Source organism: Mustela lutreola, chromosome 2, assembly GCF_030435805.1.
Source record: "Mustela lutreola isolate mMusLut2 chromosome 2, mMusLut2.pri, whole genome shotgun sequence".
Taxonomy (NCBI): domain Eukaryota; kingdom Metazoa; phylum Chordata; class Mammalia; order Carnivora; family Mustelidae; genus Mustela; species Mustela lutreola.
Genome location: NC_081291.1, coordinates 200,283,808 through 200,355,896, shown reverse-complemented (window position 1 = coordinate 200,355,896; position 72,089 = coordinate 200,283,808). Strand labels below are relative to the sequence as shown.

General features: G+C 34.6%; 1 long non-coding RNA gene across 1 annotated transcript; it reads left to right on the top strand.

The window, feature by feature from the left end:
* The first annotated feature begins 43,532 nt into the window (after positions 1 to 43,532).
* LOC131825964 (uncharacterized) lies at positions 43,533 to 58,397 on the top strand. The gene is made up of 3 exons (XR_009351382.1): positions 43,533 to 43,622; positions 55,440 to 55,526; positions 57,881 to 58,397. It is a non-coding gene; the product is annotated as an uncharacterized LOC131825964 (long non-coding RNA).
* Positions 58,398 to 72,089: the final 13,692 nt, after the last annotated feature.

The following is a 72,089-nucleotide window of genomic DNA, read 5'->3' as shown; positions in this document are numbered from 1 at the left end:
AAACTTTAACAATTTATTTTCTCTTCCAGATACCACCTAATACCCTATATCAAAAATGCTCAACTATCATTATTAAATTTGTTCTATTTTTTCTTTGCTCAGTTGCTTATATATTTAATATTAAGCACTTGAAATTGGATAAAATAAACTTACCCAAGTTGTGCTGTGACCATAGAGACATTGAAATAGGTCTAATATGTAGTTTCAAAGTTAAAACTCTTGATGTATTGACAAGTAAAACAGGATGATTGAGTTTGGAGGATTTAAGAGGACATTTGGTCTGTTTTACCTATTTATCTGATTTTTAAATGCTTATATTATGTCTTTCCTGCAAAGCTAACTTTTAGGATTCTCCCTAGATGCTTCTTAAATTCTTCAATGACAGTCATATAATCTCAAAATTTATTCCTGACCCTGTCATTCTAGAAAAGTGCTTCCTCCTTCATGGCCCTAAAATGTTATATCTTGGTCCTATAATATTATATCTCCTATTCATTTATCCTGTTTATACCACCAGCTACATCACTGAAAATTATGCTTAACTATCTAACACATCTGTTTTTAGATTATATATTTATCTATTACAAGTCATACCTACAGAGCAGGTATTTCTTTTTAGCTGCCCAAGGGGCCTCACCAAAAATATTGCTCCCATCAAATCAACCACAGAATGAGACCAATTTGTCTAGTAATCTATTATCACCAAATAAAGGATCACAAATTTTAAGGTCTCATCACAGAACATGCTGTTAAAAATTTAAAAAAAAATAAATACAAAAGAAAAAATATATATATACAATTTCAACATTTTCATTTTATTTGGCAATACATAAATCCTCTTGTGATCTGGCTTCCACTACCTTTTATTCTCTTCTGTAGATTTCATTTCAATTGCACTTCAAACCAATTTCACTTGACTTCAGTTTTCTGTGCCTATCACTTATTCTATTTCCTGTCCATGCACACATCATTTAGTTTTCTGTTCAAACACTTTATTCTGAGGGGCAACTTTACTGATATCAAGTCTATAACTGGTTTTCCTGTTTTATTTTTCCATTGCTTCTTATAAGTTCATTTTTCAAAATGACTTCTTGCATGTACTTGCTCATGCCCTTGTGGTTTTTACATTGCATATTAAACAATCTGGACACTAGAAAAATTGAACCTCAAATTTTCTCTCAAACCCTGAAACATTGCATTTTGGGGGACCCAAATAATTAAGATAAATTGAGTGTATCTACTATTCTTGACATTTAAAATTTTTTAACTTGTCTATGATTTTCATTTTACTTTTTTTTGTAATTTGGAAATTTAGTGCGTAATAGAGATTGTAAAAATATTACCTAATAAGTAATATTTATTAGCATATAGTGAAATCTAAATAAAATAGAAATGTTTAATTTATAATGAATTATATCATTATTCTTTTTAAATCACCACCTTCAAATTAAGTCTAATTGTCATTATTATTGTCATTAAATACCACCTGATATGGAGAAGAAACATTTTTTTGTTTGTACTCAGCCACTTCTCTGTCAAATTCAAAGCTTAAAGAAACATTTTTTTTTTAATTTTCATATCTAAGATTCTGCAATATAAGATTCTGTTCCTTTTAAAATTATTAACCCTTAGGGTGCCTGTGTGGCTCAGTAAATTAAGCATCAGACTCCTGGTTTCAGCTTAGGTCATGATCTCATGGGTCATGGGATGGAACCTGGGATTGAGCTCATTGGACTATGTGCTCAGTGCAGAGTCTGCTTGAAGAGTCTCTCTTTCTGCCCCTCCCATCCCCTCTTCTATCTCTCTCTCTCAAACAAATAAATAAATCTTTAAAAAATAAAATTACAAACTATTAGCATCTATTTAGTGCTACATACTATGTTAAACATACAGATGAAAAAGTAAAGCCATTTATTTGGAGTCATAATTTGGCTAGAGAAAAAGATGGTTGTGTCAGCTCATCAAAATCAGATAACAAGCATGATAGCAATTCAGGGAAAGAGAATGTCTTTGCAGGCTTGGTTTGTCAAAGAGTTCTGTTCTATTTTATCATTTTCCATCTCTTTCTGTTCAATTTATTTTAGTTTACAATCATTTATTCAATGTTATCCTCTGCTTTTTATGCCATGTAGGGGAAATCATGAGAAATATCAAATGAATAAAATGTAAATCATTTCCTCATGAATCTAGCTAGGTTTCCATTTTTAACTGGAATATAAGGAAGATACTATATACACAACATAGTAAACATAGAAGCAAAGTGTAGTAGCAATGCTAGAGAATATAACTCAATTATGATTAGGGAACAAAGAAATCTCATGTAAGAAATAACACTTGAATAGCACTTAGTAATGTGTAAGAATTCAACGACCATAATTTAAGAGACAATTGTTGTAAACAGGAGAAATAATAAGCAAAAATGTGAAGAATGCTAGGTATTGAGTTGCTAAAATTTCTATTTTGGTGTCATATTGTAAGATGCACTTGAAAGGATTGGCTGGTAACAGGTGATTAAAAAAATACCATTCTGACTGTCAACTTTTGGAAATAAATAATGGTCAAATGTTCTTAAGCAGCAAAGTTATCTGTCCTCACTGTCTTGAGATTGTTTTAAGAGGGTTCAGAAGAGTTTAGGGAAGTATATGTATTTTTTCAATTATTTATTCAACATTTTTCATATAAAATCCAAACAATAGTGCAAATTCCTGACAACTTGGAAATTATATTTCAGTGGAAAGTATAAAACAAATTATATAAATTGCATAATATAATACATTATAATTTTGAAAGATAACATAGTATTTGATATTAGAAAATAGAGTAACAGGTATATAAGTTCTATGAAGAAAAACAAGTGAAAGTAGGTTGAAAGAGCAGGGAGTCTTGCATGGGGATTCGTGATAGTTACATTCAATAGAGAAGTGTTCTCTGAAGAAAAGACATTTGAGCAGATGCATAAATGAAATATGGGACTGGTCATGACTCTGGAATGAGATTCTTTTTGGCACTGGCACAGCAGAACCATTACTCTGAGAACAGAGTGGGATTGTGAGTGTCAAGAAGACCAATGAGCTCAGAGTGGGCACAGAAATCTACCTTCAGAGATGTGCAGAAGGCAATGAGGTTGGTGAGGGAGCCAGAGGTCACATAGGACCTTGTAGCTATGAAAGAACAATTGGGTTCATTCTGTCTGGGATAGGAAGACTTTGAGAGTTGTAAGCAAGGAACTAGCATGATTTTATTTATTTTCAAAATATTGCTTTATTTTTTATGTGGCTAATTTACTCTAGAGGGACAAGAGGGGGCAGTAGACTGGAAATAGAAATAACTGGTGGTATATTAAAGTAAATCAAGAAAGATAAAAAGTATTTAGTTTAAGGTGGTAATAATAGAAACTGGTTGCATTTGGGATTCTTAAGTTTGTTAAAAATTGAATGGGAATAAAATAATAATATGTTACTTGACAAAAATGTAACATAAACAAAGGTAGTGGAAGGAAGTGAAAATAAGTGGTCAGTTATGAAAGTCTCTTTCAACATAAAATAAAAAGAGTTTGGCGTTAGATTTCTGAGTTGTATCAGAAAAGGGTTCACAATTTCTCTAAGATTTTAAGACCAGATGACTAAAAAAATGACAGAGATATTAGCCAACAGAATGAATTGTATTAAACAACAACAACAAGTTTTGTAGGAAAACAGCTGGGCACAGCTGAGGATGTGTAGAGGGAAGGTTGTGAAGATGATTAACACATAATTATAAATTTGGGTCTGAGGATCAGGGTGTAGCAGATTATGACCTGTACTTCAGTAACTTATAAATATTGATAAAAATCCAATTCAACAAGTTGGAAAAGAAAAAGAACCAAACATGCATTTAAAAATATCAAGAAGAGGTGCCTCATTATCACAGTAGGTAGCGCTTCAGTCTCATAAAAATATCAAGAGGAAGGATACTTCTGTGGCTCAGTCTATTAAGCTTCTGCCTTTGGCTCAGGTCATGATCCCGGGTCCTGGAATCAAGTCCCACATTTGACTTCTTGCTCAGCAGGGAACCTGTTTATCCCTCTGCCTGCCACTCCCCCTGCTTGTGTGCTCTCTCTCTCTCTCTGATAAATAAATAATAAAATCTTCAAAAAAATAAAATAAAAAAAGAAGTCAAGAGGAGACAGTTACATCAGAATATGACAGAATAATATGTCCCTATATTCTTCCCCCAAGAGAAACACTGACTTCATTTTAATAAAGAATGCCTTTATGTCCATTCTAAATTCAGGAGAGAGATTGCAATAACCTAGTGAATACAGAAACAAGAAAAAAATGCATTACAAAAAGTGGAAATATAAGTCCACTTTACCTGCATCATTCATCTTCCAACCAGCCACAGCAAGGCTGAAAGAGATTCCCATGTACCATGAATTTTCCTCTGAAGAAAGGAAAGACAAGGCCCACCTATTGATCAAGTCACCAGGCTTGCTATCCTGGGAACCACTGCATCAGATTCATCTGTGGCACCCAGCCTAAAGTAAAAAGTTTCCATGCAAATGGTAACCAAGAGAGAACAGAGTATTTATATTTATATCTGACAAAATACATGTTAAGTCAAAAACAGTCACAACAGACAAATAAAATCTTTACAAATAATAAAATAGTTGAATCAGCAGAAAAATATAACAATTATGAATGTATATGTTCTCAACACCAAAGAATCTAAATATATAAAGCAAACATTGACAAATCTGAAAAGAGAAAAACAATACAATAATAGATTTCAATACCAAAATTTCAAAAATATATGGATAATCCAGATAGAAAATCAATAAAGAAAAAGCAAACTTGAGTGATGTGATGGACCAAAAGGACCTAACAGACATACAAAACATTCTACCTAATAGCAGCAGAATACACATTCTCAAGTACACACAGAACAGTCTACACATTCTAGGTCACAAAATAATACATAATAAGTTTAGGAAGACTAAAATCATCCCAAGTATCTTTTTCAAACAAAATGGAATAAAACTAAAAATCAATAACAAAAGTAAAACAGGAGACCTCACAAATATATGGAACTCAAATAACACACTCATGAACAACATTGGGCCAAAGAAGAAATCAAAGGAGAAATTAGAAAATATTATAAGACAAACAAAAACAATATACAACATATACCAAAACTAGTAGTATACAGCAAAATCATGACTAAGGTTTATAGCAATAAACACCTATGTTAAAAAAAAAAAAGGAAAAAAGATCTCAAATAACCTCACTTTATAACTCAAAGAATTATTTTAGAAAAAGCTTAACCCAAAGTTAACAGAAGGAAGAAACTACTAAAGATCAGAGCAGAAACAAATGAAATAGAGAATAGAAAAACAGAAAAAAAAAATCAATGGAGTATTATGCCTCCATCAGAAGAGATGAATACCCAACTTTTATATCAACATGGACGGGACTGGAAGAGATTATGCTGAGTGAAATAAGTCAAGCAGAGAGAGTCAGTTATCATATGGTTTCACTTAGTTGTGGAGCATGAGGAATAACACAGAAGACATTGGGGGGTGAAGAGGAGAAGTGAGCTGAGGGAAATTGGAGGAGGAGACAAACCATGAGAGACTGTGGATGGTGAGAAACAAACTGAGGGTTTTGGAGGGGAGTGGATGGGGGTTGGGTGAGCCTGGTGGTGGTTATTACGGAGGGAATGTATTGCATGGAGCACTGGGTGTGGTGCATAAACAATGAATTCTGGAACACTGAAAAGAAATAAAATAAAATGAAAAAAAAAAGATTAAAGAGTCATAAGACAACTTTAAAAAAAATCAACGCACTAAGAATTGGTTTCCTGAAAAGATAAACAAAATTCAAAAATTTTAACTAGACTACCCAAAAAACCAGAGCAAAAAATCAGTTAAGTGAAATCAGAAATGAAAGAGGAGGGCACCTGGCTTGCTCAGTCAGTTAAGCACCTGCCTTCAGCTCAGGTCATGATCCTAGAGTCCTGGGATTAAGCCTCACATCCAGCTCCCTGCTCAGCAGAGAGCCTGCTTCTTCCTCTCCCTCTGCCTGCCACTCCACCCACTTGTACTCTCTATCTCTCTGCCAAATAAATAAAATCTTTTTAAAAAAATGAAATGAGGCCCTGGGTGGCTCAGTGGGTTAAGCCGCTGCCTTCTGCTCAGGTCATGATCTCAGGGTCATGGGATTGAGTCCCGCATTGGGCTCTCTGCTCAGCAAGGAGCCTGCTTCCCTTTCTCTCTCTCTGCCTGCCTCTCTGCCTACTTGTGATCTCTCTCTGTCAAATGAATAAGTAAAATCTTTTAAAAAAAATGAAATGAAAGAGGGGACATTACAACTGATGGAAGAGAAATAAAAAGCACATAAGAGACTAATATGAAAAATTATATGCCAACAAGTTGGACAACCTAAAAGAAATGAATAAATTACTAAGAACATACAAATTACCAAGACTAAGAAGAAATAGAAAACCTGACAGAAAAATAACGGATAGTGTGATTAAATATATAATCTAAAACCACCTAACAAAGTTCAGGACCATGATGATTTCATTGATGAATTTTATCAAACATTGAAAGAAGAATTAATATAAATCCTCATTAAACTATTCCTAAAGACAGATGAGGAGGGAACATTTCCACATTCATGAAGCCAGTATCACCCTGATACCAACAACATACAATAATGTCATAACAAAAGAAAACTATAGGTCAATATCCACATGAACATGGGTGTAGTAATCTTCAAAAAAATATTAACAAACTAAATTGCACAGCATATTAAAAAGATCATACACCATAATAAACTGGGATAATTCAATATCTGTAAAGCGATTAAGGTGATACATCACATTAGCAAAATAAAGGGTAAAATCATATGATTATCTTAATAGATATCCCCCCCAAAATCACAAAATTTAGCACTCATTCACCATGAAAATTGTCAACAAATTAGGTGTAAAGGAACTTATCTCAACATAATAAAGGCTGTATATGACAAGCCCACAGTTAAGATCACACTCAATAATGAAAAATTGAAAGCTTTTCCTTTAATATCTGGAATAAGGCAAAGATACCAACATTCCGCCTTTTTATTAAATAATGCTGGGTATCTTATCCAAAGCAACTAGGCAAGAAAAAGAAATAAAAGAGATCCATATTGGAAAGGAAGTAGAACTATCTTGGTGGATGATGTGAGAATATATGTAGAAAACCATAAAGACTTCCCAAAAAACTGTTATGATTAATATATTCAGTTAAAGTTGAAGGATACAAATCAATATACAAAAATCAGTTGAGTTTCTACGTGCAAAGAACAATTAAATTAAGAAAATAATCACATTCACCATAACATCCAAACAAATAAACTATTTAGGAATAAACTTAGCCAGGGAGGTAAAAATTTGTACACTAAAAACTATAAAACACAGTTAAAAGTAATTGGCAAACACAAATAAATAGAAAGAAATCCCTTAAGCCCATTAGGATAGCTTTTTTTTTCTTTTAAAGGTTTTATTTATTTATTAGACACAGAGAGAGGGATCACAAGTAGACAGAGAGGGGGAAGCAGGCCCCCTGCTGAGCAGAGAGCCTGATGCAGGACTCGATCCCAGGATCCTGAGATCATGACCTGAATGGAAGGCAGAGGCTCAACCCACTGAGTCGCTTAGGAGCCCCTAGGATAGCTTTTAATAAGTAAATGAATGAGTGAATGAATAATTTAAGATGATAATTAATCAATCAATAATTTAGAAAAGAGAAGATCTTCAAACTGTTTTTCACAGTAATTGCACCAATTTACAATCCTACCAAGAGTACAGTGTTCCCTTTTCTCCACATTCATTCCAACACTTTATTTCTTGTCTTTTTGACACTAGTCTTTCTGATTGGTGTGAGGTCATATATCATTTTGGTTTTGATTTGCATTTCCTTGATGATTAGTGATGTTAAGTATCTTCTCATGTGTCATGGGTCTACTGGCCATTTGTATTTCTTTGGAAAATTGTCTATTTAGGTCCTCTATCCATTTTTAATAAGATTATTTTTGTTCTTGAGTCATATAAAGTTCTTTACATATTTTCGATCCAGTAGTCCCACTACTGGATATTTACCTTAAAAGAAAGAAAACTCTAATTTAAAAAAATATATGAACTCCTATGTTCACTGCAGCATCATTTACAATATCCAAGATATGGAAGCAAGCTATGTGTCTGATAAATGATTGGATAAAGAAGAATGGGTAAAAGAAGACTCTGTGTGTGTGTGTGTGTGTGTGTGTAATATTAGTCAGCATAAAAAAGAATGAGATCTTGGGACGCCTGGGTGGCTCAGTTGGTTGGGCAGCTGCCTTTGGCTCAGGTCATGATCCCAGCGTCCTGGCATCGAGTCCCACATCGGGCTCCTTGCTCAGCAGAGAGCCTGCTTCTCCCTCTGCTTCTGCCTGCCATTCCATCTGTCTGCCTGTGCTCGCTCTCTCCCCCTCTCTCTCTCTGATAAATAAATAAAATCTTTAAAAAAAAAAAAAGAAAAAAAAAAGAAAAAATGAGATCTTGCCACTTGCAGCAACATGGATGGACCTAGAGGATAGCATGTTAAGTGAAAGAAGTCAGGCAGAGCAAGACAGTTACTACATGATTTCACTTACATGTGAAATCTAAAGACAAAACAAGTGAACAAACAGAGACAGACTCAAATAAACAGAGAGAAAACTGGTAGTAGTTGCCAAAAGGGAGAGGATGGGCAAAATAGATTAAGGTGATGAAGAGGTACAAACTTCCACTTATAAAATAAATAAGTCATGGGATTCCTGGGTGGCTCAGTGGGTTAAGCCTCTGCCGTCAGTCTAGGTCATGATCTCAGGACCTTGATGTGGATCAAGCCCCACATCAGGCTTTCTGCTCAGCAGGGAGCCTGCTTCCACCCCCTCTCTTTCTCTCTCTGCCTGCCTCTCTGCCTACTTGTGAGCTCTCTGTCAAATAAATAAATAAAATCCTTTTTAAAAAAATTAATAAATAAGTCAAGAAGATGAAAAGTACAGCATAGGGAATATAGTCAATAATATCATAATAACCTGGTACAGTGACAGATGGTAACTACACTATCATGATGAGCATTGCATAATGTCAAATCACTATGTTGTGCACCTGAAGCTAATATAACATTGTATGCCAACTAAACATCAGTGATAAAACAATTTTAAAAGATAACAAGTACTGTTGAAGTGTAGAGAAAAGGGAATCCTGGGTACTCTTGTTGGGAATATAAGCTGATACATTCACTATGGAAAACAGTATAAAGTCTTCCCCATTTTTTTTTAATGACTGCCATATCATCCAGGAAACCCATTTCTTGTTATATATGCAAAATAACTGAAATCAGGATCTTGAAGAGCTAGCCACATTCCCTTGTTCTTTCTATATATTACACACACACACACACACACACATATAATATATAATTCTATAATAGTAACACTATTCACAATAGTCAAGACATGGAAGCAATAATAATAATAATAATTGTGCATCAATGAATGAATGGATAAGGAAAATGTGATTATATACACACACGCACACACACACACACATATATATATATATATATGCCAAATAAAATATATTATTCAGTCAAAAAAAAAAAAAAAGAAATCCTACCATTTGTGACAACATGGGTGAACCTGGAGACCACTGGGCTTATAAAATAAGCCAGATACAGAAGGACAAGTATTACATGAATCCACTATATATGGAACTTAAACTAGTTGAACTCATAGGACCAGAAATTAGAGAGATGTTGCCAGGAGCTATAAGGCTATGGGGAGATGGAAATGCGGAGGTATCAGTCAAAGAGTAAAAAGTTTCTGTTGTGCAAGATGAATGAGTCCTAGAGACCTAATATTAAACATAATGACTATAATTAATAAACCTTATTATTATTTTTAAAAATTTGCTCTGAGGGTAGATCTTAGAATAATAACAATAGTAATAATTAAAGAGGACAGGAGGAAACTTTTGTAGGTGATGGATATGTTATGCATAGATTGTGTGGATGGTCTCATGGATGTGCAGTTGACCATTGATCAATGCTAGGGTTCAGGTGCCAACCACTCCCATAGTCAAAAATCTACGCGTAACTTTTGACTCCCCATAACCTTAGTACTAATAGCCGACTGTTGATAGGAAGGAAGCCTTACTGATAACATAAATAGTTGATTAACACATATTTTATATGCTACCTGTATTCTCATAATAAAGCAACCTAGAGGATAAAAAATTAAGAAAATTATTAGGAAGAAAAAGTATACTTACATTACAATATTACATTTTAAAAATCCACTTATAAGTGTGCCTGCATAGTCCAAACCCATGTTCAAGTATCAGCGGTATACTTATTTCCAAAATCATCAGATTGTATGCCATAAATATATACATCTTTTTTTATGCCAATAATATTTTAGGAAAGTGGCTTAATAAAAAAGAGGAACAGGAGCTGATCCAAAAGAATATGTTGGACTATTCTTTAATTGAACCAAGAAGTATAATTCTATTTAAGAAACTATGAGAAATCTTTGGGAGAAGGGACTATAACAAAGAAATTATTGGAGTTCAAAGTCCATTTCTTTATAGTAATAGATTACCTCAGAATGTGGGAAATTTTCCATTTATTTCATTGGGTTAAATTTGAGAAATGATTGGTTCTGAGAATGTTCCTAATTGATCTGTGAATATATCTATCACACAGAAGAGCTTTAGACAATTGACTATCTTCTTGTTCTTCAAATGTTTCTCCTTTGAATATCATTCTCTTTTGATATACTAACTGATCACAGAAAAGACCTATTGGAGCATCTGATCTAGTGATATAACTTAAAAGTGGGCAGAAGGATTAGTAATGGTTTAGTGTAGCAGCAATTACTTACACAGAGCAGATTTCCATATTTTTTAAGCTTTACTGAGGTATAATTGACATATAAAATTGTAATATATTTAAAGTGTACAACATGGTGATTTGATATATGTATAAATTTTTAAAGGATATTTTCTCGTTTATTTAATTAACACACCATCACATCATATATTTATCCCCTTCTTTGTTGGTAAGAACATTTAAGTTCTATTCTTAGCAATTTTGTATTATACAATATGGTGTTATCTACTATAGTCACCATCTGACACATTACTCAAAACTTATTTACATATAACTGGATGTTTATACTCTTTTACCAATATTCCCTATTTCTCCCACATCACTAATCTTCAGAAAAATGTAAAAACCAAGAGGAGATATCACATCACACCTGTTTGGAAGGTTATTAACAAAGAGATAAGAAATAAGAAATGCTGGTGAGGATATGGAGAAAAGGGAGTACTATACACTGTTTTTGGAGATGTAAACTGGTTTAGACACTATGAAAAATGGTATGGAGTTCCCTCATAAATTAAAAATAGAACTAGGATACCATCTAGCAATTCTACCTCTGGGTATGTGTTCAAAGGAAAGAAATAATTGTCTTAAGGAGATGCCTGTACTTCTGTATTCAGTTTAGCATTATGCATAATAGCCAAGGTATGGAAATCACTTGTGTCCATCAATGGATAAATGGATCAAGAATATTATACAGCCACAAAAAAGGATATCCTGTAGTTAAGAGCATGAAGGGCAGGGCATTATGATAAATGAAACAAACCAAAGAAAGATAAATACTTCATGGAAATGTTTATATGGCCAGGGGAGTCAAAATCAGATTTGTGCATTTTAGTTAAACTCAAAGTTAAAGTTTACCCCCATCTACTTCTAGTGTAAGTGATTTTGTACTGTAGTTGTTATAAAGCTTTAAGAAATGCTCTCCTAACGTTCGTCACAGAGAAAAGCTTACTCAGAACTTTACTATTAGAGTGAGACCATTGTGGCATGGATATCGAAATGGTGTAATTTGCTTTTCTATCACCTGTAGATACCTTTGGAACTAAATCCAAAGAACTCTTTCATTTGATATAGTCACCAGAAGAAGTGTGTGTTATAACTTAAGAAGAAATGAAGGTATGAGAGAAAAGGTACATTGAGATAGAACAAGGAGAAAATAGGTAAAGTAATATAAGGTATATATTCAAATTTTATTTGGTTTATAACAAATAATCTTTTTGACAGTCAATAATTTATGTGTCCATTTAAGCCAATGGACAGACTTAGTATCCTAACCAATTCTAAACTTTAAAGAATGCTTAAAATGATGCTCAGAGGGTTTTAAAATTCTATTATCTGCAATGATGAGTAGAACAACAAACAAAGTAATAGTATATGGGGCAACAAAGAAAGTGAAGGCAATGATCTAGAGAAGGAAGATAAGAGGCAGCTTACATTCATTTTAAGGTTATTTACTGATCTATGGCAAGGTGAAGATTTTAATGAGAGACTCATCATAACCATCCCAAAAAGCTAGATCTTCACTGAAAAGTTGAGTAGCAGACATAAACCTTGTTCCCTCGCCCCACACTCAGTGTACTCTTAGGAAAATTGCTTATCTTGTACCTTGATGCTGAACAGATGGAAAATCCCATTCCTGAAAACTGCTTATGGTACACATTACCTCTCTAATATATTTTACTACCATTCGTTAAACATTAATTCTCCTATATTATTCTATGTACAGTGGACTTTGGCATTACCATTGACTTTGACATTGTCATGTGACTCTATTTGACCAGTGGAAAATGAGAAGAGGTGTGGCAACTGTGAAGCTCCTTATCTCCACCAGAACTACATGGTCCAGTGTCAATACTCCTTCAGGCTAGGCACAAGATAAAGAAGACATGTTCAGGCCTCTGAACTGACCTATCACCTGTTGCTGAGCATTCCGGAACTTTAAGATTATAAGAAAGAGATAAATTATTATTGTTCATAAAACACTGAATTTATAAGACATTTCAAATTCATCATTACAGAAATGACTAATAAATATTCTTATAGATTTACAATCTGAAATCTCACTTTCTAGTCAGTCTGAGTCTCAAGCTGAAAATTTAGTCTAAGGTTATCTCTAATAAGTGATGCCTGAAGGAGCAAGAATAATCTTTTCTAAATAGCTCATAGTTATCTTTATACCCAAAGTATTATAGAAAAAGCTTCTGGGAAAATGAGCAACTTAAAGCAAAAAGCGCACGTGCACACACACATACATGCACAGATGGAAACAAGATACCACGAACAACAATCACTCATCAGACACAGAATATTATATAATTATGTTTTATTTTTAAAAATAACTTTCCTTGAAATAAAATTTACATAAAATAAAATACTCCCATTTAAATTGCTCTGTTCAGTTAGTTTTGGCAGATGTATTCAATCACATTAACATGATCACAAATGATATAGATTATTTCCGTCCTTCAAACAGTTAACATGTGCCACTTTATGCTCACTTTCCCCTTCAAATCTGGCCCTAGACAACCACAGGCTTTCCTTTGTCACTATTGGGGAGATTCACTTTTCCTAGAATTTCATATCAGTGGTATTATAAAATGTGTTCTTTGTGGTCTGGAGGTTTTCATTCAGCATGTTTTTGACTTTCATCCATGTTACTGATGTTAATTATGTAGCCTTCTTTATTTCCCAGTAGTGTTTCATTATATGGACAAACATCAGTGTGTCTCATGGAAATATATTGGACATTTTGTTCAGGCTTTTGGCTATCATGAGTAAAACTGCCAGAAACATTCACGCTGCAGTCTTGGTGAAGTCAAATATTTTCATTTCTTTTGGGTAAATACCAAGAAATGGAATTACTGGGTCTTATGGTAGTCATGTGTTTAATATTACAAGAAATCACCATTCTATTTTCCAAAGTAATTATACCATTTATATTTCCACAGCAATATATGACACTTCAATTGCTTAATCATCTTGCAAATACTTGGTGTTGTCTATTTTGTTTGGCTTTCTCGTTTACATTTCCCTAATAACTAAAGATGATGAGAAAAATTTTCAAATTCTTATTGTTTACTTGTGTACCTTTTTTATACAGTTTTTATTCAAATATTTTGTACATTTTTATTTTTTTTTCTTCTTACTGGAGTTGGTGTGGTTCACTGTATATTATGGATACAAATTTTTTTTCAAATTATTTCTATTGCAAATATCTTCCACTAATATGTACCTACTTTTCTGTGTGTTCTTAATGCAGTAATTATAGGAAAAGCTTTAATTTAGTTAAAGCCCAATTCATCTTTACTTTCAAATTTTATGAATCTTATTTTTTTCTCCTGTTTTCAAAGTCATTGACTATCTAAGATCACAAAGATGTTATCCTAAGACTTTTTTCTACTTCTTTTATAGTTTTAGCTTTTATATATAGGCTAATAATAGTTTACAAGTTAATTTTATATGGAAAGTAAGGTAACATTTGATAAAAAGAAAAGAAGAAGAAGAAGACATGAACAAGTAGTTATACCACAGTTTATTAAAAAGTGTTCTCTTTCCCTGATAAATTCATCTGATACATTTAAAGGAAAATTATATATATTTCCCTTAGTGTAGACTTTTTTCACTAATTATCATTAAAACATCTATCCTTCAGCAAATAGCACAATTATTTTTTTTCATTTTTTATTTATTTTAATTATTTTTAGATTTTATTTATCTATTTGAGAGAGACATAGTGAGTGAGGGAGAGAAGGATCAGGGGAGGGGGCAGAAAGAGAGGGAGAAGCAGACTTCCGGCTGAGCAGGGAGCCAGTCATGGGGCTTGATCCCAGAACTCTGGGATCATGACCTGAGCTGAAGGCAGACTCTTAACTGACTGAGCAACCCAGGCACCCCCAGGAGCATACTTCTTGATGAATATATTTGCAGAATAAATCTTGGAATTACATAATACATGTCTTCAAAATGTGTGTGAGTGTATGTGTGTGTTCTAGAGAGAACTCTTGTGTACAGGAAAGGGGCAAAAGGAGAGAATAATAATTCTCATTATTAAGAGAGTCTTAATAATGCTCCGTGCTGAGTGCAGAGCCTCACCTGACACAGTGCTTCATCTCATGACCCTGAGATCATGACCTTAGCTGAAATCATGTCAGATGCTTAGCAAACTGAGGCATATAGCCACCCCTGAATGTATTTTTTTCCAAAATAATTGACATTAATCTAAATGTTTAACATTTCTGTGTGAACTGGAAGTTCTTTTTACATTTCTTTAAAAACTTCTTTGGGACTTTGATTGAATCTTGTTAAATTTAGAGAACAAATTTGTAAGAACTGACTTCTTAACCGTCTTTAATTATCCAACCAATGGACAGAGCTAATGTCTCAATTTATTTGCATCATTAATTGCTCTCAGCAGAACTTTGCAGTTTTCAGTGACAATGTCTTGCACGTATTTTGAAAAAAAAAAATCCTAAGTATCTCGTGTTTTTAATACCATCATAAATGGTAATTTTTATCCCTTTCCAACTATTTACCTCAAGCATATAGAATTAAATTTAAGATGTACTCCATACATTATCATCAGTGCTGATGTCACAGGCCTGTAAAATCATTAGCAAATCCATTCTTACAACATATTTCAAAAGATAATACTTGTCTCTGAAATTCAGAGCAAAAAAACATGTATACTGGCTTCATCTTGCACATTTGACACATCCATTCCAGTGTCTGAATTGGTTCTCTGTACCTTCTGATGGAATGATAAACACAATGACTGGATTCCCACCAGGGCCTGTGTTTATGATATTGATTTGGACCCTGAAAATGAACAGGTAAATGGGTTGTTCTAAACAATGCCTGTCTTCAAGAAGCTACTTTGAAAGTTGGCCAGTGTCTATCCAGCCCTACTGTCACTTAGGAAAGACAGGGAGTCAACAGAAGTCAGCCACTGCCTAGAAGATCTAAAATAGTGTGTTTCCTCCAGCAGCCTTTCTTTGGCTCTTTTTATATGTTATAAGTGATTTATCTTCTTGATGGGTTGATTCCTTAATCATTATGTAATCCATCCTTCTTTGTCCATTGTTAGAACTCAGCTTAAAAAAAAAAAAAAAAAGTAGAAGAATTAAAACTTTAGAGCAAGGACTTCAGAATAGTAAAAAAAAAAAAAAAAAAAGGCTGATCAAATAAGTATCATTAGAAACCAGGGAAATCAAAATTAAAATTTGACATATAATTTCATAACCATGCAGTTAACACATTTAAGAGGTCTATAATATCAAATGTTTACAAGTATATGTGAAAAAGAATATCATTAATACACAGCAGGGTAAAGAGTAAGTTAAGAAACATGCCTTGCATAATAGTTTGGTAACTTCTAGTGAAGTGGAGCAATTTCACTTATGAGTATTTAGATAAATTCATTCATGTACACATTATTGGACATGCAATAGAATGTAGTATAAGTAAGAAACTAGGAACATCCCAATATCCATCAAAACTAGAATAAAAAAGTAATCATGGTATATGAATTAAGGAGAATAATTTTCAGGATTGAAAATTAATGAACTGTAGTTATACAGAGCAACAAGTAAGAAGGTATAAATTGTAGGAGAATATATACATTTGATTCAGTTTATACAAAGTTTAAAGCCAGGCAATACCTAATAATGTATACTTCATGAAAGATACATAAGTGAAAAGTTCTGAAAATAAAGAGAATAATTATAAGGAAAATAAGAATGATGTTTAATCTTGGTAGAAAGAGAAGACATATTATTAGAAAAAAGTACTCAGGGCTCCCGGGTGGCTCAGGCATTAAGCATCTATCTGCCTTTGGTTTGGGTCAGGCTCCAGGGATATAGAATCAAGCCATGCATCCAGCTCCCCACTCTGCAGGAAGACTGCTTCTCCCTCTCCCACTCCCCATGCTTGTATTCCCTCTCTCGATGTATCTCTCTCTCTCTCTTTCTCTGTCAAATAAATAAATAAAAATCTTTTAAAAAAGAAAAGAAAAGAAAAAAAGTACTCACCAGGATAAAGGGGCTTGCAAGTTATAAATAATTTTGTGTATCTTAATTTGGATATTCTGCCCTTTGGTGTTCATTTTGCTGCTATTAACTGAACTACATGATGAAAACAATTTGGCAAATTTAGCACCTTTTAAAATATAAATTTGGAGTTTGAAATTGAACTAATTGAACTAGGTTTCAATTCCATTTGTTACTAGAGAAAAACCAATTCCTGTTTCAAGAGGAAACAGGTCAAGAAGAAAGAAATATTTCTGCTAACATTCCATGAGCATTTAAAACATTCTATTATATATATACATATACATATATATATATATATATATACACACACATACACATACATAAACAGACACACAAATACACACACAAACACATACATTTGATGAATTAAGTGTGATGATTATAAAACTCAAAATATTTAGATTGAAGCTAAAAAAGTTGGTTTTAAGACTAAGTCATCGGTGACTTAACTGAGGTCCAACAGTTGCCAATACTTGAAGACAAATGACAATGGAAGGGGGAAAATAGACATTTTAGATTCCAATTGATATTTCTAAGCTTTATTCTCTTAATCATCAAGGAATAATAGACTATAACACCTGTTAAATATACCACCATATCTTTCTGAAGAAAATTATTTTGAGATTTAATATCAACAAGAATACTCAATTGTCAGAATACAAATTGAACAGAAAAAGTAATTATAATCAGCAAATAATTTTAGAGAAATTAAGAAAATTTCAGTCATTCTCTTTCTAAGGAAAGCATCATAAATTTAAAAATTCAAAGATTCCTTCTGGTGATTATATTGACTTTCCCAATATATTCATCCCTGCTTTACAATATTTTCAATATACCCCCCCAAAAAAGGAGTTTTAACAATGACTCATTCTCTGAAACTTGAGATATAGCGCTCTTAAAAATGCTGTGTAGATAGAACTGCAAGGCACATACAAGTCATACTTATGAAATAAGTTATGACCTAAAGGCTGAGGAAAAAATTATAACCCAGAAGGGAAAACAAAGTTGATAAAGATCAGTGAAGGAGAACTGAACTGCAGATCCAATGTGAGAATTCTAGTCCTAAAACATTAAGTTACAGGACCAATCAAGGAAAAAATGTTATAATACATACACACATAGCAAGTTAAGACTACAGAGAAATTAATCTTACTGGATGCTGAGTACCTAGTCCAGGAATGAGCCAGCTGGTGATAACACATAGGGACGGGATTGATCTCAAATATTGTTAATGTATAATGGAACGTGGCTCTTAATGAACTATCCTGTAGTGATCACCTCTTAGTGCAATGATCCATGTTAGATTTCAGATACAAGAGTACAAAACTCGGCCTTTGCCTTCAAAACTGTCATGGATTGCTTGAAAAATAATTTCTCTCATTCACAAAATAAAATTAATAGAATAAATAAGAATTAATATACTAAGTGAGTTGAAATTTAAATCAAAGTTCTAACTCATTCTGGGCTGGAGGGTGAAAAAGAAAAAGATATGAGCCTTGAGGTACAAGTGTAATGGTGTCTACAGATGAAGATTACGGAAGTCATTACTACTTAGAGTATATATGGTACAAAGGCAAGAAGATAGGAGAAAAAGTGTCCAGAAATGGGCCACGAACAGAAGGAGAGGTAACATTTTTGGAAAACGGCAGATGATAAGCATTATAAAATAGAAAGGTCCAAAGCATAAAGGGTTTTGTATGAAACTTCACAGGCTTTAAAATTCATTTTGAAAGGAATGTGGAACCCTGGATAAATTTATGTAAGAAAGTAAAATAATTGAATTTTAATGCCAAAGAGACCACACCATCTGAAATATGATTAATGGATTGGTATTTTGGGACACTAAAAGATGGAGAAAAATTTAAAGAGAAATGGACAAATGTGTCTCCAACAAGAAAGAATGTGCTCTTCAAAAAAGATGGAATAATTAAACATATTTTTAACTAAATTTCAAAGGAAAAATCAATAGAATCTAGTGACAGTTTAGATGGGATGAGAGAGAAGATAAAGTGAGGGATGATTTCAAAATTCTGGCTTGCTTGACAAAAAATTTAAACATATTTTTCCACTCTTGCCCATTGGATATGCTGCCCTCACCTCATTTAAGAAATAGTCCCATATAAGACTTCACTCAATTTAAGAAATAGTCCCATATAAGACTTCACTAAGTAAAGTATACAATATGATGGACTAGGAGAATTGGGAATCAGAAGTCTTCAAACATTACAGTCAATGGGTGCAATGTACTCCATGACTCACAGAAGACCACCACTAATGTCATTATCACATTTCATTCCTGCTTCTAGGCTAATGTGCTAGACATTAAACAGAGCCAAATTTTCTAAGACTGCATTCATGGTAATGAACTACTAACACAGGGGCACAGTCAGCTAAGCATCTGAATCCTAGGGTCAATTCCTGTCATGATCTCCATATCGGGGGATCAAGTCCCGTATTGGGCTCCATGTGCGCAGCATGGAGTCTGCTTGAGATTCTCTCTCCTTCTCCCTCTGTCTCTTCCATTCATGTTCTCTCTCATTCTCTCTCTAAAATAAATAAATAAATAAATCTTGTAAAAAATGAAATAAAATTGCTGACCTATTGTATGTCACTCATTGTTCTAAACTCTTTACATCTATTAACATCTTTAATCCTCCCTATTCCCTAGTAGATTAATACTATTATTGTCTCCACTTGACAGAAGGCACCAAAAGCATGTGAAATTCCCAAAACTCTCCCAAGAGCACGTGATTGCTATCAGGATGCAAATCCAACCAACTAGGCTTCAGTGTTCTTTTCCTACTTTGTATACTTGACACCTTTGTTTCATTGGGCTATTTTCTTGTCAAAGAAAATCATAATCTGTAGAAATTATATATTCATGACCATAAAGGTAGTAGGAAACTTCATGACTCTTGAACTATCAGTAACAGCTTTAATTTGTTTTTGTTTGTTTTTAGCTTATTGGTGTAATTTTGCTCAGTATATTTAATAAATGTAGTTTAAGTGTAATCAGACATTTTGAAGCTGAATACATCATTCACATTAAAATTGGAGAGGAACGGTAGCTTGTGGTCAAAGAAATACACTTGCACAAACTGGAAAAGTCTGTAATTGCTAGATGTTACACATCTGAATGTAAGTGAACTTCGCACCACAGAAAGTCATTTCCAGCTGGCGACAAAGTGGTTCTCCTATGCCTGTATTTGCACAGAATCAAACTAGTAGAAACTGACAACCCCAGGGAGACTTGAATACCTCTTTTATTTTGTTTTTGTAACAGCGACCCCATGAATTGTATGCACTCCATCTAAATTGAGATGAATTCCTGCAGACTTGATGCAGCAGAGTTAGAATGTTTACAGATTTATTCCAATTGTATTTATGTCTCATAGTGGGAAGATGTCTTAGAAAACAGAGGGAAGCAGCTTGTTGGGGAATGTGACATTGGTCTGATGGGTCTTCAGCAATTTGATTTTTTTTTTCAACTTATATTTTTAGGAATAACCCTCAACATGTTTTCCAGGTCTTCTGTCTGAATTTCCAGGCTTTGGAAATAACTTATCACTCAGTTTTCAGTAGTGCTTTCACAGAAAGGAAGTGTTAATAAGTGACTAGAAACTGCTCTCAGATCAATGCAGACAAATGTTTCTCCCTCACTTCTGAATAAAAATGATGCACACGTCTTAAGTGATCTCATTCCATTATTTGAAGAGATAAGTTTTAATCCACTTCTGATAGGAATGGAAATTTTGGTGTGATACAAAAGATAGAAATATAGTGGAGAAGGGAGATAGACACTGAAGAAAAGCTGCCTACAGGCACATTTGTGTTTGCAACATACCCAGCACTCCTGAAGACAGTTTCTTAATTAATTCGGCAGCGTGCGGGAATTCAGCCTTTAAGAAGGCTGATACTGAATTTTTATCTGACAAAATAGACCCAGAGGTCTGCTTCACTGTTCTTGAAGAAAAATATAGCTTGAGGAATCATTGCATTCCTAAGTAGATTTGAGAAATTCCAGGTTGAGAAGATCAAAGTGACAATTTCACTTAGCATGTTTTGTAAATGACTGGCATAATAAATGAAATCACGATTTTATTTTGTTTATAACTTAACACAAGTTTTTTTGAAATCTTGACATCACAGTTTTATACAGACTTCTGCAATCAATATCAAATGTCTTTAATAGAAAATTTTGCCATTTTTGAAGTCTCTATAAAGTATGAGAGCTACCAGCTGTAAAATCTTACTACCTTTTTGCTGTTCCTCATTCAGATGCACAAGTTTTGGCTTTTAAGAGACTTGTCTGTGAGAGTGAGACTAGTTTTGAACCAGAAAGAGGTAATAAACATATCAGTGCTAGAAGATGCATTTAGGGTCACTGTTGGAAAAAAATGGGCTCCAGACATGCCATTTTAGATAAAATATTTTCTCACTAAGACCAAACGTCGAAGAACTATTCAGGCATTCTCTTTGTAAAAAGATTTCACTTTTGATAATACATGGCTGGTTCAGTTGGTGGAGAGTGAGACTCTTGATCTCAGAATTTTGAGTTCCAGTCCCATGTTGGGTGTAGAGATTACTTAAAATCTTTAAAGAAAGGCCCCACTTTCTCACAAAATAAAATAATATAGTGTATGTTTAATTAAAATAAGTTTACATTAGGGGTGCCTGGGTGCCTCAGTAGGTTAAGCGCCTGACTTGGCTCAGGTCATGATCTCAGCATCCTGGGATCCAGCCCTGAGTTGAGCTCCATGCTCAGCAGGGAGTTTGCTTGTCCCTCTCCCTTTCCCCCAACCCCTCTCTCTCCACTCTAGCTCTCTCTGTCTCTTACTAAAATAGTTACTTTATTCATTCATTCAGGGGACATTTAATAAGTATTTATCATTTAATATGTAAGGTTATATCTTGGATTAAAAAAATAAAATCTTTCTATAATGGTGACCAAGTAGATTCTTAAATATGTAAAATATTAATTATAATACAAAGTAGAATATGACAAATGACGTTACAGAAATATTAAAGCTTCTATGAATGTCTCAGGAAGGGAGAATCATCCATGGAGGCTTTCAAATGCTAAGAAATTACACTGAATCAGGAAATTAAATTAAAATAAGAGCTTATCTAACAATAAAAAAGATCGAGGAGTGATTTAAGCTCTGCTTGTTTAAGACATAAGGTGTGTTTTTACCACATAGGATGGTTAGTATCATAAGAAAAGGTGAATATCAGACTTTCAGGAACAGAATGAGGAAGTTGAACCTGATAAAGAATGAAAAGCCACTATATGTATGTACATATGTATGTGTGTGTGTGTGTGTATATATTGCACTATGAAAATATTTGACAAAGATTACAATATTAAGGAAATTAATTCAGTAAATATCTAATAAATAATGGAATTGGATGGAAAAAAGAGAGACATAAAGTGTATGATTGATGAGTAATATTCATGTATTATTTAAAAATAATTACTTTTTACTTCTGCATTCAATCATCTATCACTTTATATATATATATATGTATAAATATATATATAATATTTTAATATAATGCTTTTAGAGATACTTGGGTGGCTCAGTGGTTGAAGTGTCCAACTCTTGATTTTTGGTTCAGGTCATGATCTCAGGTTTGTGAGACTGAAGCCTATATGAGGTTCTGTGTTCAGTACAGAGTTTTCTTGTCCCTCTCCCTCTGCTTCTCCCCCAACTTGTGCACACATTCTATCTCTAAAGTAAATAAATGAAATCTTTAAAAATATATATAAAGCTTTAAATATATGATTATATGTGCATAAGAAACCTACAATGATAAACCTAAAAATCATGCTATCTATAAAATTGTGTTATTCAATATATTTCTTCCTCATTAATTAATTAGACTTTTGACTAAATCATTAGAATTAGATTGTCCAGGGGCGCCTGGGTGGCTCAGTGGGTTAGGCCTCTGCCTTTAGCTCAGGTCATGGTCTCAGGGTCCTGGGATCGAGCCCCACATTGGACTCTCTGCTCAGCGGGGAGCCTGCTTCCTCCCTCTCACTCTGCCTGCCTCTCTGCCTACTTGTGATCTCTGTCTGTCAAATAAATAAATAAAATCTTTAAAAAAAAGAATTATATTGTGCATATACATATCACCACTAGAGTAAAATAGAAAAGATCTTCTTTTTTTTATTAACATAAAATGTATTATTTGTTTCAGGGGTACAGGCCTGTGATTCATCAGTCTTCCACAGTTCACAGCACTCCCCATAGTGCATACCCTCCCCAATGTCTGTCATCCAGCCACCCCATCCCTCCCACCCCCTCCCCTTCAGCAACCCTCAGTTTGTTCCCTGAGATTAAGAGTCTCTTATGGTTGTCTCCCTCTCTGGTTTCATCTTGTTTCATTTTTCCCTCCCTTCCACTATGATCCTCTGTTTTATTTCTCAAATTCCTCTTATCAGAAAAGATCCTTTCTATGAACTAGACACATCCACTCTTTCTAATTTAAAAATTATCAGTGGTGATATATAGGAAGTGGTCAAATTTCCTTGTCAGCAACAACACTTGAATAAAAAAAAAAATCACATCACCTGATTCATAGGGTCAATGTACTAGCAAATTTAACACATATATTCAAGCAGTAGATGTCACTTGTGATTAAAAAATAATCATTGACCCAACTGTCCTCCTTTACAAATGAAATACCTAATATGTCTCTCTTTCTCTCTCTTTCTATTAATTGGTGACTCTATTTAGCAAAATAAATAATCCAATTTTTGACCTTCCAATTCAGACACGCTGGGGGAATGAAAGCAGGTATATAAAATTTGGTTTCACCTTAGATTAAACGGGGATGAAGGGCACTGACCAGCATGTAGCCCTGAGCTGATAGGTGACTTGATCACTTATCTGGTACTTTATGAAAATATATTAGGGGACAACAATCATGCTTTATCAACTTCTGAACAAATAAGGAGAAGTTTCTTAAGGAGGAGTCACTTAACATAGTGCTGAAAAGCAATTTGAGGTTAATCACCCCATCTTGAGGCAGTTACTAGTTCTCCAGTCTTCAGGGCAGAAGCTAAACCTTAATGGAGAAGGTGTATTACTCCAGGAGGATGTATAATGACTCTACTTGGTGAGTCTGTGATTGTAGTAGCAATGATCTGTTAAATGACAAGTAATCCTCCAGAGAGGAAGTCCCTGATTCAAAACTCCGTAATGAAAGTTAGATCAGGGAGAGAACCATCTAAATGCCCTCCCCTATGAACATTTCTAATGTTCAAGGAAACCACAGAAACAGGTGGTCTTTACTCTGAAGACGTTCCATAATGAATGAACCACATTCACCACAGAGGACAGCACCGGACTTAGTAGAAGAAACATATATAATAGAGGACTCTTAGGAAACTTTATATGTATCTATATATTTGTATACCCACTTGCATATATACAAATAACTCACAAATTATGTATGTTATATACATATTACATATATCATATATATCTATATAACTATATATATATAGTTATATACATGATTCCTCATCCAGTGGGGGAACTCAGTTACATTTGTGTTATGTATGAAATATGCTATAATTTCATATTATGTAATATTTAATATAGTTTAAGAAATTTAATTTTGTATACCACTCCTAATATGTACATGTTGAAGTATCATTTAGATTTATTTTGATGTACACAGGAAGGATTTTCTTAGGTTCTCTGCACTAAATAAATGACAATTTTTTAATATTTCTTGAGCAGAGGGGTGCCTGGGTGGCTCAGGCCACCCAGGTCATGGTCAGGTCAGGTCATGATCTCAGGGTCCTGGGATCTAACTCCACATCTGGCTCTCTGCTCAGCAGGGAGCCTGCTTCCTCCTCTCTCTCTGCCTGCCGCTCTGCCTACTTGCGATCTCTCTCTCTGTCAAATAAATAAATAAAATATTTAGAAAATATTTCTTGAGCACAAAGTAATTTCTATTGTCAAATAATTAGATCAATGAAATCAAATTCTTTATATAGCTTCACCATTTACTGTTCAGAAACATCTCTATAAGGACTTAAAATGATGAACTGTGACACCATTCATATGTTTGATGTCACCATTGATTCTTTAATTCCCTGAGAACTAAATAATCAGAAATCACCATCTGATGAAGAAAATGATTGAAGGAGTCTGCATTTAGACATTAGTTTTTCTCAAATAGAGAAAAAAAATAATTAATTTTCTTTTTGAAATGAATTATTTTACCTATTATGATTTTTACCAGCTTTGACAAGTGATATAAATTATTCATATTTACAAGAAATATTGTTGATTGTATTTTACTCTTTTAATACAATTTAATTTTTGTATTATGTAATTTTAAAATAAATATCTCAACTAATTTATCTCAATTTTATTTATGCAAGGAACTTATATATTTTTTATTAAAATTCCACATTTAACTCCTTTACTCTTTTAAGCATTCTTTCAATTATTCATGTAATTGTAACTTTTTTTGTGTTTGTTGATACTTTTCTGGCAGTCTTTTTGAATATTTTACTCAAAACTTCAACTTCTTTACCTAACTTGATTTATCATTGGTATTTTTTTTGGTTTTGTTTTTGAGCCAGTGACTTCCTCCTTTTAAACATACTTCTAAATATTGCTTAATTTATTTTGTACTCTGTGCAAACAATAATTATTAGAAATTTTCCATCCAGAAGAAGTTATATTGGTAGTTCCAGCTTTTCTCAAATTTGTTTTAAGTGATAATCATTCTAAAGGATACTAAAGAGTAATATTTGAGGAGAAATTATGTGGTCTAACAAAGTAATGTTTCCATAAAGGTTGTTAAAAAATTAATTTACTATAACTTTTAAGAACTTTTAATTTACTGCTTTGTAATACGAATCTTAAAGAGATCAGATAGATTATGAGTGTTATACAAAATATTTGACTGAAGTACTCCGTAGTTTCTTGTAGAATGGACAGTTTTTATAGACTAAATGCACTTTATAAAACGATATGGATTGGGGTACCACATTCTTTAATAGTTTAGGTAAATATTAAGTAGCATAGTTATTATACTCAACTATTCTTTGCAGTTGTTTCTTATAATATTAATTTTATCCTTTTCTCTACATGATTATTCTATACTCATTCATCGATTCTTTCCTGGCAACCGGGGATACTGAGATGAAAAAAAATATATCTCAAGGAAATTAAATTTTTTTAAAAGATTTACCCATTTATTTGACAGAGAAAGATCACAAGTAGGCAGAGAGGCAGGAAGAGACAGAGAGAGGGGGAAGCAGGCCCCCCGCTGAGCAGAGAGCCCAATATAGGGCTCCATCCCGGGACCCTGGGATTATGACCCGAGCCAAAGGCAGAGGTTTTAACCCACTGAGCCACCCATGTGCCCCTATCTCAAGGAAATTAAAAAGAGGTATGCATTGTATTACTTACTATTTTTAACAACTTGGGAGATAATATTTTTGGTAAGTTTTTAAGTAAATATTTTTGAGCACTTTTAGGAATCAAACACTATCATAGGACCTGGTGACAAAACTAGAAGCAAAACTTGACATGGCTATTGAACTTACAGATATAAAGATTTGTAAGGAAGATAATACTAAACCAATCATACAAGTGAACTAAAAAGCAGTCTAAGATTGAGAAGTGCTCTTAAAGGTGATGGGAGCAGGGAGGAGGGAAATTGCGTTGTTATCTGAAAGCTTGCATTCAAAATTTTTGAGTTAATTATTTTTAACTAGAGAGCAAGACAAAGAATATTTTTGGCAAGGTGCAGAGGGATATCAGAAGTACAGTTAGCAGTGGTTTCTAAAACAGCATGTATTCAGGTTTTCTGGTAGGAGGAAGCACGACATAATTGAGGAACAAATGTAAAATGTGTGCAGGTGAAGAGGGCTGCAGAGAGTAAGATATAGCTCAGTCACGAAATCAACTTATTGAAATAGTGCTTAGAGCATGGGAGATTTTGCAGGTATGTTAAGGACTTTTATATTTATAGTGAGGATCAATTGTAAACTACTGAACAGGTTTAATTAAGCAAGGGTACAGGTGTAAGGGATGGATTTGATCACATTATTACTTTGATGCCTTTGAAAAGATCTTCCTGATCATCTTTTGAGGAAGAGCTTTAAGGGGAAAATAAGGATAGGAAGTTTGGTGACAAAGTACAGGACAAACGGTGGTAGGAAGAGGACAGTAGGCAAATGAAAGAGATCTGAAGAAGACCAAACAGTGAGGGATTTATGAAGATTTGAGTCTAGTCTTGAGGGAGAATGTGGTGTGAAGTAGACTTCAGATATTTGGCTTCAGACATAAGCTGATAGTATTAGTGAGTTTGGGAATACCAGAAGAAGTTAGACCTGGAATATATAAACAATGGTTGTGACAGGAGGCATCTTGAATTTGAAGAAAGCTTGAGAAATTTAAGGAGTACTAAGCTGTCTGTGGATGATAGAGATGCAAATATAAACAAAATTCTATGAATAAAATAGTTTTTTTAACTTTTTTTTTATTTCAAAGAGATTCCCTTTGTGTTGATTCTAGATAGAGACTGATAAATAAATAGATAAGAAATAGGAATTTGTAAAGTGTGGATGCCACTCTAAAAGGAGATACTACCACATTCATGACATGATTAGTAAGTGTGTTTTTGCAGAAAAGGGTGATAATCTAAGCCTGGAAAAGCCAGTTAAAGTCAGATCTTTAAAGGATATAATGAAATGCCTGTATATTAAGCTATAGAGCATAGAGTAATGATTCTTGTAAGCAATGGGTTGAAAAGCATCAGGTTAGTTTATAACAAAGATAAATGTAAACATACTGTAGAACAATAGTTCCCAAATTGTGGACCGTAGACCTATATGTATCTCTAAGAACTTTCAGGACATCTACGAAGTCTAAATGTTATTTGCATTTCTCACTGTGTTGAAATTTGCAGTGAGGGTACAAAAGCAACGACAATTAAAATCCATGATGTCTCATCATGAATCAAGGCAGTGGCACCAAATTATAGGAGTAGTCAGTGTATTCTTCACCCCCTACAAATGCCTAGGAAGGAAGAAAAAAGAAAAGAAAAAGAAAAAGGAAATGAAAGGGAGAAGAGAAGAGAAGAGAAGAAAAGGAAAAAAGAAAAGAAAAGAAAAGAAAAACCTGTCTTTTTACTTAAGAAGTTCCTTGGAGAAACAGAAACACTTTATTAATATTATTTAATCTCAACCTTTGGGTACATGCCTTTTGATATTACATGTTGTGAAATGAAATGTGAACTTCCAGCACATGTAGTACATACCAACATGTATTTATCTTGAGAAAAAGCACTTTGTTACTTTTAGTTGTGAACTAAGCTAGCTGCTTGTGCAAGGTTGAGGGTTTAACTAAACTATTCTGGAATATTACTGCACACACATCTATTTTGTATAGTCTAGGGGCCTGCAGAGGTCTTGAGCTTTGACACTAGTCCTACCAGGAACACATGCTCTAGGTACCAGTCCTCAAGTCCAAGTAAATGTCAGTTCCTTCAATGGTTCCTATGATAAGCACTATTCCCTGCCTCTCATTGCCAACACTTTGTGTGCCCCTTAGATAAGACCTTTGGTTAAGTTTCCCCAAAACCTGTTCTTTTTGGTTTGAAATGACCAGTCTGACCTTAGCCTTATAATTGGAAAGCCCTCATCCTCAGACCCTAATAAAGTTGCCCCAGCTCTCTGCTTGCACCCTGCCTTGGCTTCCCTGTGTGGCCCTCTACAAGACATGCCATGTAACTCTTCCAGGATCTTTGAGTAATAAACCTCTATTTCACTTCACATTGTGGTCTTTTGTTGAGCCTTGGCTTATCATCTAACACCGCAACAATTTAACAAAGTCACAACATGCAGAAAAGAGATGACATAATAGACTCAAGACTTCCTATCCTTAGTCTTATTTACAATATTCTAAGTAATATTTTAATGGTGACATTTAGAAACTTGAACTTGGGGAATGTTCTCACCATTTATTAACATTCTGTACAAATAATCTGGTTTATGCTGAACACCCGCTTTTATTCTGGGAGTATGGAATTTTTATACTTCCTAGGCCTAGATGATCAGCTCTCAATAAAAACCTTGAGCCTTGAATTTTTAATGAGTTGTCTTGGTAGACAACACTTCACACATGTTACATCTTGTGACTGGAGGATTTAAGTGCACCTTGTGTGACTCCACTGGAGAGACTCTTGGAAACATACATGGTTTCTTCCAGATTTTACCTTTTGAGTCTTTCTCCTTCACTAATTTTGCTTTGTATTCCTTTGCTGTAATAAATCTCAGCCATACATATGACTATATGCTGGGTATTATGAATTGCTGAGTCTTATAAGGCATGACTACCTTTCAAAAATGAATCAAATGATCCCATCACTTTGAGGAAAACCATGGATATAGAAAAAAATGATATAAAATTTAATATAATAATACCAAATTATATAAAAACACCTAAATAAGCAATTTAAATGTTTCCTTGATTGACAAAATAATTTTTCTTAAGAGGATGAGAGAGTCACTTTAACCTATGAAAATCAGAAATTTTATTCTAGTCCCTCTTTGCTTTTTTTTTTTTTTTTTTTTTTTTTTTAGATTTTATTTATTTATTTGACAGAGAGAGATCACAGTAGGAGAGAGGAAGGGAAGAGATCACAGAGAGAGAGGAAGGGAAGCAGGCCCCCTGCTGAGCAGAGAGCCCGATGTGGGACTCGATCCCAGGACCCTGAGATCATGACCTGAGCTGAAGGCAGCGGCTTAACCCACTGAGCCACCCAGGCGCCCCCCTCTTTGCTTTTATAAGGACTGAAGAATCACATCTAAAAAAAAAATGTGTATCTTCTTGGCAGGACCATTATCTTTCTTGATGTGGTATGAGCACATTGGAGTTGATTCCCATGTGAAATTACTAATGGTGTTAGATGGAAAGAAAGGTAAAATTAAAATGATTTCACTTCAGACTAATAAAATATGAAATCAGAGATGTGGGAGATTGATGGCTTTAAACTTTATACCTTATTTTTAATACAGAAAGATTAAAAACACCTGGGAAATGTCTTGTGTTCATGTGGAAAGTAAAAATGCAGTATGTTTAGAGGTATCTGGAGGCTTGATTGCATTTAATTTTGGAAGGGCAAGGTGCTGTTAATATAAACACTGGTATATTCCCAGAGTTTCAAAGCAAGCATTAGGTGGTTTCCCATTTGAAATATGTCCCACATCCTGAAATGTTCTACTTTGATAATAAATAATAATAACAAAAAGAATCTTGTATTGAAATGTATATACCTTTAGTAAATATCTGTTAATATTTAGCTTGGATTCCATACCTTGGCTGAAAATAAAATTTTGATCCTATTGGGTCAGGATATAAAAAAACAAAAAAAGGAAAAAGTTGCCTTGCCTAATGCATGGTATATAACTCCCAATGTTTTGGAAAATAATATAGATATTTTCTCTGTAACCTCATCAATCTCATCACCTTGACTGATGCTAAAGTAAAAAGCAGTGGGAGGAAGTAGGTGGTTAAAAATCTGAAAGATCAATAAATTAATATAAACTGCTTTAATATTCACTTTATGGAATACCATTAGCATTCAGATCCTTGTCCAATAAAACTGTCATCTTAAATATTGTGTCTTTAGAATAATAATTAAAATCTAATATAGTAAGGTATTCAATATGCATCCTTCTAATTTCTATGTAATGTGATTTAGTTGATCACATAACATTGTTAAATTATGATCACAATTTAAAATAAACTAATAAAACACAAAGATTTAATATGTCTATACAGATACATACATATATACATTCGTGTAATATTTCTCCAAAATTCTATTTTTCCTACCTATATTTTATAGATAAAATATCGAAATCATTGAAATCATACGTACACCTTAAGACACTAATATAGTGGTAAAATATTTAGTTAATATGTATAGTTAGAGTCTTCTCATCAACTTCCTAAATGAATGCTAGTGTAAAAAACAAACAAAACAAAGCACATCATATTCTATGTGAAAATCAAGGTTTATCAAATTAAGAATATGGTAGATTTTCACTTTAAAAAACACGTACACTTGTTATATATGTATATATGTTATATTTTATATATATATATACTTTATATTATAAAAATTACCAAGAAGTAAGTCAAATTTCAGAATCTCAGAATTATATATTATTTAATAATTGAGAAAATACTGATTTAAGTTATGTTCCTGATGTAGTTACATATTTTTAATTCAAAGTCAACTTGAACTTCTATTGCAATAATTACCAACTTTAATCTGAGGAAATTAAATAATGTAGAGTCATTAGTGAGTATAAATGGGCATTCAGTGTTCACAAATTGCTTAAGATTCTTGGACACCAACTGACAGAAACCCAACTTAAATTAACATAGGAAAAAATAAACAATATTTTCTCAGAGAACCTAATAAAAATGTAAATAACCAAAATTTTAAAAAGCAAGGGTGAAATTATGCTTAAAAACCATTGGACTGGGGATTACATTGCAGCCAGGACTCTATACTGATGTATAATTTCAATATGCTTGCTGGCTTTTTTTTTTTTTTTAACTTTAAAATGGTTATCTCTAAACACCACTAAATACTCCATTGCTTTTTTAGGAGTGACAACTTTCACCAACATGGAGGAATTGTCTTTCTTCCAGAGTAATAGTTAAGCAATTTTCAAACAAAAACACTGATGGGGGAAATTGGGCAAGTTGCTTGTTGGAAAAGTCAGTCATGAATTGGTATACTTATTAGCCTGGCTCAGATTATGGATTAAGGGATTCATTTTTTCATGTAGCAGGGAGGTTCCCCCAGAGGCAGAACATTGGGGACCCATTTATTCAAGCTAGAGTTTATTGTAGAGAAGAGGGAAACAATAGGTATTAAACCCATCAAAATTTGTCTATTTTTACTGATGTTTCAGAGAAATGGGACAAAATTATGTTGAAACTAGTCATTACAGACCAATATTCTTCTGGCTTCATTATTATCTGTATTTTAGAAGTTACTATCATCTTAAAATATAACCCTAATATTTCTCTGAAATACTAACATCTAAATAAATCATGTGCATCCTATGAGCCAATATTTTGGGTCAGCATTCAAATGAAATCCACAATATCATTATTTGCGGTTTAAATTCCCTTTAATGATATCACTTTTTATGACAATATCCAAAGCATTACTTATGCCACTGTTGTCTACCAAAAGTCCCCCTACCCACTGGAAAAATGAATGTAATGTTGAAGTCCTTTAGCGATGTTGTTGAGACTTCCCATACTCTATGGAAGGGGCGCAATGTCTGTCCCAAGGTGTCACATCTTCCATCTTTGGCAAAACTGCTTCCAACCAAAGGTTGTGAAGCCAATCAGTGTCAATATCTAACATAGTAAAGGCAATAAGTATTCTTTCTATTGACGCACTGGCAGAACTTTGTACTTGGTTTAGCAGCTGAAGAGACAGTAAATAAGGCAAGTACTGGGGACAGCAAATGCAGACCAGCAGAGCCAATGCAGACAAGCAGAGTCAAGGTCCTGTTTGGACAAATTCTGAGCATGGTTTTTTTTTTGTTTTTTTTTTTTTTCCTTCATCCCAGAATAAAAGGAAAGAACAATTCACTAAAGAAAATGTAGATGTAGAAATTGGGTGCAGCTGAAGGTGTGGCATAGAACTTGTCACACCAGAGGGAAGTCTCCTTAATTCTGATGTTTGTCCAGGTGGAGAGAAGCATCTCCCTGAGCTTCTACTGCCACTTACTCAATAATATGGTTTGTCTGAACACACTTAGTTCTCACTCAGCCTTCCTCAATCAAAGGAGGAAACTTTCCTCCAATCTGTGAAAGAAAACAAAAACTAATGGCAAAGGCTAGAAAACCTGCAATACTTGCCTATCTTAAAAATCTGTAACTTCATCTATAAATATGATTGAATACACAAAGGCCATTAATATCTAAGAAAAATCAGTAGCATAAGAAGTAGGACCTGAATAAAGAAACAAAGAAATCAGAGAAGTAGTAAATTTAGAGATAGGAGAGAAGTTAAATCAAGTAGAAATAAAAGTATACAGGTTGGGGACAGAATTCAATTTTAAAAAATATTTTATTTATTTATTTGATAGAGAGAAAGAGAGCACATACCAGAGCAGTAGGCAGATGGAGAGGGAAAAGCAGGCTCTGCTGAGAAGGGAGCCTGACACAGATCTCCATCCTAGGACCCAAGGATCCTGACCTGAACTGAAAGGAAGCTGCTTAACTGATGAGCCACCCAGGCACCCCTCAATTAAGGCAACAGAAGGACTCAAGGAAATCTTCCAGAATGTAGAGCAAATACTGAAAGAGGCGATAAGCAAGTGAAATTTTAAGAGAAATAAAGATTAATCCAGGAAATCCAACATGATTTTTTTTAAGAAAACTGAAGAAAAGAATGGAAAATAATTAATAAAGGTAAAGATATAAGTGACTAAAATGTTCCTGATCTCTGAAGATATTAATTTTCTTTTTTTTAAGATTTTATTTATTTATTTTGACAGAGAGAGAGATCACAAATAGGCAGAGAGACAGACAGAGAGAGAGATGAGGAGAAGCAGGCTCCCTGCTGAGCAGAGAGCCCCATGCGGGACTCGATCCCAGGCCCCTGGGATCATGACCTGAGCCGAAGGTAGAGGCTTAACCCACTGAGCCACCCAGGCGCCCAATATTAATTTTCAAATTAAAAGGTCCTACAGAGTATCAGCATGGGAAAAATGCTATTACACCTATAAATGTTACTATGAGAGTCTGAAATAAGAATAAAGATATACTAATAAATGATAATAGAAACAATTATACAGGTTATAAGTAAAGGTTATAAATATACAGTGACATCATCATCTTTATCTGAAAGTAAAGTATTAGGAGAAAATTATCATTGATTTGTGTTACAAAATAGAATGAGTTTAACTTTACAATCTTATATGCACTGAAAATATTAATCAAGAGTGAATTTTACATTAGCACATTTTCTGAAATGAAAAAATTTTAAAAATCCATTAATTCAACAAAATCCCAGTGGGAAAATTAGCAGACTTTCTGTAGATCTCATCAAACCAATTTCAAAATCATATGGAAATGCAAAGTTAAAGAACTTACACATACTACAAAGCTACAGTAACCAGGAAAAAATGATTCTGGCCTAAAGATGTTAAATAGATCAAAAACCAGAATAGGTGCCCAGAAAAAGAGCCAACACATATGCAGTCTATTAAATTTTGAAATAAGTGCTGGCAGGAGTATAAAATGGTATGAGCATTTTTGGAAAGTAGAAAAGTTTTTGAGTTTTGGTTGTTGTCATTTCTTACTATTTATTTATTTATTTATTTATTTTTTATTTTTTAAAGAGAGAGAGTTGGAGGGGGAGCAGCAGAAGGAGAAGCGGAGAGAAAAACTACAGGTGTGGAGCCCAATGCATGACTGGATCCCAGGACTCAGAGATCATGACCTGGGCCAAAAGTAAGAGTTAGATGTTCAAGTTACTGAGCCACCCAGATTCCCTATTTTTGTCATTATTTTTAGGAAATTAAACATAAAACTACCACCCTTAGATATTTACTAAAAACAGAAGAAAAAAACAAAAAAAAAAAGAGGAAAGAAAGTATCCATAGAAGCACTTGTACATAAATGCTCATTAAAATTTCATTTATAAGAGTTAGAAAACAGAAACAACCAAAGTGTACAAGAGATGAATGGAGAGCAAAGGTGGTAGATCTATAAAATGGATAATTACTCAGCAAGAAAACGGAAGAAAACATAGAGCAATTGTGCTGATTGAAATTCACATTTATTTATTTATTTATTTTTAATGATTTTATTTATTTATTTGACAGAGATCACCAGTAGGCAGAGAGGCAGGCAGAGAGAGAGAGGAGGAAGCAGGATCCCTGCTGAGCAGAGAGCCCCATGCGGGGCTCGATCCCAGGATCCTGGGATCATGGTCTGAGCCGAAGGCAGAGCCTTAACCCACTGAGCCACCCAGGTGTCCCAAAATAAGTTATATTTAAAAAGTATGAACTATATAATTCTATTTATGCATAATTCTAGAAAATGCAGACTCCTGCAGTAACAGAAAGCAGAGCAATGTTGCCAGAGAGCAGAGAGGTAGATTGGAAAGGAGAGGAGAGGAGGTGTCAGGACAGAGTAATATTATTAAAAAAAAAAAAGAAAGATATTACAATGAAAATGTAATCTTGATCAATTATTTTGTACCATTTATCATACACTTACTTTATGCCACCATATTCTCAATGAAAATTTTTAGATTTTTATTCCATACTGAGAGCAAAACTCTCAACACCACTAGGGCAGAGACCAAGTCCTGTATTTCTTAATATCTCTAGCACATAGTATTCTCTTGCAAATAAGAGACAATTGCTCCCAATTAAAGGTGATGGTGAAACCAGTGGAACTGGAAAAATAAATTTATGGAATAATTTACCTTTTCTAGTATGGTGTTATTGAGAGAATGAAACCATTTCTATGGTAGTGAAGACTAGGAAGCTTTCAGCAGTCTTGGAACTCATTTCTGATTTGTGAAAGAGCTTTACAGGGAAAGAGACACAATAGAGAGTGAGAAAGTGAGGCAGGGGAGGGAGACAGAGAAGAGGATATTAAGGGAGGAGGTGAGAAGTGTGGGGAGAGCAGAGAAGGAGTAAGAAAACAGCAGTAAAAAGCATCAAGGGATTAAGAAAAATGGGTTACTCTCCATTACATCAATACCTGCTCCCCACTGATCTCTCCCTCTGGAAACATTGTTATGGCATACTTAACCTGCTCAGAAGACTTATATCATCCCCCAGGCTTGGTTCTGCTTTATTCCTTACATGCCTTATTTAACTGAATTTTAACCTTTGTTTAAAGGCAGTTTTCAGAATTGTAGGACAGAAACGCCATGCAGTAGTCCCTAGGATAATCCCACAATAAGGGTGATTTATACCTGCATCCAAGATACAGGTGTAGCTTGAAATATCACAGGGAAATACAGGATCACAGGGAAATCAACACCAACGGGCTTCAGAGTCAATATGGGAAAAGTGAGGTTGTGAATAAAAGCAAGTTTGGAGACTTTTTTTTTTCCATCTCCCCCCCGCCACTTCCAATTTCTGAAAACAGAAACATCTATATCTAGTCATTTACATTGCCTGTGGAGGTCTAATGACTGCTCTGCTAAGGAAACCTAGTGAGCTGGAGGTAGAAAATAATGACTATCTGGTAGAAGATGTCATCCAGAAGGTCAAAGAGCAAAATTTGCAAGGCTTCTGCAGCCAAATGAAATGCCATCCCTGTGCAGCGATTGAGGTGGATTCAGTCAGACACCAAAGTAATTTGTCTCTGAGCAGCTTCTGCTGGAGTAGGGGAACTCACATTACAGCACTCGAGACTGAGATGGGTTCAAAGGGTCAGTGATCCAATTGCAGTTACAAATTTCCCATGAATTCATAGAATTGAAATCAAAACTCTATATCACGAATGCCAGGTCCATTCTATCTGTTCTGTTTTTACAAACTCACAAACCACCATGAAATATTTAAAGCATATTTTCCAAGTTCATATATAATGGTATTAAAATGGCAAAGTTGATAACACTTAGAAGTCTTCAAACTTAAAAATCTAAGAGAAGGAATGTATAACAAAGAAATTAGAATGAATGGGTTTTGCGAACAGAACACATTATGGGTTTTTGTCATTCTTTTCCATTAAGTTTTGCTCATTGAGGATTCTTATGATATAGGTCTCTTAATTCAGTTGTCTTAGATGAGAGTGCACAAATCTGTTGTTACACTAAATTGGTCATCAATTTATGGGCATCTCCTTGCATATTTCAATTCTCCTTTATTTTTTTTTTTTTGAAAGAAATTGAGGAAGACACAAAGAAATGGAAAAATGTTCCATGCTCCTGGATTGGAAGAATAAATATTGTGAAAATGTCTATGCTACCTAAAGCAATCTACACATTTAATGCAATTCCTATCAAAGTACCATCCATATTTTTCAATTCTCCTTTAAGACAGAAAGATATTAATCTTTCAGGGGAAAAAAGGGTCAACATACCGTCTGTCTCCTTAAGTCATAGAAAGAACCCTTTCCCTGTCTTCTCCTTGGTCTCTAGGAACTGAATAAGACAGTTTGCATAGACAAAGAACTTTTGTTTGAATCTGTTACATTTACAGCAGTTAGCGGACAAGCTTAAAGATGAAAAACAAAAGGATAAAATAATTGGCCAAACAAGTGGCTACTTGTGGAGGAGATAACCTCTTCACAGCATTCTTTCTCAATGTTAAGAAAGTCATCGAGAAAAACTGAGATTGTCTAAAGTTTTTATGCATTTCTTTTTCAAAATGAGTGTATATGTATTGATTCGAGTAATTAAAAAGCACTATATGCTCCTTACAAAATGTGAAATAAAATTATTGGAAATGCATCAAATAACAAAATGTTACAGTGTAAAACACACAGTGTCTTGAACATTGCTAAGTGTTGTATATATACAAAAATTAATTCTACAATAATTCTCTCACATAGGTATGATTATTGGACCCATTTATAGATAAGATGAAAACTTATAAAACCTAAGATTAAATAATCTGCTAGAGACCCCTCAATTGTAAGATGAAGCAGGCTCTTGAACTCCCTAAACTTGATCCTTGAGCATGACCCTCTGCTGCTTCCAAGCTTGTCACTTTAAGTTTATTACAATAATGTCTTCAGGGAGAACAATTATAACCCTTTATTGTGTGTGTTATACATCATTCCATATTTGGTGATTTATTATCACATATTTTGTGATATTGTTATAGATTGACATATTAATATAGACAAATAGACATCTCTTTTCTTAATCTGTATGAAATATATCATTAAGTAAAATATCAGGGACAGTGATATATCTCCATTTCAATACCTGCAGTCACTGCCCATAATTTTACTGATTGCATATCAAAAATTCCAGTAATGCAAGAAGGTGCAATATTCATTTAAACAAAATCTTCTAAATGAGTACTTAGACTGTTTTGAATCTTTCTTATTTACACATAATGTTGTTCATAAAAATCTACATACATATATATTTATGTGGATCCATTTACAAAGTAAATAACTGTTGCCAGGTTGAAATTTTAGAATATACTTCTATTCATAGATTTAAAAATGTGATAATTTTGTTTTCTATAACTGATCTAATATTTCTTATGAATATGAGTAAGTAATGATATCATAGGCTCTTCTGGTTCAAATCGTCTCCTTTTTATGACCATTCTAGACTAAGCTGTATTTCCCCCAAATTCATAGGTTGAAGCTCTAACTTCCAATGTGACTACATTTGGAGATAAGGACTTTAAGGAGGCAATAAGTTCAAATCAGGTCATAGAATAGGCCCTTAATCTAATAGGACTTGTATTTTTATAAATGGGTGAAGACATACCAGGATTATGTACTTACAGCAGAAAGGCCATGTGAAGACATAGCAACATAACAAGGAGGTGGCTATTTATAAACAAAGATAGTCCTCACTAAAACCAACCCTGCTAGTACCTTGATATTGGACTTCCAGCTTCCAGAACTGTGGGAAATAAATTTGTTATTTGAGCCACCCAGTCTATGGTATACTGTTGTGAGAGTCCTAGCAGACTAGTACAGATGACTTAGGTTCCTTCTGATAAATGCTCCTATTTACTATGTCTTATATTTTCCCCTTTCCTTTCCACAAGTGGTATGACATATTGGGGCTTAGGAAATGGAAGCTTATGTGATTTGGTCCCTGTAGGAAATAATGGGGCCTCATGGCCTAATATTTATCTTGCTTTGACTTTGAGTGGTTGGTTGAATATAGTTCTTGCCCTGAGGACTGCTGAGGTTCAGTGGCTTTGATTTTTCATTTGGGGATTATAACCTATTAGCAAAGACTGAGAAGAAATTTTCAAAAATCCAATACAAAATATTTAATTAAAGTTATCATAAGTGCTGAGAGAAGTACTATAAGCAGACAAAAGGGTCATTTGGTAAGTTTTCCATGGAGAAATGACACCTGAGTTAAAAACCCAGGAAGCAACAACTGCAAGAGCCCTCAGAAGAAAGAGAAAATGGTGATATTAAAGAATAGCAGTGATCAGGAAGGGGCACAGTGTACCCATGGAGGGGAAGAAGGGCACAGTATGCATCCGAAGAAGTCTGCGGAGGCAAATAAATAATAATTCAGGGTATAGAGTCTGCAATGTGTACCTCCCTTACAGGACAATGGGAAGCCAAATTAAGAGGTTAAACTGAGTAGTATCATGGTATGATTTGCAATCGCAAATGATTTCTGTGCGTATGGATGGCAAGCGAGGAAGAAGGAAGCCTGGTTAGAAGATTCTTGTCCGTAGATTAGAGAAATTCTGGGGTCATACAGGAGCATGGGGGCCATGAAGTTAGAAATAGATGTGTAGGGAGCATGTTTTGAAGGTGACACAGTCAAGCTTCATAACTGACAGTTTGCGGGTAAGAGAGTTACCAAATAAGAAAGAGTTCAAAGGTTTGGGGAAGAGGAAAAGGGGCGACACTGTTATCACTAAATAATAAAGGGTATCCTGAGGGAGGAGCAGATTTAAATAGGAGGGGAAATGTTTGGGAAGCATTTAGTGAGAGGTATCTGTAAAGCAGGTGTGGAAATAGTATAGAATTTGCTTATATCTCATAACATGCTGGGAATTTTAGTAGATTGTGTTCAAAATTCATTACATATTGAACAATTTTGTATAAACAGTCTCAGCATATGGGCTATCTTCTTCTGCATACCCTCAATACCCCATTGACGGCATAATCTTTTTAAGGTTGTGGGTTGTGTCTATCTGATAGATTAAAATTAATTTCTTGTCTTATTTTGCTTGTATTTGTTTCATCAGCGAGTTAAAGATTCTCATGATTATTGACCATTTATGTAGATTTTTTTTTATTAAGTTCATGGTAGTATATTCATTTCCTTGTTGTGTTATTAATCCTTGCTTTAATCTTGACAAGAAAGCAGCATGATGGGGTGCCTGGGTGGCTCAGTGGGTTAAAGCCTCTGCCTTCAGCTCAGGTCATGATCCCAGAGTCCTGGGATCAAGCCCTCATCAGGCTCTCTGCTTAGCAGAGAGCCTGCTTCCTCCCCCCTTCCCCGCCCTCTGCCTGCCTCTCTGCCTACTTGTGATCTCTGCGTGTCAAATAAATAAATAAAATCTTAAAAAGAAAGAAAGAAAGAAAGAAAGAAAGAAAGAAAGAAAGAAAGAAAGCAGCATGATGTAGTCATAGATCAGAGTCAAAGAAAAAAGCAAGCAAGCAAGCAAGCAAACAAGCAAGCAAGCAGCATGATGTAGTCTTAGGTCCATGGGCTTTGGAACCACACTGTCTTGGTTCAGATTCTGGCTCTGCCACTTAACAAGAGTGTAACTTTAGGCATATTTTGAAAATCTTTGTACCTGAGGTTTTTTTGTTTTTCTTTTTTTAAATATATTTAAAATGGTTATTATAGTAGTCTAAGCTCATTATAAGGATTGATTGAGTTAATATAGCAGACCACTAACAGCTATGCCTGGCAGAGTAAGCTATATAAATTGTATTCTCTCATCAATGTCACATCTCTTTTACTTATTTTTCTAGTTTTAATTTCAATGTCATCTTTTATTTCCAGATTTTACAATAGTGCCAAAAACCAAGCAAGATGTGAAACTAAGTTCTGGTTAAATGTCACTCCCCGTTGGTTATACAGGACTCTACCTTCTCTATCCTATCATGCATCAGGTTGTTTTGTAATTGTTTATTTAACTCTCCATCTCAACCATGAAGTCTGAGCCAAGTAAATAATTGCAGTATAGTCACCACATAACAACAATCTGTGAAATAAATGAGGAAATGTGCATTTTTAAGCTAATGCTCTTTCAGTTCTCTTTCAGTGCTCTTTCAGTTCTCTTTTATCTATCAGGCTCCATACTTGGCATTTGTAAACACACAAGACCAGTTAACACTGTGTCTATCATATGGAACAGATTTGTTTAATGTTTGTTTGTTTGTTGTTGTTGTTGTTTCACATTTAGGCTGTAGAAATGGTGCTTTTATTTTTAATTTTATTTTTTCAGTGTTCCAAGATTCATTGTTTATGTACCATACCCAGTGCTCCACGCAATACGTGCCCTCCATAATACCCACCACCAGACCCACCCAAACCCCCACCTCCCTCCCTTCTAAAGCCCTCAGTTTGTTTCTCACAATCCACAGTCTCTCACTGTAGAAATGGTTTTTGGGTGCCTGGGTGGCTCAGTTGGTTAAGCAACTGTCTTCTGCTCAGGTCATGATCCTGGAGTCCCAGGATCAAGCCCTGCATCAGGCTCCCTGATCAGTGGGGAGTCTGCTTCTCTCTCTGACACTCCCCCCCCTCATATTCTCTCTCTCTCTCTCATTTTCTCTCTCAAATAAAATAAAATCTTAAAAAAAAGAAATATTTCTTAATTTTGTTAATGGATCACAAGTAATGTGAAGCAAGTATTATTATTGACTCACATTTAAAAAATGAAAAGACCTGATCTGGTTTTCCCAATCCCATTGCCAGTCCCCTACAACAGCTCATCCTTGACTCTAAATTCATTTATCTGAACCATCCTTTTATCATCCTACTTGATTTTACTACTGACCACTATGATCCTTTCCTCTTTTTTTATCTCCCACAGACATAACAGCTTTGATTGATACCTTTCCTGTCAAGACTCTTTAACTCCTTCAGAAAATACTTTTGGCATACCAAGTCTCCAGAACCCCACAGTCTTCTCTGGGTGATAGGATGTAAATGAAACTTAAAATAAAGAATGACAAATATGCATATATTTAAATATTATAAACTATATAGACATTTATTTTAAATATGTAAGAATATATTAAAATACTAATAGAGAATGACATATATATATCTCGTGTGTGTGTGTGTGTGTGTGTGTGTGTATGTATATATATATGAAGGTATGCACAGAGTATAAAGGTAATTCATAGAAGAGGAAATAGCACCTGATTTAACTCATTAAAAATAACTGGAACTTACCTACAAGAGTAAATATGTGGCTGGTATAAACAATAACATAAACAAAGGCGTGGTGTATACAAAAGTCTTTCAGATCACTAGTTTCATGACAGGAAGTGGTCATGCTTAAAGCCAGATTGAGGAGAAACATGGAAGGCATTATAAATCACAATCAGAGGTTCTGGCTTGATGTACTCTAAACCACAGAGATTATTTCAAGTTTTAGACAATGAAGTCCTATGACCAGAATGTATTTAGAATAATATATTATAGAACAAATTTATTTTGACAGAGGATTTAAAAATGAAAGCAAGGATATTAGGCAGAAGAAAATTTAAAACACTAGATAAAATACTGGAGGATATAAATTAAGATAGTGTTATAAGAAAGATGACAAAGATGAAGAATTTCAAAATGTTTAGGAACTTAATTAGGCACAATTTTGTAAGTGGTTTAGAGCAAATTGTTTGAAATAAGAAATAGTTTAGAAATCAAATATTTCTGTCTGGGGTAAATGAATGAATGACATCATTATTACTTGTAAGTAAAGACACAAGAGTCATATTTTTAAGAGGAAGTGTATGTTGAGGGGTTTGTTTTTTAGCATTTGATAGATATATCTAGTAACTACCTGATTCTATGAGTGTAAAGGATAAGGAATTGAATACAGATATATAAAAAAAAATAAAATACAGTGCTAATTAGGGCCCAGAAGGAGAGATAACTGAAGGAAGAATCTAAGAAAAATGATGGTACATTAAGAAGGGTTCTGACTGTATGAACTAGAAAAACCATATTGGTTGTCTTAAGCTAAAAAAAAGTAACAGAACTGAAGGTATGCTGGAGAGAAAATGGTTGGTAATCATAAGGAGTTTGGAGGCTAGACAGAACCATGTGAATCTGGTCTAAGGGACATTATCCCTTGTTCTCGTACCCCAACCCCAACTATATGGCTGCCTTCGATTTTATGTAACTGACAAGTTCTGTTAAACCATACACCACGACCCAATAAAATGTTCGAGTCTATTTGGGCAAGTAAGATTTGAATGCACACCTAATCCAAAAGTGGTTGGGAGTGCTCTGCCTATGGGAGCTAGGGGAAGGCCTTTATAGGACAGATTAGGAAGCAAAACAAGAAAACTATTGACTGTCTATCACTTAAGTAGCTGTCTTATTTGGGAAAGCCTACTGGGCTATTTGTGATTGGTTGTTCTTACATTTCATTTTCTTCAACAGGAGTATATTTAGGAATTGATCCTGGCTTAGGTTTTGGCTTAGGTTATGTAAGCTACCAAGGCATTAGAGTCATCTCTGTTTAACAGTCACATGTTTAATTTAACAGCACTAACAATCCATTTGATTTGGATTTATTCAGTCTAGTGGCAAAATCTGAGCCATCAGACTCAGCATTCTAAGTCATTGTTCCACACCCTTATGCCCAGTTACCATGGAACTGTGGAAAGAATTGGCCTTTCCGACCCTTACCTCTTTTACCAAGTATCACTGAAGAATTTTACTTCAAGGGACCAAAGCAGTGGGAAGAGGTAAGGGAAGCAGGGGCATGAATTATTATTATTGTTTTTTTAAGCAGAATGTTTTACTAGAAACAAGTCATGAATGTTTGCATTAGAAGTAAAGAAAATTAAAATATTTCAAAATGTGAGGGGAAACACATATGGACACAAAGATACACACACACTCCATATGTCCACATGTTTCAGGAATATGAGTGAGCAAAGTGGACTTAAAGTTTTCAACTGAATTATCATTTATTCTTTGTAGATTGTCTTTTCATATCTAATATAACAAAGCCAATTTTGTTATCTTAACAAAAAAAAGCCTTGCCTTCAATGTCCTGACACCTTTTAAAACATGATACTTTAGGAATTTTTATCTGAAACTACTCATGAATGTATTTGTTCATTATTTCCCTCCTGCTATTATAACAGACTTCAACTTTGATATGCAAAACCTTCAGCAGTTTCTTATTTCTTCTACATGAAAAAAATGGATAATTAGTGAGTTAGTAAGGCTGATTAGCATTTTTTTTTAAATCTGCCCATTTAGCTGCTAAATTTGTATCAGTTTCAACATAATGATGTTCATAATAAGATATGATTTTCTGGGAGTTATAAAATTTCAGAAAGCTGAAATTTAGCAGCCTCTGAATAAAAAAAAAATTATCTGCATATGATTTCATTTAAGTTTGCATATCATATTTAATTATTTTAATAACTTGTCTTGGCTTACTTTTCTAAGACCCATAATCCTACACATTTTGTGGCTAATAAATAAATAAATAAAACCCAAAGAACTAGACGTATGTATTTTATAATAATACCAGATGTTCCATCATTTTAACAGTGTGAAACATGTGATGATATTTTGTCAGTCTGAAAATTATAAGCTATATTCAAACCAGGATGTAAGATTGTTAATACTAAGAATACCATGTCTTTTACTGTAATAGTTTGCATCTTCACTTTCATTTTCAAATCCTTTCTTATTCTTCTTTCATTTCTATCACAGCTAATATTTCATTTTCTCTGCTCTTCTTCAGTTGTTTCCCTTTCATCATTTTATTTAGAATAATTAATGGGAAAGCCATAAATAAAATAAACAATAATGTATCAAAATATATATTGGAAATTATTGCTTAGGGTTGCCTGAGTGGCTCAGTCTGTTAACTCCACCTCTTGATTTTGGGGGCAGGTCATGATCCCACAGTCCTGAGATGAAATTCTGTGTTGGGCTCCATGCTGGGGGTGGAGCCTGCTTGAGATCCTCTCTCTCTCCCTTTCCCTGTACCCCTCGCCTCACTTAAAAAAAAAAAAAAGCTCCAAGATGATTGGGCTCTATTACAAAACTATAATCATCAAGACAATATGGCACTGGCACAAAAATGTACACATAGATCAGTGGAACAGAATAGACAACCCAGAAATGGACCCTCAACTCTATGGTCAACTAATCTTTGACAAAGCAAGAAAGGCTATCCAATGGAAAAAAGATAGTCTCTTCAACAAATAATGTTGGAAGAAGTGGACAGCCACATGCGGAAGAATGAAACTGGACTATTCCCTTACACTGTACACAAAAATAGACTCAAAATGGATGAAAGACCTAAATGTGAAAAAGGAATCCACCAAAATCCTTGAGTAGATCACAGGCAGCAAACTCTTCCATCTCAGCTATAGCAATTTCTGCTAGTCACATCTCCAAAAGCAAAGGAAACAAAGGCAAAAATGAACCACTGGGACTTCATCAAGATAAAAAGATTTTGCACAACAAAGGAAACAGTCAACAAAATCTAAAGACAACCAACAGAATGGGAGAAGATATTTGAAAATGACATATCAGATAAAGGGCTAGTATCTAAAATCTATACAGAATTTATCAAGCTCAACACCTAAAGAACAAATAATCCAATCAAGAAATGGGAAGAAGATATCAACAGACATTTCTGCAAAGAAGACATCCAAATGGCCAACAAACACATGAAAAAGTGCTTAACATCACTTGACATCAGTGAAATACAAATCAAAACATCAATGAAATACCATTTCACACCAGCCAGAATGGCTAAAACTAACAAGTCAGGAAATGACAGGTGTTGGTGAGGATGCAGGGAAAGAGGAACCCTCCTACGCTGTTGATGGGAATGCAATCTGGTGCAGCCACTTTGGAAAACAGTCTGGAGGTTCCCCAACAAATTGAAAATAGAGCTACCCTACAACCCAGCAGTTGCACTACTGGGTGCAGTACTGGGTTTTTAACCCCAAAGATACAAATGTAGTGATCTGAAGGGACCCCAATGTTTATATAATCAATATCCACAATAGCCAAACTATGGAACCCAGATGCCCATCAACTGATGCACAGATGAAGAAGATACGGTATACATATACAATGGAATACCACTCGGCCATCAAAAAAAGAAAAAAAAAATCTTGCTATTTGCAACAACGTGAATGGAACTAGAGGGTATTATGCTAAGCAAAATAAGTTGATCAGAGAAAGACAATTATCATATGATCTCACCCATATGTGGAATTTAAAGAATAAAACAGAGGATCATGGGGAAGAGAAGGAAAAATTAAGCAATATGAAACCAGAGATGAAACAGACCATAAGAGACTCTTACTCTTAGGAAGCAAACTGAGGGTTGCTGCAGTAGTGGGGAGATGGAGTATCTGGGTGATGGATATTGGGGAGGGTATATGTTGTGGTGTGTGCAGGGTGTTGTGTAAGACTGATGAATCACAGACCTGTACACCTGAAACAAATTAATCAAAAGAAGAAAAGAAAGATATCCAACACAATATGATAAAAAATAAATTTTAAAATTCTAAGTTGTCTTTTAAGAGAGAAGGATCATTAAAGGTATAAAAAAAATAGCAAATTACTGATCCTGTAAAATAATTACAACACAGAAAATTTTAAAATACCAGATTAAAAAAAATTAAAAAGAAGTGTTAAATTCATGGCTGACCTGATAAAATGAAAGGAAAATTATCAGGCCAGAATAAGAGAAGGAAAGGATTTCAGAGATGTAGCCAGGCACTAGAGCTGAAGACTTCCCTGAGGGTGTGGGCAGTTCCCAGTGATAAATGTCTTTGTTTCAGTAGCCTAGGGGAGAGAAGAGGGTAGACAAGAGACAGAGCCTCAGGCCTTTGGATCAAGCTAAAACCCTAGAGTCTTAGATTCAGGGTAAAATAAAAACCTCCATACAAAAGGAAATGGAAAAGAAACTTGTCTATTTGGACTATTGCTATGGATGGAAAGAAGAAAAAAAGTAGATTTTATGACAACAATAAACCCTCTAGGTCCCTATAGAACTCAGCTAAATTCACACTTGCCTTGTGTTCCAAAACCTAATTAATTTTGAGTAGGCAACAATTTCAAGTGCCATAATCTGAGAGCAAAACATTGCTATCAATTAAATACTTACTGGTGGTATGTTGGTAGCATTACCAGTAAGATTATAAATAATTTGAGGCAGAATGCCCAACACCACTTTGAATTAATATGTACTTCAGGTCTTAGCTATGATAGGGAAACCAAGGTGAATAAATAAATACAGAAACAAAATAAAATAATGTAAAATAAAATAAATATTGTAGGGGTGCTTCAGTCGGTGGACTGTTCAACTTTTCACTAGGGCTTGTGGATTCAAGCCCCACGTTAGGTGTAGAGATTACATAAAAATTAAAAACAAAAATCTTTTAAAACAAGTAAACATTGTAAACTCTCAGAAAAGAATAAAGAGGAATTTTTGTGACTACAAATTACATGGATATTAAATAAGACATTAAAAGCATTAGGTGAATACACATATTTTTTTTTTTAAATGGGAACCACAGGAAGGAATGCAGACTATGACAAAATAATCTAAAGAATATAAATATAAACATAAGGAAATAAAAATATACGTTGCAAATATGTGAGATATCCTCAAAGAAGTGGCTCTGGGGGAAAAACAGGATTGACCTCAATAACTTTGGGAAATTGGGTTTTTAGTGAAAACTTTGTCTTAAACCACAAGGAACTGTGTATAGCTCTAAGTTGATTAATTTGTTTCACTTGGGAATCTGAGTAAAAATCCTGAAACTGCTATCTGTGCACACTGAGTTCAAACCCATTAGTCAATGAGTGATGACAAATCATGGAGATATGCTCAATGGACATAGGAACCACACCTAAAGAGCTTCCAATGACCAAAGCTGGAAGAGGTTGAGCAGCAAAATAAATAACATAGTACAGCATTACAATCCAAAGTATAAAATACACATAATTAAGTCTAATATGAATGAATAAATGAATTCTGATATAAATGGATGGATGGATGATGGATGGATGGATGGATGGACGGATGGACAAATGAATGAATAGATGAGATAACAGACAAGTCTTCCTTACAGAATAATTTCAAATATTTTATGTAGATACTCCCCACTCCAATTTATAGAGTATAACCCATCTTTCCTTGAGGCTGGACCATGTGATTGCTTTTAAATAAATAAGTGTGGAAGAAGGTAAAAATTAACTTTACAGATAAGACACCTGATAAACAATATTTTCACCGGTGACCCAGGTTAACATCATCAGTGTAACTAATGTAGATATATTCTTACTGGTATGATGAAATGAGAAGACACTTCATCTCTGTGTTATTCTTCTCCAAATTCCTAACCTCAGATTAATAATGATAAAAACATTAGAAAATCCAAATTGTAAAACATCCTACAAAATACCTGGCAATATTCCTCAGAACTGTTAATATAATCGAAAACAAAAGACAATGAAAAGTCACAGATCAGAGAATTTTCAGTAGGCATGATAGCAAAATAAAGTGTTGTGTTTTTTTTTGTTTTTTTTTTTTTATAATTTGACTTAGTTTATTGAGATAATCACTTTTTTTTATTTTTTTTTAATTTTTTATTTTTTATAAACATATATTTTTATCCCCAGGGGTACAGGTCTGTGAATAGGAGAAGAATCAATGAAACAAGATGGGATTGGGAGGGAGACAAACCATAAGTGACTCTTAATCTCATAAAGTGTTGTGTTTTTAATTTGATTCCAGAACAGAAAAAGGACATTAGTGGAAAAACTGGAGAAATTAAAATAAAATATGGAGTTTCTTTGCTTAATATAATGTACATGTATTTCTTAGTTGTGAAAAATGAACCATAGTTATGATTTTAGGGAAAAAGGAAAACTCTTGGGGGGTATGTATATCTTTGCAACTCTGAATATAAATTTATTTATTAAAAGTTAAAAAACGAGAAGTTTTGTCAGGAAACAACAAATGTTGACAAGGATATGGAGAAAGGGGAACCCTCTTATAATGTTGGTGCGAATGCAAACTGATACAACCACTCTGGAAAACCATATGGAGTTTCCTCAAGATCTTAAGAATAGAAGATGTTAAGTTACCCTATGACTAAGCAATTATACTACTAGGTACTTACCCCAAAGATACAGACATAGTGAAAAGAAGGAGCATGTGCACCCCAATGTTCATAGCAGCAATGTCCACAATAGTTAAACTATGGAAGGAGCTGAGATGCCCTTCAAGAGATGAATAGATAAAGATGTGGTACATATACACAATGGAATATTATTCAGCCATCAGAAAAAATGAATACCCACCAGTTGCATTGACATGGATGGAACTGGAGGGTATTATGTTAAGTGAAATAAGCCAAGCAGAGAAAGACAGTTATATGGTTTCAATCATATGTGGAACATAAACAATAGTGCAGAGGACCATAGAGGAAGGGAAGGAAATCCAAAGGGGGAGAAATAAGAGAGGGAGATGAACCACAAGGAACTATGGACCCCAAGAAACAATCTGGGGGTTTCAAAGGGAAGGGTTTGGGGGGAGGGGGTAACAGGATGATGGGTATTCAAGAGCACACATGCTATGATGAGCACTGGGTGTTATGCTTAATCAATGAATCACTGAACATTACATCAAAAATTAGTTATGTACTATACGATGGCTAACTGAACATAATAAAATAAATAGAAGTTTTGGGTCACATGCAAATTAAAACTTCTGCTCATGAAAGTTTACTATAAAGAATGTAAAATGCTTCAAACTGGAAGGATAGTTTGGACATTGCTAATGCACAAATCTTTAGTAGCCAAAACATACTTTTTTTAAAATTTATTTCTTTTCAGTGTAACAGTATTCATTGTTTTTGCACCACACCCAGTGCTCCATGCAATACCCACCACCCTCCCCACCATGCCCTCCTCAATACCCACCACCTTGTTCCCCCAACCTCCCACTCTCCACCCCTTCAAGACCCTCAGGTTGTTTCTCGGAGTCCATAGTCTCTCATGGTTCACCTCCCCTTCCAACTTCCCTCAATTCCCTTCTCCTCTCCATTTCCCCATGACCTCCATGTTATTTGTTATGCTCCACAAATAAGTGAAACCATATGATAATTGACTCTCTGCTTGACAACAGACGAATGGATAAGGAACATGTGGTCCATATACACTATGAAGTATTATGCCTCCATCAGAAAGGATGAATACCCAACTTTTGTAGCAACATGGACAGGACTGGAAGAGATTATGCTGAGTGAAATAAGTATGTTTTGATATGCAAAACATACTTTTTAACAATAAATAGAAATTACACAACATAACAGAAAAGTAGATAAAAGATAGTGACAAATATTCTACAAGTAAAATCTTCATATAAATCATGAAGATTTGAAGATGTTCAAATTCATAAATTATCAGGAAAATAAAAATTAAAAAGTCATTCACAATTCGGCCTTTAGCAGATTGATAATGTAGGAGTTGTGGGGTACCTGGGTGGCTCAGTCAGTTAAGCATCTGCCTTCATCTCAGGTCATGATCTTAGGGTCCTGGAATTGAGACCCACCTCTGGCTCCCTGCTCAATGGGGAGCCCATTTCTCCTCCTCCTTGCTGCTCCCCCTGCTTGTGCAAGCGTTCTCTCTCTCTCTGTCAAATAAATATTTTTTTTTTAATGTAGGAGATGAATAATAACAAGAGTGGGTGATGATCTGGAGTTCCTAGATACCATATTCTCCTTATGGAAGAGTTCATTGTAGAAATAGTTTAGCAAACTATTCAGTATGTTATGCAATATGGAAAATGTGCATATTTCCTCATAAAATAATTTCTTTCCTAGGTATATAAATTCACTGTTCATTATGGATCATAGTAAGATGTAGCACAATAAAATTGTAAATGCAAAAATCTGTAAATAACTGAATTTTCAATTGAGAGTAGAATAGATCAACCTTATTATCCATACAACAGAATACTGTACAGTGATTGAACCATGGCCACATACATAAACATGAGTGACTCTTACAAGATAGTACTGAACAATAAAAAGCAAGTTGTAAAAGGATTCATACAGGATAATCCTATTTATTTAATATATAAAAACAAGCAAATAAGTCTGTTTGCAAAACTACAGTGAAAAAGATAATATTAAATAAAATGTTTAGAACTATGGTTAGATCTGGGGGTTAAGCTTGAGATGTGATCATGGAGAGGTTTCGAAGGTATCATTATTATTTCATATCTAAAACAAGATGCTGATGTATAATGTTTTTTTCCTAAAGTTCCCTATTTATTCTTCATGTTGTATATGGGTGAAAATGATTGTAATTAATGCAGTGGGGAAAAGTAAAACTAGGTACATATGTGTTACACTTTTAAGATTCCAAACAATTCAGAAAGGTATTTCAAGCAAAATGTAAAAGTAATAAAAACATAGTTATATTCTTTATATTTATATTGAAGATCAGAAAATAGAAACAATTATTTGGAACTGATTTATCAAGAAAATAAGATTCAGAGATCAATCTTTTCTTCAAACATGGAAATGAATCATCCTACTGGCAGTGTCAGTGAAATTTTATTTTTTATGGATGTAGTTAAATGGGAAACAGTCCCTCAGAAGTTTCCTGTTTAAAAGAGGACATACTAAGAAAGAGGAATAGAGAAGATTTTTGAAAGTGGTGAGCTCAGAAATAGCCAACTAAAACTATGAGGTTTGGGGCCCAAAGAATTTTACATGGTTTAGTACTGATCATAATAATAATAATAATAATGTTTAATAATAATAATAATAACAATAATATAGCTAAATTTATATACTTCTGGTAACTTCTTTAAGATGAGTGGTACTTAAAATATGTCAGAGAGGTGGCAGTAGGCTACAGAAGTGTACAAACTCAGAAAATTAACTTGAGAGGACTTGGAGAATTGATTATCTCTATTATGAGAAAAAGAAGAGTCAGAGATTACAGCCAGAATGCTGATTTGTGCCTCTTGGTTGTTGAGTCATAGACTGAGCATACTGTGAATGAAGAGAGGAGACAGCCCATTTTTAATATGTGGAGTAAGAGGTGCCTAATGAAACCTCTTCATAGAAATATTCATAAAATAAACATCTAGAAATGGAGAGGAGAATGATTCCAAGTAGACAAATAAATATGGACCTCATCAACCATGAACAACAATGGAGCCATTGAAATGGGTCTGATCACCCAGGAAGAGTGTGCAAAACAGAAAGAAAAGAGGATGACACAGAGCCTGGACACTGGCACTGAAGGTAGGGCAAAAGCAGCCCAAAAGGAGAAACAGGAAAGGTCACACACTCTTCTCATAGTAATTTAAAAAGATTAGAATATATCAAAGAAGAGGTAGTTTCAGATGTTTCCAGCAATTAACATTGGATCTGATAGTTCCATAAACTTTTCCAATGTGGAATCAATCTACCGTCTTGGAAGAAGGAGTCTGAATAGAGGGACGGGAACTGAGTGGTTAAAATGAGAAGACAGTAAACGGCAGCAAAGCAAATGATGACTTCATCCATAGAAGCTTCATCCAAAATGAGTGCCTCGGACAGAAAAGGGAATTTCATCCTACCTTGGACTGTAAGTCAGTGAAGTTAGAGGATTCTCATCCAGAGGCCAGAATTCTAAAAAACAAAATTTTTCTAGTCAATAGTTATGAAACTTTAGTGAGAGTGAGGACAATTTGTAATGGTTAATAAAAGTGGGATTCAATATTTTTTGTTATTGCTTGGTTGGTTTTAATTATTTTTTTAAGATTTTATTTACTTATTTTGAGAGTGAGAGAGTGAGCACAAGCAGAAGCAGAGGGAGAAAGAGAGACAGCATCTCAAGCAGACTCCATACTGAGCATACTCAGGGCTTGATCCCTTCATCGTGAGATCATGAGCTGAGCCGAAATCAGAAGTCAGCTGCTTACTTGAATGAGACACCCAGGTACCCTGGACTTCAATGTTTTTATTTAATCATTTGTTTTGCATCTCATTTTAATGTAAACAACTGATTTGGAAGAAACAAATGTAGTTGAGGAAGTTCTGTTCATTATCACACTATAGCATGTGAGAGTATTAAAATGTGAGTTCAGTAAGAGTTATTAAAAATTATTGTGTGTATAAATATTGTGTTGGTTATTTTACAATTTAATAGGACACAATAATAATTAGGACTATATGCTATACTTTATGTATGCCTGCCTTGTCCCTTAGTAATACACTTCTTGGTAATACATTTTCTAACGGATTTATTTCATAAAGACATTTTGGATGGATTTTTATGTTTTTGCTTTGTCACGTGGTAGTTCATCTCAGTAAAAGTGACTTCACTTAAAACTGCATAGTATTTTATAGATTTAGAAAGTGCTCTATTAGACACGCTATGTAATTTTCAATAGATGAACATGGGGAAATATTTGAAGAGTGATGATGAAGTTCAAGTTATTTTCCATGTTTTATGTCCTGAGTACTCGTTTGCACAGTGGGGATTTCTCTGTGTTCATAAAGATTAATTTCTCAGCACACAGGCTGTAGGGTAGTGTTTTCTTCAACAAATCTACTTCTTTTTAAAAGTGAAAGATTCGTCCCCAGGTATATTTTAGTTCAGCGTGTGTGTATATGCCAATGAATGGTTGAAATCATCAATAACTACAGAGAAGGGCCCTGGGGAAAATGTTAAACATATTGATTTGAAGATATAAATAACAATAGCAAGCAAAGTGCATTTGACCAATTCTTCACTCAAGAGGTGACTTGTATGTAACCTATTAAGAAACAAATTATTGCCTTGAATGCTGTTTCATCATCCAGCAGGTCTTACATTTTAGATTTTCTAAGCAATATACAGCTCAGTAGAGCCTATATTTAGGTGAGCCTATAGAAAATTATGAAGTAATAAAATGTAAAAGGTCTTTAAAAGTATAACTATTTTAAAAAAGTGTTTTTCTTTTTACCTAATAAAAATATTTTATTAAAGAATATTTAGGGGTGCCTGGGTGGCTCAGTTGGTTAAGCAACTCCTTCAGCTAGGGTCATGGTCCGAAGGTCCTGGGACCGAGCCACCCATCAGGCTCCTGCTCAGTGGGGAACCTGCTTCTCCTTCTCCCTCTGCTGCTCTGCCTGCTTGTGCTCTCTTGCTCTCTGTCAATTAAATAAATTTTTAAAAAAGGAATATTTACTAAATGTTCCTCAGCAAGGAAGAAAATTATCTATGTTCTGCGCTCCTAACCAGAGATAACCACCAAAACAACTGATGATATTTTATAAGATTTGTGTCTAATTATTTCAGCATCATTATTTTAACATTTTTCTTTGGGGTGGGTATGATATAAATGTATATGTAAAATGTATATCTGTCTTATAAAAATATCATGAAGGGGCTCATGGGTGGCTCAGTCAGTTAAGCATCTGCCTTTGGCTCAGGTCATGATCCCAAGGTCCTGAGATAGATTCCCACATCAGGCTCCTTGCTCAGTGGGGAGTCTGCTTCTCCCTCTCCCTCTGCCCCTATGCCCTACTAGTGCTCTTTCCCTCTCAAATTAAAAAAAAAAAAAAATCCAAAAATATCATGTAGAATTAACACTTTTGTGATCTTGTTCACCACTATACTTAGCATTTTTAAGGAAAAATTTAATTTTTTTATGAAAAATAAGCAAATAAGCTGTAGATAATATTAGGTTTTACTTGGTCTGGACTTAACAAAACCAATAGGGAACCATGTGCCCTTATATTGGTGAATGGCAAACACCACAGTAACATTAAAAAAATATATATATATATATATATATATATATATACATATATATATATATTTTGTGTGTGTGTGTGTGTCCTGTGATTTTCAGTTACACATGTCAATTTGAATTAAATATCATTTTCCATCAAATAATGTTAGTATTTTATCAACCTCTGAGTGGGTATCTCCTTACTCTGATTAAATGATTCTGTTCTCATTCTGTGTACATAGCAGGAGTGAAATTTCATACTAGCTGCTTAATAGTAATGGATTTTAAAATCCTCCATTCTTCAGTTACTAGTCAACCCGTAAGAACCCAGTCTCTTGTACCAGAATACAGCATAACTGGGTCAGATCATTCACAAATTCAAAACAGATTTCACAAAAGAGAGGAGAATGGATGGATTTTTCTCAAAATAAGTGCTTAAGAGCCTGGTTTTTTAAGGTCAAGGAAAACAAAGACACTTTGTAAACCAAAGTTTTATTTAGAGATGCCATTGTACTGTATTTTAAAAATATTTTATTTATTTATCTGACAGAGAGAGAGATCACAAGTAGACAAAGAAGCAGGCAGAGAAAGAGAGGAGCAGGCTCCCTGTTAAGCAGAGAGTCTGATGGGGGGCTTGATCCCGGGACCCTGAGATCATGACCTGAGACAAAGGCAGAGGCTTAATCCACTGAGCCACCCAGGTGCCCCCCAGAATTAGTCATTCTTTATCTAAAATTGAAATTTAACTGTTCATCTCGTATTTTAACTGTCAACTTTTTACCTACAGAATGGGAAACTCTAAGAGATGGCTTCTCAAAGACATTATTATTTAAAGAGAAAACGAAAGTGTAAATTAGGAATCAAGGAAAAACAGGTAAAAGAAGGCAAACATGTCTGAGCAGATGAACTCAAATAGGAGTTTCTGTGACTGCAATGAGGTGTTTGTTACTGTAACATGAATTGTGAACAAAGAGTGAAGTAGAAAAATGGCAAGAAATGAGTAAAAATCTCAACATGAAAAATCATGTTCAGGAAGGAGGAGTGGATGGATAGACAAGCTTCAAGAAACAGGAGAAATATAGAGGTAGAGAGTCTATTTCCCAGTGGTTGGATGAAAACCATAGTTTGCAAGCATGTGAGGCCCATTCTGTGTTAGGTTTCCTAAAAATTTTGGATGCAAGTTTTTCATCTCCTTAGAGAATGAGTAAAGGATAAGTGAAACATTGAAATGTAAAAAATAAATAAATAAATAAGATGTTGCTATTCAATTATGTGTATTAATGAAATTTTTTTCAAATTGACTCATGGGGACTTTCAGTGGGCAAAAGTCCATGGATCTCCCATTATTACAGTGGCTAGCTGTAGTTTATGATACTTGAAAAAAGAAAAGTATTGTGCCCTTTTCTGTCACAAAGTGAAGTGTGTCTTCTTTTTGAAAAACAGAGTATTTGTACATGTGCAAGGACAAGGTGAGGGCAAGATTATTTGCAGATTTTAAGAGTATGGCAATATGTTTTATTTGAAAGAGAATACAGAGGCACCTGGGTGCTCAGTCAGTCAAGAGTCTGACTCTTGATTTTGGTTTAGGTCATGATCTGAGGGTCCTGAGATAGAGCCCCACCTCCAGCTCCACAAAGTGGGGAGTCTGCTTGAGATTCTCTCCATCCCTCCCTCCCTCCCACTCTCTCTCTCAAGAAAATAAATAAATCTTAAAAATAAAAAAAGAAGTAGACAAAAATATTATTCGTTGGGGATTAGAAAAAAAGGACCTAATCTTTCCATATCATGGTTTGTGTGTGTGTGTGTTTCATAAATTCCGTTATGGCAACATAATAGCTACTGTTTTTCATTGACATGATTTTGGTGAACCTAGATTCTCTCCTGGGATATACATTGAATAGCAAATGTTATTTTTTTTCTTAAGATTTTGTTTATTTGAGAGAGAGAGACAGAATTAATGACAGAAAGGATAAGCAGGGAGAAGCGGGAGAAGCAGGATGCCCACTGAGCAATGAGCCCAATGTGGGACTTGATCCCAGGACCCTGAGATCATGACCCGAGCAGAAGTCAGACACTCAACCAACTGAGCCACCCATATGCCCGAAAATCTCATTTTTCAAAGAGCCTTTCAACTTAAAAAATCATACACCGAGAAGGGCATTCTTTGTGGAATTATCAGATTTTCTTTTGTAACTACTGATCTATTATTATTTTCCTAATGCAGTATTATACAGTTCTTACGTGAATCAGATTTTGACTCAATATAAAAAAGCAAAAATATAAAGTGGCAATAGGCTATATGCTTACTCGGTTTACACATTTGTTTTTACTACATTTTATGGTAGTTTTTCCTGATCAGGGAAAGACAAAATCATTTTATAATTTAGTTGTTTGTATTTTGTATTCAGTTAGGCACATTAATAATGGAAATGCTTGGATCATAATAGTGACTTCCTCCTTGTATCAATATTTTATCTAAATAAGTAGCTTTGCTGGCAAAGGGAAAATATCCTGCACTTGTTAAAATAAATCAGCAAAACTTATTGAGCTTTTATTTGTGGTGGATCATTCTACATAATCGAGAAAGGACTATCCAGCATGAGGAAAACAAAATAAATGAAGTGATCAACTGTATGAAACAGCCTGATTTCTAGTGATGGAACTTTATGAAATTGGCATTTCTATTCTTAATAGATATTGATTAAATTGGGCAAGTGGCATGATTTTCTTTTTAAGGTTTTATTTATTTGAGAGAAAAAGAGAGAGAGGAGAACAGGAATGCCTGGGGAGGGGCAGAGGGAGAAGTAGACTCCCCACTGAGCAGAGACTCCCCACGGGGACTCCATCCTAGGACCCTGAGATCAGACCTTAGCCAGAGGCAGAAGCTTAACTGATTGAGCCACCAACATGCCCCCCCCCCCCAAAGTGGCATGAATATCTTTTAGAAATTATAGGGGGAAAAAAGAGCACAAAACACATGCTTGACCCCAAGTGGGAAGCCTTTGAATTTTAGGAGTGATCATTTGTTCAGACCCTAAAATCTGTGACAACTTCCACACCAATTGACAGATAAAATTTGGAAATCAGATGGGTAGAGATTAAATATCATATCCATTACTAAAGAAATAATATAAAAAATATAAAATGTCTTATATTTGAGGAGTATTGGACTTCAAAATGACCTGTTCTTTTCTTCTCTCCAAATTTTGTTCATTCTCTGAGTAACAGGAAGTCTGGACCCCTGAAAGTCCCCTGCATTGCATTAGTGGTTGAGCCCTGAGCCAAGTTCTCTGCAAAGGACAATCTGCAACGGGCATGTGGTACATGTTCAGTCCTCTCTCCCAGATAAAAGAAAAAGTTCTCTAACAAGGAATGAGTGGCAAGTGAGTGACTTGTGAACAGAAGACGGAAATGTTCTTCCCGTATCTTTCCCTCTGCAAGAGTAGACCACAATGGCATGCTCAACCCCTCCGAGATAAATAAAACGAAAAGAAAAGTTTATTGTGCATGTCTGTAACTTTAGGGACACGTGGAAAGCTCCCTGCTCCTCTAAACACGGAGCATTTTACCAGAATTTTCACCATTACCTCATTACCTATTTAACCATTTCTTATATACTTCTTTCCTCTCTCAAAAATATAGAAGAGTAGCCACTAATTATATTTGTTAATCAAGGGATAAAATTTCCATTTTGGCACAATGAAATTGTATGTTTCGAACTATTTTGCTAATCTGAAACTTAGCCCATTTTATTTAGAAAGGAAACGCTCTGCTGTTTACATGAACATTAAATGCCAGACATTGTTTTCTCTCCATTCTTGCTCTCTTCATTCATGGGCTGTGTATTCTAATTCAAAGCCAAAAGACTGAGCGGTATAGAGGTTTCTTCAAAATTATGTTAAATGTATTTTGATTAGCACAATATCTACTATAGTCCTTGCTTCTGCTTGTTTCCCAAGCAGAATGGCTTCTGCATAGCAGATACTCCTGGATTTGAACTTTAGTAAGAAAGAACATGCTGCCGTGGAAACCTTGGTAGAAATACAGGGATCCTGAAGTTTGGTTGAGTTACAAAATTCCAGGTGGTCTGGCCTATAAAATAAAAAACAGAACAGTGAGCAATTTTGTAAATGTTCCTGTGAAATGTTTGTTTTTCTTTAAGATGACTCCCATTTTTCTAAGAATGGCTTAGGGTTTCTGTCCCTAAAGGCATAGAAAGTTTTTCACAATTTTAAAGAAAAATGCAACTAGGATTTCCATGCACTTTTATACTGCACAAATTCTATTTCTCTAAGCAGCTTTTGGCCAAAAGGCATGTATTCCATTCCTTAGTGATAAATTTCTACTCCACTGCCTTCAGCTAACATTAGGGATGCTCTTTCTAAATTGGATACAGGGCTCAGCTATCAGAATCCACAGATGTACAAAACCCTTGAAGAATGGTGGGCACTTGCAGGGAGGTGGCAGCAACTGACTCTTTCTCTGACTGACTAATTACTCTAGCTTCTAAATTTCTGAAAATGTCAGGCTTATTACACTCTGCTTATTTAACTTTTCTCTACACTCATCATCCTCTGGAAATTTGCCATGTTTTTAGGTATTTTTTTTCCTGTCTTAGCTTTCCAGGACTTATTGGTATTGTTTCTAATAACCATATAAAGTCCATTTCACTTTGGATATTTGCAACCTCAGTTTATAAGTCAACAAGCACACCAAGGGCAGGATTTGACAGTAGACAAACCATTTCTTACCTACTATATCTGTGGATAGTCTATGCTAAAGTCTATGGTTAAGCTTATAAAGGCTTTATAAGCTTAACCAAAGTATGCTTGGTCAGAATAATAAACCAATAAAAATTCTCTTTCCAATGCTTTTCTTTTTCTCAAACATGATTAAGTACAGACACAGCTAAGCTCAAGTAAAATACAGTACATCATATTGTGATGTCCCCCTAGTCTCTTCTTTCTATAATTTCTCCCCCAAGTATACGTCAGATGATGTCCTCTGTTTTCTAGAACAAAAATAAGAGTTTATTAATGATTGCTGAACTAAATTAAGTAGAAAATGGCCACTTTTTGCCAATATATGTTTATTTTTGTCCTTAACCAGCATAAAATGTCATCCTGCATTCGTCTCATGATTTTTACCATCTTTTCCAAGTCTAGGTGGATCACTCTGGGGCATTCCTTCCACCGCCCCCTCCCCACAGTCATAAACATCACACAAACCTTTTTGAAAATGCTTTCTTGCCTCTCATTATACAACGGCCTTTGTTCTTCCCATATCCCTGCACCAATCTGGGTCTTGCCAAAAACACATGGCACGTTCCAATGGTACAACTGAGAATAATTTAATAAAGTTCCCATTAAAAAGGAAAGGCAAAACAGCAGGAAATGGAAAGAGAGCTCACTTGCCCCACCATTGACTATGATCGGCTGGGGAGACTGAGGAAACAAGTCAGAAAGTCAGAAAGGATGCCACAGAAACAGACCTCTGGCCCTCATTATTCTCTCTCTATCTAATCTCCTTTGGGCAAAGTCAAAGGGAGGCCAGAGAGCAAGGACATAAACTGGGCCTCAGATTTTGATACTGGGCATAAGACGATGTAGATTTGGGTGAGAAGTGGCTAGAGAGAAGCAAATAAAAAATACTCAGCTCAACTTCTCCATTCGTCTTCCCTCTTCCCATGGGTTTCTTTTCATTTATGCATTTCTACAACTTTGGTATTCCCAGAGACTACCCCTGGTGATTTTCACCTCACTCTACTAGACATTTTATAGATGTTATATTTTGTGATGATCTTTGAACTTGCGTCCTACAGATAAAACGTGTCATAATTATCCCAAAGCTGGCTTTGCAAATGCTTCATCATTTCCCTACAAATATTATTCTTCTTTTGTAAGGTATAATTCTGTTGCTGCCATAAGAAAAGATACACATAACTCTTCTTCTTAATATTTGATATTCAGGCAGGTATCAATTTCCTTTATCCAAGCAATCAACCAGTCATGGCTTAGCACTTAAGTGTTTCTAAACTGTGTTTCCTCTTTTCTATCTCTACTACCAAGGCCCTGGTCCATATGCCTTCTTTTCCAGAAGGTTTATATGGTCAGTCGTGTAATAGACATAGTGTTCAAAGATCATGAAGATTGGCAGAATCACTGGATTTGGTGCCGTGGAGAACTCCATACATATATGAAAGATTACTCTTAGCAAAGTTGGGACCAATCCCTGGAAATTTATTTTTTTAAGTTCAAGAAATCCAGCATGGCTTTAAGGTAATGGAGAGAGGGAGAAACTCATTTTGATGTAACTAAATGGTAGAGAAAAGTTTTATTGTTTTACTTGTTGTTTTGACTTTTTTTTTTTTTTTTTTGGATAAAGGAAACATAAGTTTGGGGAAGGTTTATGATAAGCAGCAACAGTGGGAGAGCATTTTGGGGGAGAAAAAAAGCAAAAAATGGTAACAATAATAAAACTGGATTCTGGCAAAGAATGTTGAGAAGTGGAGCTGAGAAAATTAAAGTTAGTTTATATTTTTTTAAGATAAAAATTCAGGGGAAAAAAACACACCAAATTTAAGGTCAAAAAGAATGGAGGGAACTAGAGCGTATCATGCTTAGCGAAATAAGTCAAGCAGAGAAAGACAACTATCATATGATCTCCCTGATATGAGGAAGTTGTGATGCAACATGGGGGCTTAAGTGGGTACGAGAAGAATCAATGAAACAAAATGGGATTGGGAGGGAGACAAACCATAAGTGACTCTTAATCTCACAAAACAAACTGAGGGTTGCTGGGGGGAGGGGGTTTGGGAGAAGGGGGTGGGATTATGGACATTGGGGAGGGTATGTGCTTTGGTGAGTGCTGTGAAGTGTGTAAACCTGGTGATTCACAGACCTGTACCCCTGGGGGATAAAAATATATGTTTATAAAAAATTAAAAATTTAAAATTAAAAAAAAAAAGAAGAAAACAAAACACATTGAGGATCATTTTGTCATTTGGATATTACTCCATGATGTAGATAAAACAATTGATTATTGTTTTATATTTGATATTGATATTTTATTTTTGGATATATACTATATGTGTATTTTTTTTTCTTTTTGTATTTTATGGAAAATGCAGCAATACATATCCTTACACATAGAGTCTCAAATAAAATTGAATTTTCTTTCAAAGGATCAAGTAATAGAATACAATTGATAGGTAAAAGTTTATATATGCTTTTCTAATTTTAATATTTTTTCTAAATGTTTTTTTAAAAATTTGAACACACTCACATTATTTATCTTTGAACCCTTTGACCAACATCTCCACTTTTCTTCCAATCCCTAAAACCTGGCAACCGTCAATCTATTTTCTGATTTTATGAGTTCAACTTTTTTAAGTTCCACATATAAGTGAGATCATGCAGTATTTATCTGTGCCTGGCTTACTTTGTTTACCATAATGATCTCTAGTTTCACCCATGTTGTCCCAAATAACAGGATTTCCTTATTTCTTAAAGCTGAATAATATTTCATGTATATGTACCAAATCTGTATCCATTCATCTGAGCACTCTTTACCCAGTGGGAGAAGACACAGGCCAACCAAGTCTGTCTCAGAACTGAGCTGTGCAGCCTTAGAGGATAAGTGACAAAAAGAAGTAAAACTGATCATCCTATCCTCTTCAAAGTGTCCAGCCTTGTTTGTTTGTCTTTTTTCCTTCAACACACTGTTGAGGGTTGATGTGATTCCCAACCAATATTCAGAATAAGCTCTTCAAAACATTACCTCTGCCTGCCCCATGTCACAGTACTTTTTTTCATTGCTCTGAGCTTCTTCATGCTCTTTAGTAAAAGTTCTTAGCTGTCATATTTATAATGTGTACCTTTTCAACCATTTATTCTTAAATGTGTTATAGTTTCATCCTTAAAGTGCATATTTCTTCCTTTTAATTTCTAAATCCTTGATAATATATGGAGAAATATGAAATCTTATGCTTTATCTTATTTACTTATTTATTTGAGAGGGAGTGGGGGTGGAGGGAGGGGCAGAGAGTGAGGGGGGGGAAGAGAGAGAGAGAATCTCAAGCAGATGCCTTGTTCAAAGTGGAGCTGGAGGTGAGGCTTTATTCAAGGACCTTGTGTTCGTGACCTGAGCTGAAATCAAGAGTCGGCCACTTAACCAGCTGAGCCACCTGGGCATCCCTGTACTTTATCTTATATTAAGCTATTTTCTGGATGTTCTTATTAATGTATATAATTAAAAACCTTAATCACCTTAATATTTTAGGTGGAATATAAAATATATATATTTCAAGGGGAATGAATATGTATAAGCAAAGAGATGTATTTTGGTTAAGCTGTCAAGGAATTTTTAAAAAATCTTCTCCTTTCATTAACACAAAAACTTTGTAGATTACCTATAGGTTTCATTTTAATAATTTTTCTTTTTAAGTTAAGAACATATTTTATAAGGGGGGTGGGATGTTGCTTTTGCTAGAAAAAGAACCATTGTGTATCTTGGTCTAAATGATGTCATATATCAGAAAATTGTTTTACTGTCACCTAATGAAAATAACTATAAAAAAACTTTAGAAAAATATTTTCCATTTTAAAATAGCCCTAGGTATTTCCTAACTCATGAAAACATCTTAAGGAGAAATTTATCTTAAATGAACTAAGGTCTGCTTGTTCTTATTCATTTTTCTATTTGAAAGCTTAGTCTATTATTTTCTCTGGAATTTTATTTGATGTAAAATATTGATGGTATATAATGAACACACTAATGAAAAGCACTAAATTTGAGCACCTAGCAACTTTCAAAAGTGCAGCATCATGAAAAGTATATGGATGTTGTAGCCAGATAAATTTACGTTTTAAACATGAACATGCCACTTGCTAGTTTGGCCACCCTAGATGTATATTGTTTAATCTTTCTAAGCTAGCATGCCTCTGTTGAGCACAGATTAACTGTATGTAGTGCATTGATTCATTGGCTGGTAATAATCTTTGAATATTTTTTTTACCTGATAAAGAAAAAGTTGAAAGTACAAATCAGTAAATGATCAACTGGGATTAAAAATAAACACTACGGGGTGCCTGGCTGGCCCAGTCAGTAGAGCATGTGATTCTTGATCTCAGGGTTGTGAATTGAAGCACCACATTTGCTGTAGAAGTTACATTAAGAATGAGAGGAAAGAAAATAAAGAGAACTCCTCAAGAAAAACTTAAAAATAAAATAAAATAAACATTTATGTTAAAGCTGCAAATCCCTCCCAACACAAACCTTGATGTCAAGTAACATTCATCTAGAACAGAATTTCTCAAACTCAGCATTATTGAAATTTTTGACAGATGATTATTTAGTACAAGGGCTACTGTATGAATGGGGGAGGTATGGTTTGTATACATGGCTTTAACCCTCTAGATGCCAGTAGCAAACCCTCCAACCCCTTATGACAACCAAAACTATCTCCAGACACTGCCATATGTCTTCTGGGGAGAAATCACACCCTTTGAAAGCCATTAACATGGAAAATAAAGTTTTGTCTTACTAAACAAAGACCTTGAGAAGATGACATAAATCAGAGGTTACTTACATAATTTATGCTATTATTTTCTGATTAGTGAAAGTGAAACCCAAGTGTCTTGTCTTATTTCCTGTCATTGAAAAAAGAAAATCTTATGAAGTTTCAGAGGAATTATTGATTTTTAAATCTTCCTTTCCTGAGTCTACATGTCTGATATTTGTGGCTAGCTATAAAGTGATATACTTTATAAAAAACAATGTTCTAAAAATTTGAGGCAAGATTTTGTTTCAGAGTGAAAATTAGTGATTATCAGTGCTAATTTTTTAACACTGTGGCTTGAAATAGCTTTTTTTTTTCTTTTTTTTAAATTTATTTTTTATTTTCAGCATTACAATATTCATTATTTTTGCACCACACCCAGTGCAATCCATGCCCTCTATAATACCCACCACCTGGTACCCTGACCTCCCATCCCCCGCCCCTTCAAAACCCTCAGATTGTTTTTCAGAGTCCATAGTCTCTCATGGTTGACCTCCTCTTCCAATTTACCCCAACTCCCTTCTCCTCTCTATCTCCCCATGTCCTCCAAGCGATTTGTTATGCTCAACAAATAAGTGAAACCATATGATAATTGACTCTCTCTGCTTGACTTATTTCACTCAGCATAATCTCTTCCAGTCCCATCCATGTTGCTACAAAAGTTGGGTATTCATCCTTTCTGATGGAGGCATAATACTCCATAGTGTATATGGACCCACATCTTCCTTATCCATTTGTCCGTTGAAGGGCATCTTGGTTCTTTCCACAGTTTGGCAACCGTGGTCATTGCTGCTATAAACATTGGGGTACAGGTGGCCCTTCTGTGTCTTTGGGGTAAATACCCAGTAGTGCAATTGCAGGGTCATAGGGAAGCTCTATTTTTAATTTCTTGAGGAATCTCCACACTGTTCTCCAAAGAGGCTGCACCAACTTGCATTCCCACCAACAGTGGAAGAGGTTTCCCCTTTCTCCACATCCCCTCCAACACATATTGTTTCCTGTCTTGCTAATTTTGGCCATTCTAACTGGTGTAAGGTGATATCTCAAATAATTACTAGCAATTTCACAAAGCATAAATCAAAAAACCTAAATAAGGATTATACCTATTTTAATAAAACTATTTTATTGTATTCATTATATATACATGAATTTGTTTGTTTTTATAGGATTAACACCTAGCATGGAACCCAATACAGGGCTTGAATTCATGATCCTGAAATCAAGATAGCCTGAGCTGAAATTGAGTCATTTGCTTAAATGACTGAGCCACCCAGGCACCCTCATTGTATATATATATTTTTATTAGATTGTATAGTTTTCCTATGCTTAATGTTTTCTGCCCAGAACCCTTTAAATGACTTTAAAGAACCCATATCTCTTCCCTTTTGCTATCTCTGTCATTCTTACCCAGGAGCCAAGATATGACTTCCCTGATGGTGGGAAGGAGCTAAACCTGGGCAGATTAGCTCCTTCTCCGTATTTTTTGATGATCTTCCTAGAGCAAGCATGGACTTTCTTGCTGACACCATTAAATCTATAAAGTTATTCAATAAGCCTGTGATTGTCCAGCTCCACCCGTGTCTGTCTGGATATGTATTTAGGTAATAGGTGACATGTTTATAAACAGATTTATTCTGGAAAAAAAAGCCAAAATTTTTGTCTCTGTTTGGTTGGGACCTATATTTATCATTTGACTTTGAACATAAATTACAGAAAACAGAGTGCTTTTTTAATGGATTTCAAGTGATTCTGATAAAATTTTTTGTCTTAAGAGGATAAGAAATCCTCTGGATAAGAAACGTCTACTGTATTTTTTTTTTCTTAATTAGAGGATATAAAATAAGATTGATTATTGGCAATATAAGAAAATAACACATTCTTATCAGTATGTATTTGAAGGACTCAGAATTATATTTTCCAATCAAGAATATGGGGATGTATATTAGTGCATTAAAGTGAGCTATCATTTTAAATCAACAATCATAAATCTTGTTGGTTTTTTAATTAAAAATTTCCATATAAATAAATCATCATTAATTGAAAAAATGGAAAATAGATAATTACAATTTCATTGTCTTAATCTATTCAAACAATACAAGTTTGAAACTCTTACTATTATAAAGTCATTTTATGAAGTTTGTTTTAACTTTACTTAATGTTTCCTTTCTAATAATTATTAGCTGGATTATTTTTGTAAATGGGATAATAATCCCAGCCATACTTATAATAATAAAAGCAACTGGAGCCCTTATAATGTGCACATCTCAATTCTACTTACTGGGCCTCTATTTGCTCATTTACTATTTGCACCAGCCCTACAAAGTTGGTACTGATATAATTGCTTTAAAAAAATAGAGACACTGAGAAAACCTTGATAATTCTAAATCCAGAATGAGAAAATGTGTCTTTAATAGCACATTTAAATATGTGTTGTTGAAACAAAATAGTGATATGCTTAGTGGTCTAGTGGTCACAGACAAAACTGAAATATATATATTCTTTTATTATAATTAAAAAGAAGGCTTTATGGAGCTCAGGTCATGAACTCAGGGTCCTGGAATTAAGCCCTGCATTGGATTCCACAGGGGGCATAGAACTGGCCTAGGATTCTCTTTCTCCCTCTCTCTCTGCCCCTGCTCTTCAACTATCTCAATCTCTAAAAAATTATAATAAAATAAAACAAAACAAAATAAATAAGAATAAAAAAGAGACTTTAATACAAAGAGCAGGGGACACTGAAGCATTTTCATTTCATTGAGTAAGTTATTTGATTCAGGATATCTTACCAAAGACAGATTCAGAGAGACTCTGTACTCTTAATTAGTTCAAAGTTACTTCTCTCATTTATATATTAAATGGAAGAGTTGAATATGCTTGGGCCACCTTCAGACACACATGGCTCAATGTACCCTTTCCACCTATATGACCACACCTTACCCAATTTAAAGAAAACCACTGGACATAAAGATTTTAGTCCTGTAATTATGAACACTTCAATTCTTTGCATATATTTACAAGGAGGAGTGGGCAACCCTGTACAGAGTTCTACTGACAGTTTGAAAATTCAGGAGTAAAAATCTAGAAATTTGGGAGTTAAATCCACAATATGGGTAAAACATACTTTTTATGTGCTCTCTCTTATTGAGTGGTATAGGAAGGAAGTACTAAATAATTTAAAAAACTTTGAACCTCTTTTCAGGAACTGGTTCTTCCCTGGGCTTTTATTTATAAGAAGACTCAAGAGACCTTTCATGCTGAGCTAGAATGGACTGACTCCTACAGAGCTGCAAAGAGCCAATATTCACAAGAAAAATGATGAGACTCTGTGGAAAAGAAGTTTCACCATATTTCTGTTTTGCAATAGAATTCTCTCTTCTGTCCACTATTTATTTTTAATAGGTGTGACTCCCAGGCCCCCAAACCAGGTGTGCAAGCAATATCATCTGTCTTTATCTTCTAATATTTGGCAGCCCTATCCTGCTGGAATCACAGAAAATTTGGGGGAATTCCTTCCCAACCTATAAGTGTAAGCAGCGGTGTCATTTACAAAGCTCCAAGGCATTTGAAGAGATGGCTGTCTTGTCATCTGTCATCCACTTGTATAGTGACAACTGATTTTGCACCTTTGCACAATATCTAGTTTCTGGCGCATAATCAGGAATCTAAAAATTTCTAGATTCTGGCTATGATTCTGCTTCCAACCAGATCACATACCTCTCTTTTTCCAACCAGATCACATACCTCTCTTTTTCAGAGCACTTGTCATCTTTCTTGGGAGCTTCCAGGAAGCAGGACTATTGTAAAAACCTGACCTAGAAGCCTTTCCCTAGTTGCCCAGTTAGGATGCTATCTATGTAACATATGCGAAATCCCTATAATGAGATATAGGAAAACACATAAAAAAGTACCATGAATATCTAAAACCTTATCTAAAAAACATTTTTTATGTAGTAAATCTGCTATGACAATTTCATTTTCCTTTCAGATATATTTTCAAGGTGGTTGGACCAATATTTCTTTGCTAAGTGAAACTTCCCTAAAGCAAAAAGTTACTTGGGTCCACACCTGCTTTTTGTTGCGGTGATGGTGGTAGGCTTTGTTTTTATTTCTTTTGTTTTTTAGGTACACTTGAGTTTGTAAGAGATTAGTACTTGCTGCAGCCTGATTGTGAAAACAAGAATCATAAAAATTGGTGGAGGTGATTGATGTTGGTATAACGCCCAAACAACAACCAAATAAATTGATGTTTGGGGAGTGTTATGGACTGAATGCTTGTGTCTGTCCCAATTTCATACGTTGAAATTGAATCCCAATATGATGACATTCGGAAGTGGGGACTTTGGGAGATAATTAGTCAGGATGCTAGATTCCTCATAAATGGAATTAATTGCCTTATCAAACAGACTGGAGAGCTATTTCTCCCTCTTTCTGCTGAGGACACGCCAAGTTGGCTCTTTGTAACCTAGAAGAGGGCTCTCACCAGAACACAACCATGTTGGCACCCTGATCTCAGACTTCCAGACTTCAAAACTGTGAGAAAGGAAATTCTGTTGTTTATAAGCCACCAAATTTGTAGTATTGTTATAGCTTCCAAACAGACTAAGACAGAGAGCATACATTTTACTTACATAATAAGATGGATAGGTAGAAAGGAAAGGTCTGCATAATTATCAACTTTCTTTAGGATACCAGCCATGTATTTTAAGAATAATAATAATCGTAGATTAAATAATTCAAAAATTTCATCACCAAATCTTCAGATTTATGAGTACTTCAAACTTGAGTATTTCAAACCTCAAAGTGAAGAGTATTGAACCACATATTGACTTTTAGATGTGCCTAGGGTAATACCTTCTACTCTGCCTGCTAGAGGAGTATAACCTTCGAGAAACAAATCATTGAAAGAAATCTGCTCAAAGGCATGTCTGTTCCCCTTTTCTTGTGGGCCCTCTGTGTTATCTGGAATGAATTTAGTTCATTCATTTTTTAGGATTTGGGACTTTGCTTCAATAAACTTGGGGGAATTTTTCTGTAGGGAGCATTTACAGCTAATCATATCCATGGACTGAAATAGGGTGGCCAGCCCTCCTCTGGCTATTTGGAATTTTGTCATGTGAAGTTATAAAGTGCCATAAAAGTGTTCAGAACAGATTTACTTTTTCAACAAATTTAATTTTCTTTTTTTTTCTCTTTTTTTTTAAAGATTTTTATTTATTTATTTGACAGACAGAGATCACAAGTAGGCAGAGACAGGCAGAGAGAGAGCAGGAAGCAGGCTCCCTGCTGAGCAGAGAGCCCAAGACGGGGCTCCATCCCATGATCCTGAGACCATGACCTGAGCCTAAGGCTGAGGCTTAATCCACTGAACCACCCAGGTGCCTCAATATTGAGTATTTTCAAGAAAATACCATGTAATGATTATTTATTTTAATTTTCTGTGTTCTTTACATCATCATTCAATATAGTAACTCATATATTGGTTTAGAAAAAGGTTCTTTTTGTAATATTAACTCAAAATTAAATAAATATTTTGTCAAAAAAAAAATGAATGCCATACACATTTACAGAAATGCCCATAAGTATATGTTGGGTCATCTTATATTATTTCTCTCACTCTATTATCTGTCCTAAGTGTCAAATTTTGTGTTTTACTTTGCTTTCTGGTTGATTTTCATCAATTTATCTTTTCAAACTTTCATTAAATTTATTATATTAGTTATTATCATTTATTTTACAAAAGGTTTTTATTATTTGACACTTCATTTTATTATCTGAGGGTTTTGAAGGGGCAGGGGGTGGAAGGTTGGGGGAACCAGGTGGTGGGTATTAGAGAGGACATGGATTGCATGGAGCACTAGGGGTGGTGCAAAAACAATGAATACTGTTACACTGAAAAGAAATAAAAAATTAAAAAAAAACAACAACAACAACGAATTCTAAGGAAAGCAATCTTTTCTTTTTTTTTTTTTTTTGGTAGGTGGCAGGTTTTTTTTTTTTGTTGTTGTTGTTTTTTAAGGCTTTTAATAAAATTTTTTATAAACATATATTTTTAACCCCAGGGGTACAGGTCTGTGAATCACCAGGTTTACACACTTCACAGCACTCACCAAAGCACATACCCTCCCCAATGTCCATAATCCCACCCCCTTCTCCCAAACCCCCTCCCCCCAGCAACCCTCAGTTTGTTTTGTGAGATTAAGAGTCACTTATGGTTTGTCTCCCTCCCAATCCCATCTTGTTTCATTGATTCTTCTCGTACCCACTTAAGCCCCCATGTTGCATCACAACTTCCTCATATCAGGGAGATCATATGATAGTTGTCTTTCTCTGCTTGACTTATTTCGCTAAGCATGATACGCTCTAGTTCCATCCATGTTGTCGCAAATGGCAAGATTTCATTTCTTTTGATGGCTGCACAGTATTCCATTGTGTATATATACCACATCTTCTTGATCCATTCATCTGTTGATGGACATCTAGGTTCTTTCCATAGTTTGGCTATTGTGGACATTGCTGCTATAAACATTCGGGTGCATGTGACCCTTTGGATCACTACGTTTGTATCTTTAGGGTAAATACCCAATAGCGCAATTGCTGGGTCATAGGGCAGTTCTATTTTCAACATTTTGAGGAATCTCCATGCTGGCGAGGATGCGGAGAAAGGGGAACCCTCCTACACTGTTGGTGGGAATGCTAGCTGGTGCAGCCACTCTGGAAAACAGCATGGAGGTTCCTCTAAGGAAAGCAATCTTATCCAAAAAAATTAGCAAAATTATTTCTAAGAAGCATGATATAAATGAAATAAGAATTCAAATAAAAGCAAATTCTTGAAATTTCAAATGGTTTCTGACAACCTAGACTGCAAACTTGAAAAAAATATGTGTAGCTCACACCATATTTCTATTGGATGACACTATTCTAGATTTTCTAAAGATTTTTTTCAGCGCATCATTTCTTGTTAAATTATCTGATTCCATTCCTTGCAAAGATAACCTTATGCATGCTATAACAGAAAGGAAAAAAAATATTGTTAATTTCACTTAAGATCTGAAAATCCTTTCCTAAGCTTCTTAAAAAAAATGTTACTGGAGAAGAAACTCATTTCCATTTTGAAAAAATAACTTCTTAAAATATTATGCCAGGCATATCACATTGCCTAAAATGTAAATAAAATGCATCCATAGATGTAAAGTTTAAATACACAGATGTTCAACAGCATATGTGAGTTCTGAAACCTCCTGATGGGCTAAATAAATTACATAAATTAGTACAGTTAATTACTCTCCAAAGGGCAATGTCAAAATGATAGATGGATAATTCTGATTATTGAATGTTCTCTGTCAAGCCTAGAAGAATGAGTGAGATCAATACAACCAGAGCAACATTTTGATGTATGCAATGTTTTCAATATTTTTCTTTGGTCCTTTCCTTCTCTATTAGTTTCCTTATTGTGATAATCATTAAAATAAATAGCAACTCTCTCTTTTGAATTCTGTGCTAGATTTTAGAATAATTGTCATAGGAAAGAAATGAAAAATAACATTGTTAATTAGCATCATATTTAGTCTACTAACACTATCTGCAGCCTTTTGTTTCTAGCCACTCAATTTGTTGTCTTTTAAGTATAGGAAATCGCAAACAAAGTATTTGAACTTAGCAATATATCATAACCACTGCTTCTTACCTACGTACCAGGGAACATTTCAATCAGTATTTTCTATATGCTGTGCTTATCTTTTTATGGAAGACAAATTATGATCTTTCACTATTGAACAAAATCATGATACTATTTAATTTATAACAAGTAAAAGAAGTTATCAGGTCCCTACCTGGTTGGGGGAGGATGGAGTACCTTAATTGCTGCAAAGGAAGGAAGGA